Source organism: Cryptomeria japonica, chromosome 2 (genome assembly GCF_030272615.1).
Source record: "Cryptomeria japonica chromosome 2, Sugi_1.0, whole genome shotgun sequence".
NCBI classification, from domain to species: Eukaryota; Viridiplantae; Streptophyta; class Pinopsida; order Cupressales; family Cupressaceae; genus Cryptomeria; species Cryptomeria japonica.
The window spans coordinates 118,573,609-118,645,697 of record NC_081406.1 but is presented as its reverse complement, the minus strand read 5'-3'; positions in this window follow the sequence as shown (position 1 = coordinate 118,645,697).

Sequence of the window (72,089 nt, the reverse complement as noted above, 5' to 3'; positions counted from 1 at the left end):
CAAACACTTTCGGCGTCAAATTGTCAGGTAATAAATGCCGTCAGTTTTTTGTTCTCTTTCCATGGTGTGTAATTGTTCTGATTACTTTACTCTCTCCTAGAGTAAGAAATAAAAGTAAATTGCTTACCATTAGGAGTACATTTCGAAAATTCCCCACATCATTTGGTCGTGGTGGCATTTGTGTGCTATGTGCTGTCACTTTTCTCCATTGTATCCCACTCTTGTTATCACTAAGGTTTGACTTGATAAATCCATTTTTTTAATGCACCTCCAAATTGAGTTTTTAATATTATTCCTTATCATTTAAAAAAAAAATATAATATATCTCCATGCTTTTTACATACATTTGTATATATATGTATACGACTTGGCAGACCAGATTACCTTTTGTTGGTGGACAATGATGGTATATTTGGAAAATGGGAAAGTACACGTTTCTAGTGATATGGAAGAAATACATTTCTTATAAATTGCTCTCTTAGATGGAGAGTATCCGGATATGAATAAAGCAGACAATTAAACATTACAAAATTCAAACTTCTTAGAAGTATGCTATCAAGAATTGTAATTGTGCTCATATCTTCATCAAAATTGTAACTAGATGATATAATTACTTATGGATGGATCATATTGATTTATGTAAAATGATAGATCTTAATGTCATGTCCACCTTACACATATATAAATGAGTGTGAACACATTGTCACTTATATTTTGTTTTGTAGATATGTTAGTAACATTTATAGTTAAAATGCATAAATAAAGATGATTTATTATTCATCAATAGTTTAGTTGTAACTTGTTATTTTAAGATAATATTAATACATTCAAATAATTAAAATGACAATTTTGTCCTCTCAGAACATAATTTTTGATATAAATCTACATTTTAATTGTTTGATTATTAAGCCTTTGATAAGCCACCTTCACATATATGAGAAAAAATAAAATTTTGACATAAATTTACATTTCAATTGTTTGATTATTAAGTCCTTGATAAGCTACCCTTGCATACATGACAATAATTACACCTATAAATCACGATTGCAAACTTATATTAATGGGCTAACCACTTACAATATAAACTATGAAGCGAAAACAAAACATAAAAAATTAGAATATTAAATATTAGAGTTCAAACACATATCCCTTAAAGTTGTAAACAACTATTGTACCTTTATATTAATTTGATGACCACTTCTAATATATCTCATTCTCATTTCTATCTCACTCTTGATATCACTAAGGTTTATCTTAATAAATCCAATATTTTTAATGCACCTCAAGATTGAGTTTGTAATAAATCCGGATTGACTGATAGGAGTGCATTTAGAAAATTGGCGTTGCTTGTACTTTTCATGGTTTTTCACCACTGAATTTTAAAATATAATGGTTAAATTTGCATGTATATATATATGTAAATTTGCATGTATATAGAATTTATTTATTTATTTTGATTATGCAATTTTTTATCATCTCTTGATATCATAGATGTTGAAGTTTCATTTTTTTAATGTAAACTATTATTGAAGTTGTTTTTTGAAAAGTTAATCAATGTTTTAAGAATTTTTATAATAATTTATTTTAAAATATTATTATTATTATTTAATGTTTTTATTACATTACCAAGGAGATGTCCTTGAACCCTTACAAAATAGAAAAATCAAAGAGTAGCGTCACAAAATCTAACATCAAACATCAAAAGAAACAAAATCACTTTAACCTCTCTCAACAGTAATAAAAAATCATCATATCTACATAACTAAACATATTGTTCTAATCCAGCCACAATATATCCATAGTATAACTCTGAGCAACTAAATATAAAGAGTTGATAAACTAAATAGAGAATATAATTCTAATAAAAGTATGAGGCATATGCCACATAGACCTATTCATGTGAAATTCATTATAAAAACTACACCTAACTATACTTGACATCATCATAGAGCAAAAAAGGAAAATCATAAACAACTCAATCTTCCGTAATGAGGTTCCAGTTCTATTGTAGTCTCTACAACTAAGGGGGGGGTGAATCAGTTGTCTATTAATTTCAACCCTAATATAACTTAATCAAAATTGATGCATAATACCAGTAAACTGAACTTTATGTCAATTGACAGATTAACAGTTAATTATAATACTGGTAAAGTTTAATGCATGAAATAGAAAGACAAATAACATCCACAACACATGAAACAAATATTTCTACGTGGAAACCCTGTAAGGGGAAAAACTATGGTGGGAAATATTACCCACAATCAGATGATACACTACAGATAGTATGTGTCTACAATATGGGGTCTGCACATGCAGAAAGGCCAACTGCCTAGAGCTCACTGCTCAATCAAAAAATGAGAGTCACATTGACTACAATTGGATGGTTAAATCCAATGATAATGTACTGCTCAAAATAGCAACTTCATATGATGGATTCAGTACCGGTTAAGCTCTGATTGCCTTCTCCAAACCTTCCTTGAATCTTCAAATGATGTGTGCGTGTATAGCTCTGCTTATATTCGCATATACCGAAAATAACTCACTCTTTTTCTTCTCTTATTTCTATATTAATCTCACAAATGATATCTTACATATATACCAAAACCTAAGACCAAATGTGTAGGTCAACTCTCCAAGAATATTACAATAAAATCAATTACAAATGAATCAATATATGATGCATCATGTCATCTCAATGCATTTAAAATAATAGCCAATCAATAAATAATCTCCATAAGGTGTCATGTTGATCTGGAATATATAACGCTTGTCGGTCCATAACCTAAACCAATTTGTCGGTAACAACAAATTTGTAAACTTGATTAGACCAATAACCAAATAACCAAAACAAAGTGTCCAAATAGTGTCTTCGACATAACCAAGTAGTATCTAGATGATAAAAGATCATCATCAGTGTTGATAAATAATATAACCTACCGGTGAACCAGATACTAGTGATTGTGCATAAGTCACTGAACATGCCAGTGAACATAACCAAAGATCTCTAGTACTGTTGTTGACAAGTGTTGACATCAATGACAAAACCAATGCAACACATCCAAAATACCAACAATCTCCCCCTTTGGCATTGATGGTAACACAAGATGGAAAAACTATCTAAGTGCCAAAGCAGAAATGCCAAAAACCAAAAACCAACAATCTCCCAAAGAGATCAATTACCAGAAATCAAAATACAGAATGTATCTCTCCCCAAAATATAATGTGTTTTTCCATAGATATCTCTCCCCCTTTGACATCAAATGCCAAAGCAATATAAAAACCAGATACAAATAGTTCATAGATCTTATTACAAAATACTGACTTATCTAATTTATCCAACTACTCCCCCTGAGAAGTAGCTCTCCTCATCAAAGCTGAAAAAAATCTTTCTCTGTAAATTCTGTCAGTTTGATGCCAACCATCAACTGTCTAACTCTCTATCGGTGAGGGTATAACCCCAAGCTACTCTTTGAGATATTCAAAAATTTCCTTAGGCAAAGGCTTAGTAAAAATATTTGCAATTTACTCTTTAGTATTCACATAAACCAATTTCACTTCTTTTGCTTCAACATTCTCTTTCAGAAAATTGAATTTAATAGAAACATGTTTATCTTTAGAGTGAAATATCAGATTCTTAGATACATCAATTGCTGCCATATTATCACAGTAAATGGTTATAGGTTCTTTGCATTTTACCTTAATGTCCTTCAACATTTTCTTAATCTATAATACTTGGGTACAATTAGTTTTTGCTGCAACATATTCTGATTCTACTGTTGATAAAGTTGTGCAACTTTGTTTCTTGCTCAACCATGAAATCAATCTACTACCAAGAAAGAATTCTCCACCAGTGCTTCTCTTTCTCTCATCTACATCTCCTGCCCAATTTGCATTTGTGTATGTACATAAATCAAAATTTTCATCTTTAGGATACCATAAACCAAGATTTGTGGTGCCTTGTAGATACTGGAAAATCCTTTTCACTATTGATTCATGATTTTTATTAGGATTACTCTAAAATATTGAAATAATACATACTACATTCATAACATCAGATCTTGTTTGTGTCAAATACAGTAAACCTCCAATCATAGATTTGTATCTTGTCAGATTAACAGGTGCTGAGTCATCCTTCAATGATAGTTAATTAGTTGTAGTCATAGGTGAACTTACAAGTTTAGAGTTTTCCATACCAAATTTTTTTAGTAATTCTTTCAAGTAATTCGATTGAGTTATGAATATACCTTTATCAGTTTGTAAACTCTGCAATCCAAAAAAGAATTTTATCTCCCCAATTGTAGACATTTCAAATTATTCCTGCATCTTATTAGAAAAGTCTTTACACAATCCATCTTCTCCTCCAAAAATGATATCATAAACAAAAACTTTGATAACCAAGATGTCATCATTAGTCACTTTATAATATAAGTTGTTTTCAGCATTACCTTTAGTGTAACCAATCTTTAAAAGATATTTGTCCAATCTAGCATACCAAGCTCTAGGAGCTTGTTTTAATCCATATAAAAATTTCCTTAACCTGCAAACCATATCTTTGTCATTTATCAAAGAAAATCCATCAGGTTGTTCAATGTAAACTTCCTCTTCAAGATCACCATTCATAAATGCACATTTAACATCCATTTGATATACTTTATAGTTCTTGTGTGCTGCAAAAGCTAAGAATAGTCTGACTACCTCAATTCTAGCTACTGGTGCAAAAGTTTCATTATAATCAATTCCTTCTTTCTATGAATATCCATTACACATTAATCATGCTTTGTTTTTTATTACCTTACGATCTTCATTAAGTTTATTTCTGAATACCCATTTAGTTCCAATTACATTTTTTTTTTTATGTCGGGGAACCAATGTCCATGTGTTATTCTTTTCAATTTGTTCCAATTCATTTTCCATAGCTTTAATCCAACGTTTATCTTCACATGCCTCAATAAATGATGCTGGTTCAATTTGAGAAATTAGACATACCTCTTCATTTGCCAATCTTCCTCTAGTCATAACTCCTTGATACTTATTCCCAATTATTTGGCTTTCAGAGTGATTCAATCTTACATACCTGGGTGTATTCACTTGCTGTTGTTCTTCGGTCACTGTGGAATTCTCAGATGATGCCGGTGTGACTGGATGAACATTATGTACTAGTGTACTCAGTGTAGGTTCATTTGTGATTATTTTTATTGCCGGTTCAGAGTCCATACACCTTGAATTACCTCTAAACAGTTCATCAATCTTCACATTTGCACTCTCAACGATTTTGTGCAATCTTTTATTAAAAGATCTACATGCCTTGCTCTTAGATGAATAACCAAGAAATATTCTTTCATCACTTCTAGGATCAAATTTGTCAATATACTCATCTCTCCTAATATAACATTTACTTCCAAATATTCTAAAATATTTATGAGTAGGAGTATTACCAAACCATAGTTCATTAGGGGTCTTACTAGTTTCATCTTTGATGTGAACTTTGTTGAATGTGTAAACCGTTGCATTTACTGCTTCTCTCCAATACACATGAGGTAGGTTTTCTTCTGATATCATGCTTCTAGCTGCATCCAGAATTGTTTTATTCTTCCTTTCCACAAGTCTATTCTATTGGGGTATACGAGGTGCTGATAATTGTCTTCTAATTCCATTCACTTCACAAAACGTATTAAATTCCTTAGATATGAATTCACCTCCTTGATCTGATCTTAAACATTTGATTTTCTTACCGGTTTCATTTTCTACCATTGCCTTGAAAATTTTGAATTTCCCAAAAGCTTTAGATTTCTCCCTGAGAAAAGTAACCCAACACATTCTAGAATAGTCATCAATGATTAGCATAAAATATCTATCTCCTTTTAGACTTCTAGTTCTTGCTGGACCACATAAATTAGTATGAATTAAATCAAGAACATTATTAGATTTCTCTGGAATACTCTTAAAAGTTGTTCTAAATTTCTTTCCAAATTGGCATTCCTTACATACGTGATTGTGAGGTTTAACAATCTTAGGTAAAACCCTTACTACCTTAGTTGTACTAATCTTCATAATGCAATCAAAATTTACATGACAAAGTCTCTAATGCCATAACCAACTTTCATCAATATGTGCAATCAAGCATGCTTTCTCATTGTTATTCAAATGAAAGATATTACCTCTAGTCTGATTACTGGTTGCAATTTCGAAACCAATTTTGTTTATGATTTTACATTTACCATTCTTGAATTGTAACTAAAATCCTTTTTCAAATAATTGACCAACACTCAAAAGATTACACTTCAAACTTTCAACATAGTAAATATTATCACTATTATGCTTACCATCAAAAGATATAGTGCCTTTTCCTTTGATCAAACAAGATTTATCATCCCCAAAACTTACTAGACCTCCATTGTATTCCTAAAAAGGTAAGAATTTACTTTTATCATAGTCATATGATGTGAACATCCGGAAGCAATGATCCATTCATCCTTTTCTTCAATTTTAGCTGCCAGGTCTTGCTCTACTGGTTGAATAGTAGGTGTCGGTTGATCTTCTGTTATTGCAAAAAAATCCCATCCATTTTCTATCAGTTCCTCATCAGAATCATTAGTAACTCCTTTATCAGCATAGTAACATGATTTATCTCTATTCTTCTTAAATCTATATCTCTAATATTCAAGGTTAGGCTTATATGTTCTTTTAGCTTCTTCTGTCAATCTTGCATGTCTATCAGGGCACCTAGATGCCATATGACCAATTTTATTATAGTTAAAACATTTAAATGGTTCTTTACCTTCATACTTACTTCCAACTGAACCTTTAGGCATTTTTCTTGCAAATAGTGCTTCAAGCTCTTCCAGTTCTTCATTTTCCTTCCTGATGTCTTCAATTTCTCTTGCATACAGTGCTTTCCAATCATATTTCTCAGATGATGATGATGATGATGATGCAGATGATGATGATGCCTTGAAAGCTAGATCTATCTTGATTGTAACAACAAGATCAAATTCCTCAAGTTCAAAAGCTGAAAGTTTTCCAACCAAAGTATCTCTAGATACTGATGCATTAGGCAATGTTCTCAATTCATTAATAGCAGTTACTTTCATTTTATATGCCGATGGCAATGCTCTTAAAACTTTAGAAACAATCTCATATTCACTTAAGGATCCTCCACAACATTGTATACCCAAAATAATTTCATTTACTCTTTCCATAAAAGCAGAAATCCTTTCATCTTCTTCCATTTTCAGATTTCCATACCTGACCCGGAAGCATTCCATTTTTACAATTTTGACTGTGGTATCACCTTCATTCAATGTTTCCAATATATCTCAAATAGCTTTAGCAGTAGATCGGTCTAATAATCCCATTATTTTCTGATTTGACAATACGCTTAAAAGTGCTTCTCTTGCTTTGCAATCATTTTCCTGATCTTTAGCCAAGGTTGGTGGATTAGGTTGACTTTGTGTAGGAGCAACATAGCCATTCTTTGTAACTTCCCATATGTCTTTTCCAATGCAATTCAGATGTGTCTCCATTGTGATCTTCCATATACCATAGTTACTTCCATCAATTTTTGGACTGTCCTTCCTAAAATAATTAGTTTCCATAGAATCTCCTCAAGTTGTTAAAATTGTGCAAAAAGAGAACTTAGCTCTAATACCAATTGTTAGGACCTAAAGGAAACTGAGCGTGGGGGGGCTAAATCAATTATCTATTAATTTCAACCCAAATATAACTTAATCAAACTTGATGCATAATACTGGTAAACCAAACTTTATGTCGGTTGACAGATTAACAGTTAATTACAATACCGGTAAAGTTTAATGCATGAAATAGAAAGAAAAATAACATCCACAATACATGACACGTATATTTGTACATGGAAACCCTGTAAGGAGAAAAACCACGGTGGGAAACATTTCCCACAATCAGATGATACTATTGCAGATAGTATGTGTGTTCAATATGGGGTCTGCACATGCACAAAGGCCAACTGCCTAGAGCTTAGTGCTCAATCATAAAATCGGAGTCACAATGACTACAATTGGATGGTTAAATCCAATGATAATGTACTGCTCAAAACAACATCTTCATATGTTGGATTTAGCTGGACTCAATACCAGTTAAGCTCTGATTGCCTTCTCCAAACCTTCCTTGAATATTCAAATGATTTCTGGATGTATAGATCTGCTTATATTTGCATATACCAAAAATACCTTATTCTTTTTCCTGTCTTATGTCTATATTAATCTCACAAATGAGATCTTACATATATACCAAAACTGAAGACCAAATGTGTAGACTGGCTCTCCAAGAATATTATAATAAAATCAATTACAAATGAATCAATATGTGATGCATTATGTCAGCTCAATGTATTTACAATAATAGCCAATCAATAAATCATCCCCATAACATGTCGTGCTGATCTGAAATAGATAACGCTTGTCGGTCCATAACCTAGACCAATTTGCCGGTAACAACAAATATGCAAACTCGATTAGACCAATAACCAAATCACCAAAATAAAGTGTCCAAACAATGTCTTCGACAAACCAAGTAATCTCCAAATGATAACAGATCATCCTCACTATTGGTGAACAATATAACCTGTCGGTGAACTAGATACTAGTTACTATGCATAAGTCACTAAACATGCCGGTCAGCATAACCAAAGATCTCCAATGGTGATAAGTGTTGACAAGTGTTGACATCAATGTCAAAACCAGTGCAACACATCCAAAATACCAACATTCTCATCTTCCTTTCCCAATTTCGCTTGCTTCGATAGCTTCCTAACTTTCTTCCTCATCCTTATTGTGTCATTAGTAATGGTGCACAAAGAGCTTAAGGAATTTTTGATTTGATGGTATCCCTACCCATAGTCTTCAACATTGTAGCTATGAATAAAGTCATGAAGAAGAGCTTGAACTTGATTGTTACATTGGGCTACACAAATATAATTTAGGTATCTCATAGTGAGCATGTAACAACCTACATGATGAGATGACTTGATGCATTGTGAATTTGATTGAATAATTAAACATAAGAGTAGAAAGCAACCATTATTCAAGTGCTCCTATGTGAAAACTAATTCATTATTGTGCCCTAAGAATATGAACTTCATATTGATCTTTTCAAATAGGTAATGTTCTTTTATTGTCATTGTTGGCCTAATAGTATTGTTTGAAGTAAATGTATGCAGTTAAATAGGAAATAAAATAGAGCAAAAATATCTAGTATTTCTCTTATCACAACAAAAAAAAGATGCAATGTTACGTGATCTATATTTAGAAAATGCTACATATTTAGAAATTATTTTTAGCTTTTAAATCAATATTGAATAGTAGAAGATAAGTATTTTAAACTTAAAGGAAATATATGTTAAGGTGAGTTAATTAGATAAGTTTATAGAAATTTTCTTCATTTGAAGTAAATGTATGTAGTTAAATAGCAAATAGAATAGAACAAGATATGTGTAGCATTTCTCTTTATCATAACTAAAAGAATGATACTTGAATATTAAATTAATATATTAATTATATTATAAATATTAAATCAATATCAAATTATTATTGAGATATTACTATATTTCTATTAAACTCTTCACCATAGAAAAAAATCTATTAAGACTAATTATTATTATTATTATATTATATATTTATATATTATTATATTACTCATAGTCACAATGTGCAAATAGTTTTTTTAAATACAAATAGAGAAGCAATATAAGGTTGTTAGCAATTATTATCATGGCGAAAAAATGACACATTTATTAATGATAATTTATTTCATATTATTTGTAGAAAGATATATTACATCAATTATCCTCTAAATATTTTAATCTATTTTCTTTGGCATTTTGCTTTGCAAGTTGTCTGCCTATTTTTATTTTTTGATAATGATCAAATGAGAATATCAACATTATTCTAAGACCTTCCAAAGACTTTACACGAGGGACAACCACAAATCTTAATCATGTTCTTTCTTGTGGTCCTATATCAATTGTGAATTTTTATAGAGTCAACCCTTGAGGTTTTTGTACTGTTAATGCCCATGCCAATATTAATGGTAATTGAAGTGTTTTTTGCCCCTTTGTATTGCTATAATTTGAATTATATTTGGATGATGATTTTCAAATGATATTTCTCAATAATTGTCAAATTCAACCATGACATTATTGGCAACAATACAAAAAATTGAGGGGCAGGGGGTTAATCTATTTTCTCAAAATCTTAACTCAACTTAAACATAATTTTAGATCTCATAATTAATAGTGAAAGCATATATCTTCATGTGACATCGATAAAACACATAACACCAAGATTTTTAATGTGGAAAATCCGATTAAGGGAAAAACTAGGGTGGGCTGAAGCACACAATATTAATATACTCTATTAGAAGTATATAAATATTAAAATGGGGAATGCACATGCATTCAGGCACAATGCATAGAGATCATTGCTCAGAACATAAAACAAGGAGGGATACTACCCTTAGGAAGACTCACTGTCTTACAAACACATTTGGATTACATTTGAAAGATCATGAACTAATAGAATAGCATCTCCTCATACCTGATTACAATTCCGGTTAGCCACATAGCAAATAGTCTTCTCTTTCATACTTCTTCACACTTCTTCACCTTACTATCAAATGATCAATTCATTATTCACTCACTTGACAACTCCTACAATGATTATTACATTCATTTATACATTGACATCAACCTATCTTTCAAGGTTAGATCAACACATATCACAAATTACAAAGATATAACCATACATGCTACAATATTGAATGTGGACTAAAACAATGCTAGCTAAGACATAGTATGAACCTAAATCAACACCTCAAACATAAAACAACTCTAATAATTATGCCTCAAACATCCACAACATGCTACAATCATCATGTCGGCCAAGAACATGAAGAAAACCAATATATTGAGCAAAATCATCGATAAGATGCTTACTGATCAATACAGACCATCAACATGCATAACACAAAATCTAGAAACATCCACAAGAAAAGTGAATCATGCCACAACAATTGCATCAACCCAGATTAGTAGAATCATCATAACCTCTCTATCGGATCTCAAGAACACCAATAGAACTATTTGTCAAACTAAAAGATTCACTTTCGGACCTCCAAATCATGAACCACTCAAGATGAGGACACACATCAATGTCCAAAGCACATCCCACATACTTTGCAGATAAATGTATTGCAACGTGGAGAAATGTAGAGAAAAATAAAAAAAATTAATCATCAGACAACTGCAAGAACAACCACAATACCAGATCTCATAACTCGATTGAATCTTCATGCGGACCACTGAAACTTAAGCTTAATCCACTAGAGATACTTATCTAAAAATCTTTTAATCAGAAACAACTCATTTGCAACATATTGACCAAACCAACTCACTCAATCTGACTACAACACTTTAACACATAGACGAATATGTCGATATCAATGACAACACATCACTCAACCAATCCAAACACATATTTGCACATTATCTCAAAAATATTACCAAACATCCAACAATCTCCCACTTTGGCATTGATGGCAATGTATGATGTGACAAATAATCATTGTCAAAGAAAAGAACAACTCTCAACAATCTTCTCCTTTGATCAAAATAACTTACACACAAATCTTAGATACTCTCCCCTAAATTACTTTAGGGTTTTTCATTTGATTTTTTTCCCACTCTAAAATCAATGGAAAAGGCACATATTTGTAGCACAAAATTCACAATTTTTTTACATCTAAACCGCAACACTAGCCACTCCCCTTGAGTAGCAGGCACCAGTCACCAATCTGATTCACAAATTTATATGCAATTTTTTCCTTTGTGGATACATGTTCCAATATGATCTCCTTCTTATTAACCTTCTCTCTTAGGAAATGAAACTTAATAGACATATGCTTAGTCCTAGAATGCAACACTAGATTATTAGAAATTTTAATAGCACTTGAATTATCATAATAGATAGAAACAGGTTCATCAAATATAAATTTGATATCCTTTAACATCTTCTTCATCCATATTATCTGAATAAAATTGCTAGCAACAACAATATATTTTTTCTCTGCAGTTGATAAATAAATAAATTCTACTTTTTACTCAACCATGCAACCAATCTCTTACCCAAGAAAAATGCACCACCACTAGTACTCTTTCAGTCATCAACATCACCTGCCCTATCAACATTTGTAAATTCTCTCAAGGTAAAATAATCATCCTTAGGATACCGTAAACCAAAATCAATTATTCCCTTCAAGTATCTAAATACTCTCTTCATAGGTACAACATGATATTCCCTAGGATAAAATTGAAATCTAGCAACTAGATACACAACATTTATTGGCAATTGATGCTCATTTGGTGGGTATTGATGCTTGATTAATGGTTTAGGGTTATCATTGATGGCAAGTCTTCTTGGAAATCCTATCCGGTAATCATGGATTTTGATATCCAAAAGTTATTGTGGTCCAAGGACAGTCAACCGATATTTTAGGATAAGCAATGCAGTTTTTGGTCCGAAAGATTTTTGATGATTGTGGTGGTGAGATTCGTATATGTGGTGATAGGGCCGACTTGTATAAGTCATTTTGATATTATTTGATGGATCCACATATTTTTTTGATGATCTGGTTTAAGTAGACTCGTGCTTACATGTTATACTACATGTCGACTTGATAATTGTATATTTTGTGATTGCATATATATAAGACTAGAGTAGAATATCTTTTTAGTATGTAGTATGAAGTGATATGAGTGAGTTGTGATTGAGAAATCCTTTTGGACTAATTTAATATGCACATTCTTGATCCGGTAGCTGACTGAGATGGAAAACATAGCAGAGTAGCATAGGTGTTATAGTCATACTCTATGCACTTCATTGAAACTCATCCAGGCATTCAAAATGATGCTATTTTAGAGTTGAATAATTATAATTCATCATTGTAAATTATTTGTAATGAAGTGAGCCTTCCAGATTATTGTTTCTTGAGTTGTAAGTTCTAGGCAGTGTGCCTGAATGCTAGTGCATTTCCCTTTTGCAATATAATTTTTCTACTGGTCATAGTAGAATAATATTGTGGGTTCAAATCCCAATGTGGTTTTTCCCATTTGGGTTTCCATGTAAAAATCCTGGTGTTATGATTTGGTGGTCGATTATCTTGTGTTTCTACATTTTACTTTGTTTCATATTCTTCTGGTGGTTTGATACTTTAAGTCAAAATATTTGTTTGGTAGTAAATCACTTATTCACCCCTCCCCCCTCTCAGTGATCCTTGATTCCAACAATTGGTATTAGAGCCTAGTTTCTCTGAGGAAGCCTAATTGCATGAGGAAGGTATAGGAGATTGAATCAATGGACTCCAATTTTCAGAGACAGCTTTGTGTGGCACTTGAGGATCTTGATGCAGAAAGAAATGAGATAAGATCCTTAAAGAGAAACTTGAATATAGCTAAATACTTCATTAATGATTTGAAAGATCAATTCAACACTTCAAGAGACAAGAGGAAAGAGCTGATGGACAAGATGAAGGAGAAATAAGATCAAAGCATGGAAAATCAGGTCAAAGCCAATGAATGTGACAAGCTTGTGAGAGAGAATGCTATATTGAGGAATTAAATTTAACTCATTATAATGAATCTGACTAAGGAGATTGAAGACCAGAAGAAGAATGAAGAAAGTTTCACTCAATCATTAAAGGACATAGTAGATGAATACTTCAAGATTACCTATGAGAATGATCAGTTGAAGCTTGAGTTGACTCAATCAAGGAATAATGGTCAAGGACTTGAGAGACAAATTATTTCCTTAAGAGATGAACTTGTTATTGCAAATGAATACAAAGACAAATTCAATGCTAGCTCTGTTGGCCATTTGGTGGAATTGATTATGTGTTGCACTGATGTTTTGTCATTGATGTCAACACTAGTTGTTTGGATGCTTTACTGACACCCTTATGGTCCCGATAGGTTAAGTGGTTTCTGTTTAACTTGGATCTAGCATGATCCGATAGGCTCTGGTATAATCTGGTGATGAAACTGGCTTGTTCATGATACTCATACTCATATTTGATCAGTTGGTTTTGGTCAGGAGATTGGATACTATCCTTATTGCTTAGAAGATTGGTTTCTAGTTTTGATGAGGATTTCACCAATAGAGATTTTGATGGAGATCTTTGATGAATTACATAAGTGGTGTTGGTGCAGCTTCTATTAAAGTTTCAGGATGTTGTTGATGATCATGTTCGAGACTTGGCGGTTGGGTATCATTGTTGAAGCTTGTGGACCTACGCTTGGTCCTGGTTGATCTAGGTTATGGATCGTCTTTAATGTAACATATGGATAGGACCTATTGATGTATTTCCAGGATTTCTTACGTGTTGATATTACTTGTTTGGTCTTAAGCCGACATGGTTTGTAATTATGTAATTGGTTCATTATTTAGTGGTTGACTTGATTGTTTATGGTTGAGGGTTTGTATATATATATGTAAGATCTCATTGTAGATCATTAGGGTTATATGTAAAAGGTCATGATCAAGAATTGTAATGTGTGAATAATGTAATATCATTCAAGAAGAAGGAGTTGATTGATCATTGGAGATCAAATTGGGTTTATGTAAGAGGATTTAGTCCTTTAATATTGAGCTTAACCGAAACTATACTCAGGCATAGGAGATGCTATCTTTTGCAGTTCAACACTTCTCCATATTGTAGTCTGGATTTATATGTAGTCAACGAGGCTCCTTTTGTAATGAGTAGTGTGCTCTAGCCTATTGGCCTTCTTGCAAGTGTAGGACCGTCAATTATAATTTACATACTTACTGTAAAAGTATTATCTAACTGTGGCTAGGCTTCCCACAGTGGTTTTTCCCTTTACTGGGTTTTCCATGCAAAATTATTGGTGTTGTGTGGATGGCTTTTATTCTTTGATTATCTTTTATGCTTAATTTTTTTATCTTATATTCTGGTATTAATGTTTTGGGTTCTTGTATTAAAGTTTAAATTGCTAATAGTTCCTATAATCTGTGACAATTAATTCATCCCCCCCTGATGCAGACTTGGTAAAGGTATGGTGGTATAAAATAATTCCCAAACAAGTATAGATGAATTTGTAAGATATAAGGGAAATACAAGGTAGGAAAACGGTAGATCCCCTTAAGCCTACAAACACCCCAAAAGGTTCAAATGGGCCAATTATGAAACAAGACCTTCCCTAATGTAAATGATTGTTTAGAAGGTGTAATTAGGTATATTATGAAATTTTAAAACTAGTTTTGGCCTTCTATTCAATACCCAAATGCTCAAACCCAATTTCCTCCTACTAGCCCTAGAGCCCCTATTAGCCCTGCAGCGAGAGAAATTCAATGATAAATCTACAAAATTCCAATAAAAAAGACAAATAAAATGGATATTTGGATACCCTTTTGGCTTTTATATAACATACTTATAACATTCATGAAGTTGTTTTGGAACGTATCTGTTGTTTTTAGACTTTCCTTCGTTTTCAAGCAACTATAATGGTGGATTAACAAAGCAACTACAAGAAATATTACTAATGGGTACTTCTAACCTAAAAAAAGTCTTATTAAATGATAAATGATGAAGGAATCCACAATCAGATTCAGTTTGTGAGGCCTCTAACCCCAAAAACCCCAAATTTTCATCAAAAAGCCCTAAAATCAAGGGTTTCTCCAATCTCACACTTCCACACTTTTTTGGAATAGATTGGCTGTTGTTTCACCTTTATATAGAAAACATACAAATATAAAAAGCATAAAATATACCCTCCAATGGGTAGATCTCTCCAACCCTCACCCTACCTAGCCTCTTCACTAGGTTTTCCAAGAAAACAATGGTGATCACCTCCCTTAAACCCTATTATCTGCAAATTTAGTTGTTAGGAAATATAATACATGTCATTTTTTAGCCACTCCATGAGAATCAGAGTCATATCATTCATGGAATGACCATAATATTAAAATTTGTCAAAATTGTTAAGGAAAAAGTGACAAAATTCTGGGATAGTCAGCAATAAACCAATTTTATAATCTAGTAGTGAATTCAAAGCATTCACAGAGGTATTCAATGCTGAAATAAATTCACTAAAAAATGTATCATATGAATTATACCAAATAAAACCCTCAATCAAGCATAAAAAAAAAAAAAATGCTTCCAAACTGAGTTTTTATTGGTTTTCCAAAACAATCCGTACACTCCAGGCATTCAATCTGACTTACAAAGCATGTCTATGGATTTAAATAGCCTCTCCAATTTTTTTAAACCACCATATGGTTGGTTACAAATTTTAATTAACACTAAAATAATTAAAACTTGCTTTTCCCTCCTAATTCTTCCTAACTGTTGCCTTTTTGAAATTTTGAATTTGCACTTTGGAAAATGCATTACAACTTTGACAAAAACATTAAAAACAAAATTATTTTCATCCCTTATTGCATTTCAAATGAAACTAAACCCTCCTAAATCCATTTTTTGTTGTTTTGACCCAATATCCAACATTTGACAACATTTTACAACTTTCAGGACAAGTTGACAACTTTTGCATTTTTTTAGTTTCAAAAGCCATTATTGGCTTTAGGATCTCATAATTGATTTTTCTGATTCTTTTTGACGTTGGACACTCCTCCTTGGTCTCAAAGGTCTTCAAATTAGAATTTGTTTGCCTTGGTGCACCTGCACCACCCCCTCTCGGTTGTCTTCCAGTTATCTGAATTGTCTAACAAGCTCAACAAGGCTTGATTAGATGCTATAAAGTCAGAGACATGGAAATGACATGCGAGGAATTGGACTTGAGAAAGGTGAATCCTCCAGATTTGGACAAGGCAATGCAAAACCTAATCATAAGAAGAGAAATAATCCTCTAGTAAGACAACCTAATGCTCATAAATTTAATGGTAGATGTTTTACTTGCAATAAATTTTTCATATGAAGAATCAATGTAGAAGTAGGATGAATAATTGAATGAATAATATTAACAATGGTGCTACCTTTACCGATCAATGTTTCATATGCAATAATTTTGATTACAAGTCAAACCTGTGCATAGCAGTAATGAATAATTTTAAAAATAATAGATGTTATGCTTGTGGGATGTTTGGACATATCTCTAAACAATATAGGATGAGACCAAATCAGATGAATTTAAGACCTATGCAGAGAAATGTTGTTTGTCGTGGATGCAACAAAACCGGTGCCATTGCAAAGTATTGTAGAAGCAAGAATAATGATCAGGTAAACAAAGGAAAATTACATGACAAAGGCAAATTGAATGTAGAAGAGATCAGAGAAAAGAATGAGAAGATGTGGGTTAGAAAATTTTAATCCAAGACAAACACTATATCTGCACCTAAATCTGGTGCATAATCTTCATCTGGTACCTAAGGCATTTGGCCTTAGGGGTTGATATTTTTGTACAAAATCTTGCAGAACCCCCTAGAGAGATCTGTGATCAATCATAGTTGATTGCAGATGATTATCTAGAACTCTCCATATGAATCTTGGAATATGGTTGAATGGATTATGCTGACTAGGGCATCTAGTTGAACCATATCAGTGCATTTATGTCAACTTAAAATTAGCGTTTGCGAGGTTACACATTGTGATCAAAGAGTTGAAGTAGTAGAGTGAAGCGAACCAGTTTCGAAGGCAATCAAAATCTTTGAGAGAATCCAACAAAGACTATTGTGCATCTGTTAGGAATAAGAGGTATTTATAGAAGCATGTTTTGAACCCTAAATTCCTTGAAATGGCATTTTCTTCTATTAATACACCTTTGGTAGTTGAGTTTCTGAAAGAGAAAGGCTTCGATTCAAGGAACATCCATTTAAGTTAGTTGAGGATGATCCCAATAGTGTTTTCTTGTTTGTACCATATGGAGTTCTGCATGTTGATGATGTGAGAGATTATATTCATTGCAACATGTAGGAGACCAAAAATGACACAATCCTAGTACTTTATAACAAACATCTCTGGGACAGAGATGGAAACCTTAAACCGGAATATGCTCGGTTGCAGAGGAAGGGTTTCACATAATTTTTTCACTTCCCATTGTTAGACGAAGATGAGTGGGTGAGATACATTCTGAGTCGTGTGCACGATGAGTTTATCTGGCTAGATAAACCATACAAAATAACCAAGCAATCCATCCATGCAGTGACTTGCTTGAATCAAACTGGTGAAAAAACTAATTTGAGGAAGGTAAGGAACCCTACCATCATTAGGCTAATTGGTGCACACTTTGATAAAAGATCTATGACAATTGATGATTGTTATGTAGGAAATTAGGCAAAGGATTCATAGCATATAATTAGTTAGCCACAAAACTAAAAAGCTATAAAAATATTCCTAACGCATTCAATAGAAGCAATGAAAATGAAATATTTAAAAGAAATGCAAACCAAATGCAAATATTTTCTTCATTGTTCTTCCATTGTTCTTCTTTCTCCTTCAAATTTGATGTTGATCTCACCTACAAAGCAAGTGTGTTGCAAGAAAGATAATGATGAAATGATAGATAATTAGATAGAGTAAGGATACTAGAAGTGTGGTTGAAATTGAATAAGAAAAGGGCTAAATTTATAAAAAAAATTGAGATTGATTGGAGAATCAAGATGGATTAAAAAAGATGGCATAAAGTGGCTTTTGACTGGACATATCTCCTTTTTTGAATTTTAAATTGTGATTAAAGAGATATTTTCCAAGAAGATAAATCAAGAAAATCAGAAGCTAACGGGTTACTTCCATTTTCAATTTTGTGGAAGATATGATAATGATTTTTGAAAATCATATAAAGCAAATGATGACATACTTTCCATTTTTGAAAATTGGGAGAATATGACAAAAATAATTGATTTAAATCTAATAATTATTTATTTTAATTTTTAAAATCAATTACTTGATTTATTGCTATTTTTAAATTTGGATGAGGATAATTAGAAATAAATTTAATTAAATAAAAACAGCTCAATATTTGTTTCCATTCTTGATTTTTGGAAGAAGATAATTAAGATTTTATTAAATAAATAGAAATTTATTTAATTATGATGAAATAATTAGCTAATTAAATCATTTTAAAAAATTATTCAATTATGAGAAATATGAAATTTAATTTAATTAAATAATCTTTATTATTTAATTAAAGTTGGATTGAACTTAATCAAATAATATAGATTATTCCATTAATGTTAGGAAATGAATGATTAATGATGAAATGATTTAAATGATTAGGAAATTAGAAAATTTGAATTAGAAGAATGACACAATGTCAACATTTAATAAAAATCAAATGTGACATAGATGACATGTTAAAAATTAAGTTAGTGACATAGGAGTGATGACCAATTTTGAGTGTCTACAATGATATTTTGGTACATGATGTAATATTTGCATCAATGATCATTAGATATAAAGTTTACCAGCCTAACAAAATGAATGAATTCTCTGGTACAACAATTTATGTAGCATATTGGTCTAGGCATGACTTGCATAACTGATTATGATGTTAACATATCGGTATAAGGACTGTTGGTGATGATATATTGAAGGATTGTTGGTGATGATATATTGAAGGGCCGTTGGTGATGATATAGTTGTTATGATAAGGAGAATGATGTCATGGTGATGTATGATCAGTATAGATTGAGATATTGGTTGGTGACTTGGTCATCAATTATTTGTGTTGTCATTGATGGAAACTATGACAATTATTTATTCTTGATTACTTTGACATCTAGGTTTACTGGTGTAACCTAATTAGTAATGGATTAAGTTGGTGAGATGAATTGTGCAGCTGATAGAAAACCTAGCAAATAGGACTTTAACCAGTAGACATGAAACAATGTTATACTTAAGCAATTGGTTTTGAAGATTGATGAGGAATTAGGTGTTGCGGTTTGAAACATGTGTTTATATCATTGTAATGAGCCTATGAGCTGAACCACATCAGGTTTCGACAACCGGAAGTCATGTTTGTGATTTACTGTTTTATTTTCAATAGGGTTTTAGCAAGGTTTTACAACTGGTAAAAAGATCTCTTACTTGGTGATGCTTTATGGTTTGGCAGTGAATTTCATTATGTTCATAACTTGATGGTGACATGTCACAACTCATGTGAGAAATTAAAATATTGTTTTGGCATGATTGAGGATTGAATTTCTTGGGAAACAAATAAGAGAATAAAAGAATGTTTCAAGGGTCTAACGCATTATCAGATCGATGTGTTGTGATGAGTTATGATCATTCAACAGTTGTAATTATCTTGTAATTTATTGTAATGATTTGTATGATGATTTGTAATGATCTGTGACGATCTATTATGTAAATTCATTTGACAAAAATGTAAAGTGTATTTAAGTTAGTTTTAATGAATTTTATTGTGTCGGTAATATGAGAAAAGAGAGTGTAGCCAAACTAGAGGAGTGTGTCTACATGAGTGAAGAAGATTGAAGCTTAAGTAAATCTTAACAAGCAAGCAAGATGTACTATTTCCATATCGTTCATCTATTGTTCCCTAAAAGTTGCACCAAGTTCAAAATCCCTTAACCAAGTAGGTCCTAACAAGCTTTGTTCATGTAAATCCCATAAATGGGTAGCTCAACAACTTTAGTTTAAATCCTCTTATGAGGTTTCTTCTAATAAGGAAAAGCTCCTAATAGAGCTCATATTCTAAATCCCTTAACTGGGTGACTCCTAACACGGTCTGCTCCTAACCGGGCATCATTTTAAGCTCGTGTAATATGGTGAAATGTGTGAATGAGAGATCAAGAGAAAAAATACCCTTTCCCTCCAAGGAGAGATGATATTTTCACTACGGATTTCCCTTCAAACACTTTTCACCCATTTACATTGGAAAAGGAGAGGATAATTCACTAGATTCAATCTTCAAAGAAGAAGATAGAATTCTAAGTGAAATAGGAATGATAAGCTAATCCCCTCTTCCTATTTGAAATGGAAATGAATTGATTGAATTATGTAGTGTAAAAGTGACAAAGAACTAACTATAACTTGAGATTGGAGTATGGAATGAAGTTGTGCACCTGGATTTGGTAGAAATATGTTGAGACGAAGTCACCTTGTAAATTTGAGGAAAAGTTGTTCAAATAGTGGTGGGAATGTACACGGTCCTCTGAAAAATATGTGAAACAAAAAGGGCTTTTCTGCCTTTGTAAATGGAGCCTGAATCTGAAAGTACAACTATGCACCTGCAACCTACACATAGAAAAGAGAGGAAAATGGGTTGGGATTGGGGGTATGCCTTTAGGTAAAACCCCAGTTTTGGAATTAACCAAGTAATGAAAGAAAGTACTTGCAAGTAGATGTAAATGAAAGACTAAAATGTAAATCACCTCAAGGGAGGTTGTAATAGCAATGTTGATAGAAATGTTTGTGTGAAATTGAATATGAAATCAATCTCCTCTTCAATGATTGAATCCTTGAATTGAATGCAACACCTAGCCTTGAAGGTAGACTTGAGAATGCTCAATGCTGGAAAGGAATTCTTGAATGCTCTTGAATGCTTGATCACAATTTTATACAAATTGACCAACTTACCCCTTACCCAAATGACAGGGCAAATGCAACTTAAATATATGTCAATTAGGGTTAATGAAACTAATTTTTGTCACAGGCCGACATCGGGGAAGTTTTCTTCTCACTACACAAGCTACAATGCATGCTCTAGGAAAGGTCCTGCCCTAAAATAGGGTAAGGATAGGGGCACCACAACCCTATCCTGGGAGGACAAGGGCACCATGCCTCTTTCCTAGGGGGGACAGGGATGCCATGCCCCTTTCCTACCTCTTTCTCCAAGGTAAAGTGCAGACAGGGTGGTGTGGAGGCCAAGGGAGAAGCAAATTCTGAGGGTTGAGTAGTCTCTAGTCTTCGATCAAGCTAGAAGATTTGATCTCACATGTGTGATGAACCTAATGAAGTAAAAAATTGGTAGGGTCACAATTTTATGTTCATTAGGTTCATCACACACATGAGATCGAATCTTCTAGCCTGATCAGAGACCAATACTACCAGTAAAGTACAAGGAAATAAGATTAAATTACTTTTACCATGTCAAGGAGGAAAGATGCACCAAGCCCTAGTGGACCTAGGATCTTACAACTTTGATTGAAAAAGTAGAAGGGAAGATCAAGAAGGAAATAACCATGACTGTAAGTAGAAAAGTTCCCCTCACTACGAGTCATGAAAGAAAGGATACTAAAGATTTCAAAGAAAAACGAAGTTCACTAAGTAATTCTAAGTATCAAGAAGTAAATTATGAGCATAGTGTATGCCCCCACGTTAAAGTGATTGCACATGCCTTATCGGGAGAGATTTCTTTAAGGTAAAATACACCCAAGAGAGAGAGAAGAGATGAAGAATGTTATCTCAAGGATTTACGCCCCCAATCAAGGAATAAACCTAAGGATAATGGACATAAAACATGAGGTACAAGGTAGCTTCACTTTCCTCAAGGTCAGTATGTTGTATGATAACTCATGTATATCATGTATGTTTATGTACATATAATAATTGTCATTCCACAAAGGATGCTACCTTGGAATAAATGGAAGAGAAGATGTATTTTGAGTCAACATGAAAGAGACCAAGAAAATATCTCAATACTTTTCATCATCCCCAAGAAGAAATTAAGGGGATAATAGAAGAGCATGGATACACATAGAAGAATGGTCACAAAAGAGAAAGAAAGGAGAGAGAGAGAGAAGATAGATACAGTGCTAATATCGCTAATATAGACTGACATCCGCCTCCCAGTCTTGTTGATCACTATTTTGGGAAGGCGAGGAACATGCCAGAGGAATGACATCAAACACAATAGATGGAGCTATCATAAGATCCAAACAGGGACTATGCTCATGTTGTAAGTCACTTTGTTCGATTCTAGGGGCTAGGATTAAGGTTTGTGAAAATTTAGTTCATAAATGTTTGTCCACATCAACATACTCATACTCATAATCAGAAGCATTAGGAGTTGTATTGTGATTATGAATAACAATTTCACCCATTACTTCATCAAATTTTAGAAAAAGAGGAGCAAGAACATGAATTGGAGTAAAACCATCACATGTTTTGTGAAACTTATGATTTGGATATGTAGGTTGAATATATTGCTTGGGAGAAAAGGGAATCATGTCAACTGTCAGAGTCTGAGGAGACTGAGTATTTTGAGGGATAGATTCATGAGATCGAACACGCCATCCTCGTTAGTGTTCTCTCACACAACAATTTTGTTGATTCTTGGTGGAAGGTTGAGGAGGAGGAACATAAGTAGGAATGCTTCTCTCCTTGATGGTTGAAGGTTTAGGTTGAGGTCTTTTTGGTTGAAAAAGAGGAGAAGAAGGCCTCTTCTCTCGATAAGAGGAAGTAGGTGGAACTGTGCCATAGAAAGGAGGAATATTAGGTATAGGAAGGAGGCTAGGTCCATCATGAGGAGGAGGTATAGGTCTAACCTTAGGAGGAATATTGTTGTTCTCCTTAAGAGAAGGTAAAGTTACATCCATAGGAATAGGTTGAGTGGAAGAACCTCATCTTGACGAATAATAGGAATGTTGAGTGTTGGAGACCTAGGTTGACTTAAGGATAAGATCATATCATTCTTCCATTTTTTATAAGATTGAAAAAGAGCATCGCTCCTTGATGGAAGAGATTGAAAGTGTTTAGGCACAAAGAAATCAATAGGAACATTGGGGCTTCCTTCGAATGGACAAAATAAGCTATGGTTCATGGCTATGGTTTTTCTATTGTGAGGAAATTTTAGACACTTGTGAATTGGATAAGCAATAGCCTTCATGGAAGATAGCCAAGGATAGCCCAACTTCACACAGAATTGCTCAAAAGAGGGTATGATAACAAAGTCAACATCCATTAATTTAGTATGAACTTCAATAGGAAGGGTGATAGAACCAATGGTAGGACAAGAGAAGCCATCAAATAACTTCACAACCACATTAGAAGCATCATATATTGGAGTGTAGGATTGGCCTATGTATTTTAAGATTTTCATGGGTTTTTGCAAGGGAGACTTGGTTGTGAGGAGAAAGAAGCAAAACAAGGTAGGCATCTCGATGTGACTACCTTAAGTAAATTTAGGACAGTCATCATAAAATTTGATAGTGGTAGATTCTCGGCATGTAACCCAGGAATTAGAGATTCTTCACCACTTCCCACATGATCATAAAGTTGGTTTTGCAGTTGTGGTACCAGTAATGGGGGTTTCTTTGTAAATTAGGACTAATGGCCCTAATTAGGTCTCTAGACTTCTAAGGGGTTCAGACCTTTAGGTTGCAGATATTGTAAACCCATTTTGGGGATGAGTGTAACTTCCAAAAGGGTATCTGGAATGGTGAGTAGTTTGTCAGAGTGTATGGAATATTTTGGAGTTACGGTCAATTCTCTCGCTAAATAGGGCTACTAGCCAAGGGGGTAGGTTTCCAAAGGAGGTATAAGGATTTGAAGACAAAACCCTAAACCAATGCTTGGAACAGTCCTTAGTAGTCATGAATGGAACAATTCCAAAGCCTCTAAGAGCAGGAGTTACAGGTGAGGCATGTTTGAGAAGTTAAAGCCATTTACTCATTTTGAGTAGGTGTTAGGCTTGAGTAGTGGAGAGTAGTTCAAAACCTTAAGATGTGGAGTCCTTCCTTGTAGGGTAATTTTTTTTCATTTGAAGGGTTAGACCCTAACATTTTGGGCTTGTCCTTAGGTGTAAGGAGCCCTCTGCATCAAGTGGTATCAGAGCATAGAAGTGTACTTTGGACTTGAGAAGAAGACAAGATGTTAGAAGAAGAGGGATCCCAAGATGACTCATCAAGGATGACCAATGTTGAGTTGAATGTCCTGGTGAAGAAGCAGATGGTAGAGAGAAGAGTAGTCAAGCTTGAGAATCAGGCCTTGAGAAATGAGATGGACCAATTAAAGGATATAGTGGAGAGGGGAGAGAGAGACTTTGGAGGATATGAAGAAGGGGATGAAGAGGAGATCTCTAGGAAGGAAGAACTAGAGGTTCCTACAAACCAGAGACCCTTGATGAGTGCCCTCAATTCCTTGGAAAGAAGAAAAATGCATGTGAAATTGTATCTACTAGTGTTTGCTGATAAGATGGGACCCGTTATAGTGATGGAGTGGATAGACTCCCTGGACAATTTCTTTGAGAATGAAGACATACCAGAGCACCAAAGGGTGAAGATGGCCCAATCCAAAACGAAAGGGGCTGCACTTACTTGGTGGAATTTAATCCAAGATGAGAGGGTGAAAGAGGGGAAAATAAAAGTTGCTACTTGGAAGAAGATGATGGCTTTGGTGAAGAAAGCCTATGTTCTAGTGGACTATAATGTCCAATTGCATAAGGGAAGAAAAAACTTGAAGCAGAAGGAGATGGAAGTGAGTTCCTACATAAAGGAGTTCATGAAGTTGTGTGTGAAGACCAAAGCAAAGGAGAGTGAAGATGAGAAGGTGGTGAGATATCTCAATGGACTGAGATTTGCCATCTAAGAAGATTTAATCTCCACACCCCAGAGACAGTCCAAAAGTGCTTTGAATTGGCACTCAAGGTGGAAGAGAAGATAAAGAGAAGGTAGGAACAAAATGAAAGAGGCAAAGGGAGACATAAAATATGGTGAAGGGGCCCTTTTAGAGGTAGAGGAAATGGTTTTGGATACAAAGGTGAGTCTAGCCAAGAAGGCACCAAAGGAGAGAGGAATTATAACCAAGGAGGAGGCTACAGTCAAAGAGGGAACTTTAGGGGCAGAAGAGCACCCTCTATAGGAAGATTCTAAGGTAGAGGACCTCCTAGATGCAACGAATATAACCAAGAAGGGCACATGGCCAAGAGATGTCCGGAGAAGGCTACAAGCTTCAAAAGAGGAGAGGCTCTGATGATGAGCAGAGCAGTAACCACCACGAAGGTACCTGAAAAGGAGCCCCCACAAATAAAGTCTCTTTTCAAGACTACCTGCAAGGCAGGAGGAAAAGTATGCAAGGTCTTGATAGACTCCGGGTCTACTAAAAATTTTGTGTCTCTTTAAATGGTAGAGAAGCTTAAGTTGAGAAGATTGCCACATCCTTACCCCTATAAGGTCTCATGGCTCACCCAAGGTCAACAAGAAGTGGTAGAAGAGTAGGTTCGAGTAGAGTTTCAGATTGGATCATACAAGGATAGGTTTCTATTTGGTATAGCCAAGATGGATGCATGTCATCTCTTATTTGGGAGACCATGGAAGTTTTATTTGAAGGCTTACCATAATGGGGTTAGAAACACCTATTCAATTACCAAAGATGGTAAGGTGGTAGAGCTTTTACCCCTCATAGAGTGTGAGATAGAACAGAAGGCAAAAGATGCCAAAGTATTGTTGGTAGAAGGAAAGCAGTTCATGAAGGAGATTGCAGAGAAGGGTGCAATTTGCAATGCCCTCATCCCTAAGTCCAAGATGACAAAGAAGGAGCAATTTGCAGAGTGGAAAGAAGAAGGGAAAGGCACATAGACCCTATAGTCAGATAGTTACTTGGAAAATGCAAAGACATCATCTCAAATGGAGTGCCAAGATCCTTGCCACTAGTGAGAGACATCGGTCATTGCATAGATATGATCCCTAGATCTACCTTACCAAATAAAGAAGCATACAAGCTTACCCCAGATTGGAATGCAGAGATGGAAAGAAAAATTGAGGAGTTGATAGAATCGGGACTAATTGGCAAAACCTTAAGCCCATGTGCAGTGCCGATAGTCTTTGCACCCAAGAAAGAAGGCACTTGGAGGCTATGCATAGATTTATGGGCCAGCAAAAATATAACTATAAGGTATAGGTTCCCAATCCCTAGGATAGAGGATTTACTTGATTGCTTGGGGAGTGATAAATATTTCACAAAAATGGATCTAAAAAGTGGATACAATCAAATTAGAATAAGGCTAGGTGATGAATGGAAAACAAATTTTAAAACCAATGAGGGGTTGTATGAGTGCAAGGTCATGCCATTTGGGTTGTCCAACACCCCTAGTACCTTTATGAGGTTGATGAATGAGGTCTTGGTGGAGTTCATAGGAAAGTTTGTGATAGCATACCTTGATGATATTTTGATCTTTAGCCACACAAGGGAAGATCACCTCAAACATATAGATATGGTCCTCAAAAGGATACATGAAGAGAAACTTAGGATAAATTTAGATAAGTGTTTGTCCATGCAGGAGGAGATCATCTACTTGGGATTTGTAATCTCACAAGGTGAGTTGAAAATGGACCAAGAGAAGGTAAGTGCTATATTGTCCTGGTCAACAACTAAAATGATGATGATGTCTAGATTTTCCATGGTTTAGCAAATTTTTATAGGAAGTTTATAAGAGGATTTAGTCATGTTTGTGCACCTATGATTGACACCATAAAAGGAGGACAAAAGTTTAGGTTTAGTTGGACCAAGGAGGCAAATGACTCATTTGAAACTTTGAAGAAGAAAGTTGCAGAATAACCAGTCCTTTCCCTACCGAACTTCAACAAGATATTTCAGGTGGAATGTGATGCAAGCCACATGGCTATGGGGTAGTTTTCAATCAAGGAGGAAGGCCAATTTCTTTTTATAGTGAAAAACTAAATGATGCCAAGAGGAGATACTCATCCTATGACTTGGAGATGTATGCTTTGGTTCAGTCATTGAAGAAGTGGAGGCACTATTTATTGCCTAAGAAGTTCATAGTTTTCATTGATAACCAGGCTCTAAGATTCATAAATAGCTAAGAGAAGTTAAACCACCGGCACATGAAGTGGGTAGAAACCCTACATGCTTTCACCTTCAACCTCAAGCACAAAAAGAGGAACAAGGAAAAAGTTGCAGATGCCTTGAGCAGGAGGGTCTTAACTATCAATCAAATTAAGATGGAAAGTGTTGGCATTGACTCCTTGAAGAATATGTATGATGCTGATGAAGATTTTTGAGAGATGTACAAGATATGTGAATCTTTTGGTGATCGATATCATGTTAAATTTCTGAATTTCTGATACAAGATGGATTTCTATTTAAAGGTGGACAATTATGCATTCCTAAGTATTCTATGAGACTAAATATCATTAGGGAGAAGCATTGTGTTAGGAACCAAAAGGACAACTAAGACAGGGGGGTGAATCAGTTGTCAATGAATTTCAACCCAATTATAACTTAATCCAACTTAATACTTAATTCTGGTAAGCCAAATTTAATGTCGGTTAACATATTAGTAGTTAGTATCAATACCAGTGAAACTTAATGCATGAAACAGAAAGAGAAACAACATCCACAACACATAACACAAATATTTTGATGTGGAAACCCTATATGGGGAAAAACCACGATGGGAAACCATACTCACAATTAGATGATACTACTGTAGATAGTATGTGTATATAAATGGGGTCTACACATGTAGAAAGGCCAACCGCCTAGAGCATACTACTCAACAGGGAGTAATGACTATAGTAGGATGGTTAAATCCTAGAATAATGTACTGCTTCAAAGTGCATCTGCAATGCTGGATTCAGTATCAGTTTAAGCTCTGATAAACACCTTCAAACCTTCCTTGAACCTTCAAATAATGTTTGCTTGATTCACTCTATGATTTTCTCATATGATCTTCAATATTCGCACATACCAAGTTATAATACCACACCACACCACTCTTTATCTCACAAATCATTTATAGAAAACTTAAGAGAAAATGTGTAGGTCGGCTGACTAAGAATATTGCAATTAAATCAATTACTAATAAGTCTTGATGCGATACAACATGTCAGCTTAATATATTTACAATAATATCCAATCAATAAATCATTTCCATAATGTGTTGTGCTGATCTGGAGTAGATAACGCATACTAATCTATAACCTAGACCTATCTATCGGTAACAACAAATATGCCAACCCGATTAGACCAATAACCAAAACACCAAAACCAAGTATCCAAACCATGTCTTTGACATAATCAAGTGATCTCTAGGTGATAACAAATTATCATTAGTGTTGGTGAACCATATAACCTGTCGGTGAGCATATATCGGTGACTATGCATAAGTCACTGACCTTGTCAGTGAACACAATGTGTCGGTTGAATAGTAAACCAATATAACCATAGTGCCAAATCAACAATGTAGATCTCCAGAAGGATAAGTGTTGGCATCAATGAAAAAATAAATCCAACACATCCATAATACCAACAATATCCCCCTTTGGCATTGACAACAACACTGGATGGAAAAACGTCTAAGTGCCAAAGCAAAATGCCGAAATCCAAAAACTAACAATCTCCAGAATAGATCAATAACAGAAATCAAAACCAAAATACAAAGAGTATATATCTCTCCTTGTTGGTATTTTGATATGTTGATATGGTTTTGTCATTGATGTTAACACAGGTCAACACTTATCAGCACTTGGAGATTCTTGATTATGTTCACTGGCATGTTCACTAATTATGCACAGTCACTAGTATTCAGTTCATCGGCAGGTTATATTGTTCACCGGCACTTGGAATAACTTGGAGACTACTTGGTAATGTCGAAGACATTATTTGAACACTTTTTTTTGGTGATTTGTTCATTGGTCTATTTGGGTTTGCATATTTGTTGTTACCGGCAAATAGGTCGAGGTTATGCACCAGCAAGCATATCTATTCCAGATCAGCATGACACATCATGAAGATGATTTGTTATTATTGTAAATGCATTGAGCCGACATGATGCATCAAATATTGATTCATTTTTCATTGATTTTATTTTAATATCTTTAGTGAAGCTGGCCTACTCAATTGGTCTTAAGTTATGGTATAAATGTAAGATCTCGTTTATGAGATTGATATAGGATTGGGAAAAGGATTGTAATAAGGTATATATCAATATTAGCAGATCTATACACACAGACATAATTTAAGATTGAAGGAAGGTTTGAAGAAGGAAAATTTGAGCTAAACTGGTACTGAATCTAGCATATGAAGATGTTATTTTGAGCAGTACATTATCACTGGATTTAACCATCCAATTGTAGTCAATATGACTCCCACTTTGTGATTGAGCAGTGAGCTCTAGGCAGTTTGCCATTCTACATTGTACACACATACTATTTATAGTAGTATCATCTGATTGTGGGTAAGGTTTCCCACCATGGTTTTTCCCCTTACAGGGTTTCCACATACAAATATCTGTGTTATGTGTTGTGGATGTTATTGTCTTTTGGTTTCATGCTTTAATATTTATTGGTACTGCAATTAACTGATAAAATTGTCTATCGGCATAAATTTTGGTTTACCGGTATTAAGCATTAAGTTTTGGTAAAGTTAATTTTGGTTTGAATTAATTGGACAACTGATTCAACCCCCCCGCCCCCCCCCCTCTCAGTTTTCTCTAGGACCTAACAATTGGTATCAGAGCCTAGTCGTCCACTTTTTGCAGAAGTTTAACAGCTTGAGGAGATCCTAGGGCTTCTAACTATTTCAGGAAGGACATTCCTAAACTTGATGGAACTAACTATAGCATATGGAAGATCAGGATGGAGACACATTTGAATTGCATTGGAAAAGATATATGGGGTGTTACAAAGAATGGTTATGTTTCTCCTACTCTAGGTCAACCTAATCCACCAACTTTGGGTAAAGATGATGAAAATGATTGCAATGTAAGAGAAGCACTCTTGAGCTCATTGTCAGATCAGAAAATCATAGGATTATCAGATAGATCTACTGTTAAAACTATTTGGGACAAATTGGAAACATTGAATGAAGGAGATTCCACAGTCAAAATTGCAAAACTTGAATGCTTTTGGGTCAGGTATAAAAATATAAAAATGGAAGAAGATGAAAGGATTTCTACTTTTATGGAAAGAGTAAATGAAATTATTTTGGGTATACAATGTTGTGGACGAACCTTAAGTGAAGATGAAATTATTTCTAAAGTTTTAAGAGCATTGCCACTGGCATATAAAATGAAAGTTACTACTATAAATGAATTGAGAACAATGCCTAATACATCAGTATCTAGAGACACTTTGGTTAGAAAATTTTCATCTTTTGAACTTGAGGAATTTGGTCCTATTGCTACAATTAAGATTGATTTAGCTTTCAAGGCATCAACATCATCATCAGCATCATCATCATCATTCAATAAATTTGATTGGAAAGCCTTTTATGCAAGAGAAATTGAAGAAAGAAGGAGAGAAAATGAAGAATTGGAAGAACTTGAAGCACTACTTGCAAGGAAAATGCCTAAAGGTCTAGTTCGAAGTAAGTATGAAGGTAAATCACCCTTTAAATGTTTTAACTACAATAAAATCGGTCACATGGCATCTAGGTGTCCTAATAGACATGCAAGATTGAAAGAAGAAGCTAAAAGAACACATAAGCCTAACCCTGAACATCAAAGATACATATTTAAGAAGAATAGAGACAAATATTGTTACTATGTTGATGAAGGAGTTACTGATGATTCTGATGAGGAATCGATAGACAATGAATGGTATTTTGTTGCTATCATAGATAATCAAATGACACCTATTGTTAAACTGGTAGAGCAAGCCCTGACAGCTAAAATTGAAGATAAGGATGAATGGATCATTGATTCGAGATGCTTAGATCATATAACTAGTGATAAAAGTAAATTCTTAAACTTTTAGGAATATAATGGAGGTCTAGTAAGATTTGGAGATGATAAAGCTTGTTTGATCAAAGGAAAAGGCACTATATCTTTTGATGGTAAGCACAATACTGATAGTGTTTACTATGTTGAAGGTTTGAAGCATAATATCTTGAGTGTTGGTCAATTAGTTGAGAAAGGATTTCAGTTACAGTTTAAGATTGGTAAATGTACAATCATGAACAGAACAGGTTTGGAAATTGCAACCTGTAATCAAACTAGAATTAATATCTTTCATTTGAATAACTATGAGAAGGCATGTTTGATTGCACATATTGATGAAAGTTAGTTATGGCATAAGAGACTTTGTCATGTAAATTTTGGTTGCATTGTAAAAATCAGTACAACTAAGGCAGTAAGAGATTTACCTAAGATTGCTAAACCTCACAATCTGGTATGTAAGGAATGTCAATTTAGAAAGCAAGTTAGAGAATCTTTTAAGAGTATTCCAGAAAAATCCAATAATGTTCTTGACATAATTCACACTGATTTATGTGGTCCAGTAAGACCTAGAAGTTTACAAGGAGATAGATATTTTATGCTAATCATTGATGACTATTCTAGAATGTGTTGGGTTACTTTTCTCAGGGAGAAAAGATAAGATTTTGGGAAATTCAAACTATTCAAGGTGATGGTAGAGAATGAAACCAGTAAGAAAATAAAATGTTTGAGATCAAATCAGGGAGGTGAATTCACATCTAAGGAATTCAATGCATTCTATGAAGTGAATGGGATCAGAAGATAGTTATTAGCACCCCAGACACACTAGCAAAATGGAGTTGTGGAAAGAAAGAATAGAACTATTTTTGATGTAGCTAGAAGCATGATATCAGAAGAAAATCTACCTCATGTATATTGGAGAGAAGTAGTGAATACAACAATTTATACATTCAATAGAGTTCGCATCAAAGGTGAAACTGGTAGGACCCCTCATGAACTATGGTTTGGTAATACTCCCACTCTTAAATATTTCAGAATATTTAGAAGTAAATGCTATATTAGAAGAGATGATTATATTGTAAAATTTGATTCTAGAAGTGAAGGAATATTTCTTGGTTATTCATCTAAGAGCAAAGCATATAGATGTTTTAACAAGAGATTGCAGAAAATTGTTGAGAGTGCAAATGTGGAGATTGATGAACAGTTTAAAGGAAATTCAAGGTACATGGACTCTTAATCGACAATTGAAATAATATCAAATGAACCTACAATGAGTACACCAGTACAAAATGATGATCCAGTCACACTGGTATCATTTTAGGATTCAACAGTGACTGAGGAACAACAAGAAGTAAAAACACCTCGGTATGTAAGATTGAACCACTCTGAAGATTAGATAATTGGGAACAAGTATCAAGGTGTTATGACTAGAGGAAGACTGGCTAATGAAGAGGTATGTCTTATTTCTCAAATTGAACCAACATCAGTTAATGAGGCATGTGAAGATAAACATTGGATTAAAGCTATGGAAGATGAATTGGAACAAATTGAAAATAATAACACATGGACATTGGTTCCCCGACCTAAAGACAAAAATCTAATTGAAACTAAATGGGTATTCAAATATAAACTTAATGAAGATGGCAAGGTAATCAGAAACAAAGAAAGATTAGTGTGTAATGGATATTCACAGAAAGAAGGAGTTGATTATAATAAAACCTCTGCACTGGTAGCCAGAATTGAGGTAGTCAGATTATTCTTGGCTTTCGCACCACACAAAAACTACAAAGTATATCAAATGGATGTTAAATGTGCTTTTCTGAATGGTGATCTTGAAGAGGAAGTTTGCATTGAACAACCTGGTGCATTTTCATTAACAAATGACAAGGATATGGTTTGGAGGTTAACGAAAGCTTTGTATGGACTAAAGGAAGCTCCGAGAGCTTAGTATGCTAGATTGGACAAATATCTCTTGAATATTGGTTACACTGAAGGTAATCTTGACAATAATCTATACTACAAAGTGAATAATGGTAACATCTTGGTTATAGAAGTTTTTGTTGATGATATAATATTTGGAGGAGAAGATGGATTATGTAAAGACTTTTCTAATAAGATGCAGGAAGAATTTGAAATGTCTATGATTGGGGAGATAATTTTTTTTTTAGGATTGCAGATTTCACAAACTGATAAAGATATATTCTTATGTCAATCTAAGTATTTAAAGGAATTACTATAGAAATTTGGCATGGATAACTCTAAACTGGTAAGCACACCTATGACTACAACTGATAAATTGTCTTTGAAGGATGAATCAACACCTGTTAATCTGACTAGGTACAAGTCTATGATAGGAGGTTTATTATATTTGACACAAACAAGACCTGATATTATGAATGCAATATGTATTATTTCAAGATTTCAGAGTAATCCTAAAGAAAATCATGAATCAACAGTAAAAAGGATTTTCCAGTATCTACAAGGCACTACAAATCTTGGCTTATGGTATCCTAGAGATGAAAAATTTGATTTATGTGCATACACAGATGTAAATTGGGCAGGAGATGTAGATGTCAAAAAAAGTACCACCGGTGGAGCATTTTTTCTTAGTAGCAGATTAATTTCTTAGTTGAGTAAGAAACAGAGTTGCACATCTTTATCAACAACAGAATCAGAATATGTTGCAACAGCAACTAATTGCACACAAGTATTATGGATCAAACAAATGTTTAAGGACATAAAGGTAAAATGCAAGGAACCTATAACTATTTATTGTGATAATTTGGCAGCAATTGATATATCTAAGAATCTGGTATTTCACTCAAAGACTAAACATGTTTCTATCAAATTCAATTTTCTGAAAGAGAATGTTGAAGCAAAAGAAGTGAAGTTGGTTTATGTGAATACTAAAGAGAAGATTGCAGATATTTTCAGTAAGCCTTTACCTAAGGAAACATTTGAATATCTCAGAGAGTAGCTTGGGTTATACCCCCACTGGTAGAGACTTAGACAGTTGATGTTTGTCATCAACTAGCAGAATTAATAGAGAAATCTTTTATTTCGGCTTTGATGAGGAGAGCTACTTCTCAGGGGGAGTAGTTGGTACTTTCTAATGAGTTGGTATTTTGTATGAACTATTTGAATCTGGTTTTTGTACTACTTTGGCATTTGATGTCAAAGAGGGAGAGATTGTTATGTTCTTATGGATAGATTACTGGAGAGAGATAATTGTATTTAGGGAGAGATTATTACTCTCTGTATCTGTATTTTAATTTCTAGTTAATGATCTCTTTGGGAGATTGTTGGTTTTTGGTTTTTGGCATTTCAGTTTTGGTACTTTGATGGTTTTTCCATCTTGTGTTGCCATCAATGCCAAAGGGGGAGATTGTTGATATTTTGATATATTGGTATGGTTTTGTCATTGATGTCAACACCTGTCAATACTTATTAGCACTTGGAGATTCTTGATTATGTTCACCGGCATGTTCAGTGACTTATGCACAGTCACCGGTATTCGGTTCACTAGTAGGTTATATTGTTCACTGACACTTGGAATAACTTGGAGACTACTTGGTTATGTTGAAGACATTGATTGGACACTTTGTTTTGGTGATTTGTTCATTGGTCTATTTGGGTTTTTATATTTGTTGTTATTGGCAAATAGGTCGAGGTTATGCACCAGCAAGCATATCTATTCTAGATCAGCACGACACGCCATGAAGATGAATTGTTATTATTGTAAATGCATTGAGCCGACATGATGCATTAGATATTGATTCATTTTTAATTGATTTTATTATAATATCTTTAGTGAAGCTGACCTACTCAATCGGTCTTGGGTTATGGTATAAATGTAAGATCTCATTTATGAGATTGTTATAGGATTGGGAAAAGGATTGTAATAATGTATATGCGAATATTAGTAGAGCTATACACATAAACATCATTCAAGATTGAAGGAAGGTTTGAAGAAGGAAAATTAGAGCTAAACCGGTACTGAATCCAGCATATGAAGATGCTATTTTGAGCAGTACATTATCATTGGATTTATTTCTAAATACCCATTTAGTTTCAATTACATATTTGTCTTTAGGCAAGCGAACTAATGTCCATGTATTGTTCTTTTCAATTTGTTCTAATTCATCTTCCATTGCTTTTATCAAATGTTCATCTTGACATGATTCAATAACAGATGCTAGTTCAATTTGAGAAATTAAGCATACCTCTTCATTTGCCAGTCTTCCTTTTGTGATAACACCTTGATACTTATTCCTAATTATCTAATTTTTTGAGTGATTTGGTCTTACATGCCTGGGTTTATTCACATGCTGATGTTCTCCAGACACTGTGGAATTCTCTGATGAAGTCAGTGTGACTGGATCCACATTTTGTACTGGTGCAATTTGTATTGGTTCATTTATGATCATCTCAACTACCGGTTTAGAATCTACAGACCTTGAATTTCCTCTAAAGTGTTCATATATCTTCACATTAGCACTTTCAATGACCTTCTACAATCTTTTATTAAAACATCTATATGCCTTCCTCTTAGATGAAGAACCATGAAATATTCCTTCATCACTTCCAGGATCAAATTTACCAACATACTCATCTCTACTAATATAGAATTTTCTTCCAAATTTTCTGAAGTATTTAAGAGTAGGAGTATTACCAAACCATAGTTCATAAGGGGTCTTACCAGTTTCACCTTTGATGTGAACTCTATTGAAAGTGTAAACTGATGTATTCACTACTTCTCTCCAGTACACATGAGGTAGATTTGCTTCCAATATCATGCTTCTCGCTGCTTCTAGAATAATTTTGTTCTTCCTTTCCATAATTCCATTCTGCTAAGGTGTCTGGGGTGCTGATGTTGGCATATATGCAGAGCTTGATGACATGATGATATTGTATGTTGTTATTGATGTCAATATGCTGAAGTATGAACCAGTATATTGAAGTAAGAAAACTAGCAAAGGAACCGGTATGATATTTTGAACCGGTATATGTAAGAACCGGTATGATATTGTGAACCGGTATATGTGAAAAAGTGAAGCGGTATGTTGGAATGAGAACTGGTATATGGGAAGTTTTGTATCGGGGTTTCATTTCGCATGACTACCGATTGGTAGTCTCAGCTTTAGGGTTTCCGATTGATGCATTCCATGACTATGTGATTCAACTGATGACGTCTTGTGATGAGTTAACATTGTAATGAAGACCAAACCATGTTGCCATGTTTGCCTTGTGTGCATGAAGGATTTCCTTGAGGAATTTGCATGAAGAAGATTGATCCTATCTACCTCGAGAATGTGCGAAGTCTCTATAAACAGTGTAGAGTACGTGATGGGTTATCAACTTCCTAAAGTGGCAAAGAATGAAATTTGGAGAATGTCTTGAGATCTGTTCAAGACTGTTGTATTCAATGCAGTGTGATTAATGGTCAGAATTGAACTGACTGAATTGTTAAACCTAAATATTTAGGGTTTAGGGTTTATGTTACCGAACTATTTGTTTCCTATAAGGTCGATGATGTTTTTCATTTTGAAGTTGTTGGAAAATGTTATTTGTGTATCCATGTGAAGAGATACTTGATTCTTGCCAGACCGGAGAAGTGTGTTGATACTTGCAGAGTGTGATTGCAGAAGCAAAGGAGCTAAAGAGGATCTGCCTTGGCATTGTGTGCTGTTATAAGATTAGTGTATTACCTCTTGACTTCTAACCATTTTAGTAGTTGGAAAATCGCTTAACAGGGTAGCTTTAATAGGATTTTGTGTAAATCCTTTAATAGGGTGACTCAATTCAATGAGTTCTTCAAATCCTCCTGTGAGGTAACCTTTAACAGGGTTCTAACCTTTAACTGGGTATTTAGCCATCCCTTAACTGGGTGATCCCTAGCAGGATTAGTTCCTAGAAGAACCTATTGTAAAAGTATTTAACTAGACTAGGCTCCTAACAGAGTGGACTTCAGAAGATTTCAAAGAATAGCTTGTGGGTATTCATCCCCACTGTGGTTTTTCCCAATTGGGTTTCCACATGAAAAATCAGTGTGTCATGTGTGATGCTTTAATATTTTCTGTCAAGCGGTAAAGCATGTTGAAACAACAGTCATTATATTTCTGATGATATATTACTTGTTTATGCATACAGGTGAAGTGGAAATGAGATATTAGATTGTGTGGAGACCTAAGTGTTACTGGTTCATGTCTCTCACATTCCCACTGTGTTTTACTGGTAGTGCCTTGATTTAGACCGGTGTTACTGTTTACCAGTTAAGTGCAGTCTTTGCAGTCAAACTGGTTCAGGGAAAGTTTTTTTTGTCTGTACTGATTCACCCCCCCCCCTCTCAGTATTGGTTTGGTACTAACTGTTCATCAGTATTCATCAGTTAATAGTTGTCTTTTGATTCCATTCACTTCACAGAATGCATTAAATTCCTTAGATGTAAATTTTCCTCCTTGATTAGATCTTAAACATTTGATTTTCTTACCGGTTTCATTCTCTACCATTGCCTTGTATAAATTTAATTTTCCAAAAGCCTATGATTTCTCCTTGAGAAAAGTAACCCAACATATTCTAGAATAATCATCAATAATTAGCATAAAATATCGCTCCCTGTAGACTTTTTGTTCTTGCTGGACCACACAAGTCAGTACGAATTAAATCAAGAACATTATTGGATTTCTCAAAAATACTCTTAAAAGTTGTTCTAACTTTCTTTCCCATTTGACAATCCTTACATACCTGATTGTGAGGTTTCACAATCTTAGGTAAATCCCTTAATGCCTTAATTGAACTGATCTTTACAATGGAATCAAAATTTACATGACAAAGTCTCTTATGCCATAACCAACTTTCATCAATATGTGCAATCAAACATGTCTTATCATTGTTATTCAAATGAAAGAGACCACCTTTAGTCTAATTACCGATTGGAATCTCCAATCTAGTTATGTTTTTGATTTTGTATTTTCCATTCTTGAATTGTAACTCAAATCCCTTTTCAACTAATTGACCAACACTCAAAATATTATGCTTTAAACCTTCAACATAATAAACATTGTCAGTATTTTGCTTACAATAAAAAGATATAGTGCCTTTTCCTTTGATTAAACAAGTTGTACCATCCCCAAATCTTACTAGACCTCCATTATATTCCTAAAAAGATAAGAATTTACTTTTATCACTAGGCATATGATGTGAACATCCACTATCAATGATCCAATCATCTTTTCCCTCAATTTTAGTTGCCAGGGCCTACTCTACTAGTGGAATAGTAGGTGTCGGTTGATCTTATTTTATTGCAACAAATGCCCATCCATTGTCTATCAGTTCTTCATCAGAACAATTTGTAACTCCTTCATCAACATAGTAACATGATTTATCTATGTTCTTCTTAAATTTGTATCTTTGGTATTCAGGGTTAGGCTTATATGATATTTTAGCTTCCTCTCTGAATCTTGCATGTATATCAGAACATCTAGATGCTATATGACCAACTCTATTGCAATTAAAATATTTAAATGGTAATTTTCCTTCATACTTACTTCCAACTGGACCTTTAGGCATCTTCCTTTCAAATAGTGCTTCAAGTTCTTCCAGTTCTTCATTTTCCTTCCTAATATCTTCAATTTCTTTTACATAAAGTGATTTCCAATCAGATTTGTCTGATGATGATGATGCTCTGAAGGCTAAATCAGTCTTAACTGTAGCAACATGACCAAATTACTCAAGCTCAAATGTTGATAGTTTTCCAACCAAGGTATCTCTAGATACTAATGTATTAGGCATTGTTCTTAGCTCATTAATAGTAGTTACTTTCATTTTCTAAGCCGGTTAAAAAGCTCTAAAAACTTTAGAAACAATTTCATCTTCACTTAAGGATACTCCACAACATTGTATTCCTCAAACAATTTCATTAACTCTTTTGATAAAAGAAGAAATTCTTTCATCTTCTTCCATTTTCAAATTTTCATACCTAACTCGGTAACATTCTAGTTTTTCAATTTTGACAGTGGTATCTCCTTCATTCAATGTTTCCTATTTGTCCTAAATAGCTTTAGCAGTAGATCAATCTGATAATCCCATAATTTGTTGATCTGATAATGTGCTCAAAAGTGCTTCTCTTGCTTTGCAATCATTCTCCAAGTCGTTACCTGATGTTGGTGGATTAGGTTGATTCGGAGTACGACCAACAATCATTCTTTGTAACTTCCCATATGTCTCTTCCAATGCAATTCAGATGTGTCTCCAATCTAATCTTCCATATACCATAGTTAGTTCCATCAAGTTTAGGATTGTCCTTCTTGAAAAAATTCATTGCCATAGGATGTCCTCAAACTGTTAGACTTCTGCAAAAAGAGGACTTAGCTTTGATACCAATTCTTAGGAACCAGAAGGACAACTAAGAGTGGGGAGTCAATGAATTTAAACCCAATTATAACTTAATCCAACTTAATACTTAATATCGGTAAGCCAAATTTAATGTTGTTTAATAGATTAGGAGTTAATATCAATACCAGTGAAACAAAATGCATGAAACAGAAAGTGAAACAACATCCATAATACATAACACAAATATTTTGACATGGAAATCCTGTCAGGGGGAAAACCATGGTGGGAAACCTTACCTAAAATCAGATGATACTATTGCAGATAGTATGTGTATACAAATGGAGTCTGCACATGCAGAAAGGCCAACCACCTAGAGCACACTACTCAAATGGGAGTCACAATGACTATAGTAGGATGGTTAAATCCTAGAATAATGTACTACTTCAAAGTGCATCTGCAATGTTGGATTTAGTACTGTTTTAAGCTCTGATAAAAACCTTCAAACCTTCCTTGATCCTTCAAATGATGTCTTCTTCATTCGCTCTATGATCTGCTCATATGTTCTTCAATATCTGCACATACCAAGTTACAATACCACACCACACCACTCTTCATCTCACAAATCATTTATATGAAAATTAAGACCAAATGTGTAGGTCAGTTGACTAAGAATATTACAATTAAGTCAATTACAAATAAGTCTTGATGCGATCAACATGTCAGCTTAATACATTTACAAAAAATATCCAATCAATAAATCATCTCCATAACATGTCATGCTAATCTGGAATAGATAATGCATACCGGTCCATAACCTAGAACTATTTGCCAGTAACAACAAATATGTCAACCCAATTAGACCAATAATAAAAACACCAAAACCAAGTATCCAAATCATATCTTCAACATAATCAAGTGATCTCCAGGTGATAACAAGTTATCATCAGTGTCAGTGAACCATATAACGTGTCGATGAGCATATACCAGTGATTGTGCATAAGTCACTAACCTTGTTGGTGAACACAATGTATTGATTCAACAGTAAACCAATATAACCATAGTGTCAAATCAACAATGTGGATCTCCAAAAGGATAAGTGTTGACATCAATGACAAAATCAATGCAACATATCCATAATACCAGCACATTGTGGAGTAATGGCAGGTCATTTTGGTCTTGACAAAACCCTTGACCTTGTGTAAAGATATTACTAGTGGCCTAAGTTGCAAGCAGATGTAAGGAAGTTTATAGAGACATGTGTAATTTGACAAAAAGCCAAGGGAAAATCTACCAATGCAAGCTTGTACCAAACCTTACCCATTCCTTCTAGGCGATGGGAGAGCATAAGCATGGATTTTGTGTTGGGTCTACCTAGGACAAGGAGGGGTTTTGATAGTGTCTTTGTAGTGGTGGACATATTTAGCAAAATGGCTTATTTCTTGCCATCTAAAACCTCTTGTGATGCCTCATATGTTGTAAACTTGTTTTTCAAAGACCATATCCATGGTGTGTTTGAAAGTAGTTATTCATTTGACAATTCAAATGGCACTTTTACATAGGCAAATGTCCCCCATTTTATGGTAAATGCTATTGTGCATCAAGTTTTCCTCCTTGATCCAAACTTCATTATAACTTAAAAAATCCATCTACTAAGGATAATATTTCCATGTTAACCACTATTTGTAGTATTTTTTTCATTGAGGGGTGTGGGTAGTGATGCTTTAGTAAATCTTTATTTAGATCTCTAAAATTGGTACATAAATGCATCTCTTTGTTCTTCTTTCTTGTTGGCATTATATATGACACCCATATTGAATTTTTAATAAGAAATATGATTTTTTATTCAATTAATATGGTGAGTTCTTATTTCAATAAAGTTTTGATATTAGGATTATTGGTCAGTGTTTTTTTTAAACTCTAGGGAGAGTTCTATTTTATCCTAAATTATATATTTATTGTACCCAAGTTCAACTCAATATAAATCCAAGTCATATTTAAAACAAAGATAAATATGACTTTTTTTTTTGCTTGAATATACACCTTGCCAATTTTAACCTTTTTTTATGAAATAATTAGAACATAAAATTTGTGATCTAGTGATATCTCCAATGAATTTTTAAATACTACCAACATTTAAAAGGTAGAAAAATCTAAAGATCCTAGTGAACGAAGGAGAAAAAATTGGGCATTTCACTAAATGATATCCAAATTGCATGACAAATCTATGTTATGCAAAAGTGATCTACAATCATGAGATCAACCTACACAAAAATTAAAGGCTATAATAATATTAAAACATTTATCACATAAAAAAATTATTTTTATCACTCAATTGGTTATTCTTAATTAATAACTTAATTTTCTTTCTCAGTAGTAGTAATAATAATATTAAAATTTTATATAACACATTAAAAAATAAATAAAAAATATTAAATTTAAGTACTAGAAGCTATATTAATGTAATTTTGTTTTCAAATTTAATAAAATCACATTAATTAGTATAGATACTTTAAATGTATCTATCTAAATATTATTTAGAAGTATAAAATCAAAGATTTTATATTTACTTAAAAGTTATTTTATATTACTTTGAAACCTTTTATATATTATATATATAAATACAAATGTTATGTATTATTTATTTTTAAAATATTATATTTATTATTAAATTTAATATTTTGACATTATATAACTATCAAAATCATACAAAATGACTTAAATCACACACTAATCTTTGATTTTTAAACTTAAAAATGCTAAACACTATCACACTCACCCCTTTCAACCATTCTGAAAATACCTCTTGGTATTAAAGATGATGTATTACTAATTATACAGTTTACTCTTGTTTATCTCTCGGATTCTTTCCTCTGATTCTGAAACCTGTCCCCAAGGGGGTACAAACCAAAACAATTCAACAAGCCTTGCCAGGCCTTTTAGAGGATTTCCTCGAAAGGAAGCTTCCCTCTACTCTCTAGAAATCATATGTCTCGCTCTTTTTAACCACTTTCTCACATCGTGGTTGTTAAGTTAGAAAATTCGAGCAAAAATGTCCAAAATCATGATGACCGATTGAATATAGCTGTCTCGTCGAGGGCAACAACAATTTCCTATAAATTTTTAATAACCCTGCAACACAGAGATCTAGCCAACAAGGAAAGATCGAACTTGCAGAACAGAAAATTTAGAAGCAGAAGAATAAAAATTTTCTATTACACACTAATTAAATTGCACTTTTACATAGCCTATTAAATCCAACTACAAAGAATGCAAGCAAGAAAATAGGGGAAAGAAAAGAAAACGCAAGAATGTTTCCTTCGTTAGCTTACTAAGAAAAACAGGGCCACAACAGATACGTTCCAATTAAAGAGTTGTTTCTAATTCTAATTTGCCAACTAGAAACAGCGGTAGTTGTATCTATTGCTAATTTATGCTAACACCTCCCTTAAGACTAACTAAGGAGACAAAATTCTAAAGAGAGGAAAGAGGGAAAACCCTATGGGAACAAAACCCCCCTCAAAAAAAGAATTAACTAAGCATGATAACACTATGTTGTAGTGCCTTTAACCCCAAGAAGATCTCACATAATGTGAAACTTCTTCTCAGTGAAAGTCTTCATGAAGATGTCAACAATTTGCTCAGAAGTGGGACAATACTTCAAATCAATGACTCCATCGTGGATCAATTCCTAGATGTAGTATATGTCGAGCTGAATGTGTTTGGTTCATTTTTATTGTACATGATCTTTGCAAAACTTCAGTGTACTCTGATTGTCACACCAAATGATTGTGAGATGATGAAAATTAATACTGAGCTTAGTGAGAAACTTCTGCAACCAAATGGTTTGTATTGTAACATTGACGACACTGATATATTCGGCTTTCTACAGATGATAAAGCAACAGAAAATTGCTTCTTGCTTAACCAACAAATGGGGCCGGATTCCAAACTAAGAACATATCCTGAAGTAGACTTGCGATCAATTCTATCACCAGCCCAATCAGAATCAGTGTAGCCAAGGAGATCCAAAGTGCATCCTGCTAAATAACGAATCCCATAGCTAATGGTTCCCTAAACATAGCGAAGGATGTGCTTGGAAGATTTCCAATGTAGCTCATGTGGTTCTTGCATGTATCTGGAAACAACCCCTATTACATATGAGTGATCAGGATGAGAGTATGAGTGCAATCAACCAATGGTGTATCTTTTCCATCTTCAAGCTTTACCCTAGAAATAAAAGGTGTGGCAGATGGCTTGCAGTTAGTCATGTGAAACCAAACTAGGAGATCTATAGCATACTTGGATTGAGCTATATTGATTCCCAATTCATTCTGGCTAATATCAAGTTCAAGGAAAAGTGTAGGAGACTCATGTCTGTCATGGAAAATCTATTATGCAAAGATTTTAATTTTAGCAATGGCTGAAGCTGAATTGCCTATATGAGTAGATCATATTCTTAAAGCACTATGATCAACAAAGAGTCAGATGTTCTCATCATATAAACATTTGGATCAGATTTGCAATATATGAAACTTTGAGACAAAAGATATGAATCCAATTTAGCATACCATGCCCGAGGTGCCTGCTTGAGGCTATAGAGTGACTTCTTAAGTTGACATACCAAAGATGAATTTTGCACATACGTTTGTGGCTGCTCCACATAGATTTCCTCTTCAAGATCACCATGAAGCAATGCATTCTCCACATCCATGTTGTGAATCTCACACCTTTTTGTTGCTGCAATGGCAAGAGCCAACCAAATGGAGTCCATTTTTGCCACTAGTACAAAATTGTCACCATAGTCGATACCATGAATTTGTTGAAATCTTTTGGCTACCAACCTTGATTTGTATATACTCACACGTCCATCTGCTGCTTTCTTTATCCTATAGACCTATTGGAATCAGGGATCACTAAGAGGGGGGGTGAATCAGTGATCTACCAATTAAGAAATTTTCTAACTTGAAAATTTTAACCACCAGAAGATTACACTTAAAACTGAAATACAAAAACAAATAACAAACAACCATAAGATCATAACACTGGTATTTTTACATGGAAACCCAAATGGGAAAAACCACAGTGGGATTTGAACCCACAATATCATTCCACTATGGTCATTAGCAAAACAATATTAGAAATGAGAATGCACAAGCATTCAGGCACACTATCTAGAGCTCACTGCTCAAATGTAATTGCCTGTTGGGATACAACCCTCAAGGAAGTCTCACTAACTGCACAACTGATTGAAATGATTAATTATAGTGTATGAACTCTGAAATAGAATCTACTATGCTTGCATGAGTTTCGGTTGGGCACAAATTAACTGACTGGGTCACCTTCTCTATTTTTCTCTATTATGCCCTATACACTATCTTAGTTAGCTACCAGATCAAGAATCCACACATTAAAATGCATCAAAATGGATTCTTGATCCCCTCTCACTCACATACAATCACATAATACACCAAAAGGATCACCCGCACCAAATTTATATACCAGTAACCATAAAAAATAGGTTATACATCATGTCGGCTTGAGACTGTAACATCTAGATACATGTCGGCTTGACTAGATCCAAATAGATAAATGCGGGTCAACTAAATGATAATAAGATGATGTATTTGAGTTGGCTCAATCAACAAAAATATGATTCAATGCACCACAATCACAAGAAAGCTTTTGGACCCAAAAATGCTCTGTTCTTCCCTAAATACTTGTTCACATGCTACCGGTTAACACCCAATTCCCGATAGGAGAAATCACGACTGTTGGATCGGATTTCAATGAAGAGTTGCCATAAATGACAACCCTAAACCAAAAATCGGTCCCTAGAAACCACCAGATTGCCAACAATCTCTCCCTTTGACATTGATGTTAACACTTCTGAAAAATGGCTAAGTGTTGAAACCCGTACACCAGATCAATAATGAAGAAATTCTAAGGCTCTCCCTTAGATCAGCAATCCAAAATCTGCATCACCAAACTATATAGTCCATACACAATCAGCTTGTACATTTTTCACCTTATCTCTCCCCCTCTGACAGCAATGCCAAAGATTAGGTGTTGTTCAAAATTTATATATAGATGACAAACACTTTACAAATACTTGAAGAGGTAAGCATAAATAGTCTTCAAAAATCCTAGGTGATTATCCCACCCACTCTTCAAGTTGTCCAAAATTGTGATAAATGCATTAAATACAATAGCATTGATTTCTAATTCTCTAATCTAATGATATAGGCCAAGCCATTTGCTTCATACAATCCACCTTATTACTTAGTTCATCCACTTTCCTCAAAACTTTTTCCTTATCCACTTGAAGGCTTAAGATCTAATCATTTAAGGCTATAATATGTCCTTCAATAATTTTGGTTAATGTTACATTAGGGTCAAAAGATAGAAAATACTATCAAGCTTTACCTAGCAGACACCTATCTTTTTATCAAGATGAACAGTGAACTTAGGCAAAATAAGGCAAGACTTTTACAATTTACAGGCTTCTGACAATGTGTTTGAAATAGTCTACAATCTCTTATTTAGAGTTACCCTATCATCTTCAATCATCTTTAGGAACATTTATTTTCTAACCTCCTTAAACTTGTCCAAAACTTTCTAAGTAGTCGTCTTCTCCAAAGAATCAAAATTGGTATTTACATTGTTAATCAATTGTAATAATTTACCAGAGGGGATACTATTTAACTCTAACTATACACTTGGACCCACCTTCTGCAACACATCTATAGACATCAAAATTAGCTTTATGTCTTTAGTCTCTGATTTCACCAAATCTTGACTGGCTTGGCCTTGCACTGTAGCTACAAGCATAAGCTTCTCTGCAGGAGACATCTTCCCAAAATCAACTAAATCATAAACATTGATCAAAATATAAGGCGAGATCCTTGTAACCAAAGGAGTGGCAATTGCCAGATCATCTATGCCTTTACCTTTGTCAACCTCAACTACCTTAGCCTCTTCTGTCACAACATCCTTCTTCTCTCCCTTATCCCCTTTATCTATTGCACCGATCTCGCCACTTGGTGCAATATCAACCTATTGCATCATAGGGACTGCAAAGCTATCTATCATCAGAGGATTGTCACTAGTCTCAGCACCAAGTGTGGTATTGCCTTGGTCTTTCAGTTGATCTACAGAGTGAGTCTTGACCTTCAGACTTCCAAAAACACCTTGTTTATCTTCTGGCTGAGATGGTTTAAATGTATGTTTGTACATATAGAGGGTCATTCTGAATAATGTTTTTCCATATCTCTTCCTTTTCTTTCCTTACCTCCTCTACATTCCCAATCATTAATCTGTTGATCATGTTTGTACTTCTAAATTTCTTTTTATTTGCCTCTTTAATTAGCCTCTTCACTTCATAATGAGTAATAGAAGTACATAAATTTAAGTTTAGCAACATACAAGGTAAGTACACAATCATTCCACCACTATAAATAGACTAGTTTGCTTCAAGGTTATTCAAATTGCCATCCACTATTATTTCATCTATCAACTGGTCTATTTATAGTGGTGGAATGATTGTGTACTTACCTTGTATGTTGCTAAACTTAAGGTCTTTGTCAAGTTGAATTTTGACCTATCTACCTCTTTTGGATCTTCCAATAGGACCAGGATCTAACTTAACCTTTTTTCTTTGTTGTGCTCCATTGGATTGAGGCTTCCTCACTACTCAGACAAACTCTCCCCTTTGCTTTTCTCTTTCGGCCTCTTCCTTAGATTTGGTTTCTGAGGCCATCGGAGATACTGCAACATAGGTTCTTTCTGGCTTTTCTTTCTGCTTCAACACAACTTTTCAAATGGGCTAGGTTTTGTAGGTTGTGCCACCAAAGCAGGGCAAGACTTTGTCTCTTTAGGTTTTTCCTTGGAGGGAACTAGATCATCCTTGGGTTTCTTGGTTCCCTCTTTGGCCTCCTTTTGTGCATATTTATGTCTTGCTTTCTTTACTTCCTCCTTGATGAAACCCATCTGAGTAGCTACTTGTTCTACCATTTTAGTGGCATTTCTCTTTCGGGAAGGGGCAATGAATTGTATATGTAGACTGAGGTCTTTCTCCTTGAATGTGCCAAATATCCCTTCCTTGGGATCCATTAATTGACTCACAAGGTGTTGTGCATATGCCTCAAGCGTATCAGAGTCAACTTCATACCCCACGGACATGACCCAAACTATTAGGGGCTCCATTGCTTCCATCAAACACTAATATTTATCAATCATGAAGTAAATGGTTTGCTCATATTTTTCAACTACCTTCTTAGGAATCCTTTCTCTATTCTTCATTGTGGCTTGGAATTTTTTAAAGTATCCCCAGAGGGTAGATATACTCATGGTTGCATCACCAACTCTGCATAGACTTTCTTTGATTTGCATGGCCATCGGTCTATCATAAGCCCATTAGACCTTACCTTTGATACCGAGTATCTCATTTAGGAAGTACAATGCCATGAAAATAAGGAGTGTACCATATTTAAATGTATGCTTTTTATCTTGCTTGATCTTTTTTAGATTACTCAATAATTCATTCAGAAGTGCAATGTATAGATCATACCTCTTATCTTATTTGACCATTTGGTACGCAGAGTAAATAGAAGTTCAGAGATAAAGTTATATTGGCTAGACTAGTAAACCTCGTATCCAAATACCATTGATGAAAAATTCACATCATTTTCCAAAATGTCATTTATAGTCATGGTTCTACTATCCAATTTGGATCATGTGGCAGCAATGATGGTGTCATTTGATACAAGTGTTAAATTGGGCACATCATCAATTTTTGCTAAGCCAATTACAACATGGATTTCTTACTTGGTGACTTTATGTGGCATATCAAGACATATAAACTCATCATGCAGACAACTAAGGATGTAGTGGATCCATTCTACCTCATCAAATAGTGGAAAATACATGAACTGTGAGAAATCCTTATCCTATAGCACCTTATACTCGAGTTTTATATTTCCCAAACCGTCAGCCAAATGCTTTTGTATAGGTCCAACATGTTTGCATTTCCAAGCTCTTGAAGGTCACATTGAATGTAGGCCTGGATATCTTCATTGTGGACCACACCATAGGTCATCGATGAGAATGCACCTTCTAGATCATCCTCAACCAATTTAAAAGGATGTTTCTTGAAGACTAGATGATCCCTATCCTTAATCTCAAGCACTAGAGGATTCATAATACAATAAACTGAAGCCATTCCAAATCTTAGGGTTTACAAAACATTGAGAGTCTGAACAGATAAATGCCTTGCTTCCCAACTGGGCCCTGAAATTCACTTTGAAGTCATTGAAATTGTTGTTGAAGTCACCAAGTTGATTTTATCTCTTCTCTACTCAAATAGTTTGATCACATTGTGACAAATAATACTTCAAAATGCACTTTTATCCTTTGAAAACCTAATTTTCCATTATAATAAATACAACAACCAGTTATCATGATCTTCATGAAATTGCATACCGGAGCACCAGATCCTTTAGAAACTTCTGGATATCATCAACACATGTGATTTAGTCCTACAATCTTTTTGAATCTATTGCAGACCACCAAAGAGGGGGTTCTTAGAATCTACATAGAAACCTCCCCTTAAGGCATAAAGCCCTAGTTACCAGATGAAGATCCCGCATCGAATTTGGGTGCAAACCCATTGTTAGTTCTGGATTTGAATCCTTTCTTACCCATATTATCTCATTCTTCTCCTTGATCTCTTCTACTTTCTCTTTTCCTTTCTCATCTGATTTGTTCTTATCTATTGGAGAACTATTTTTTCTTCTTAAGTACTTTGTAATGTGAGTGGTTTTCTTGCATTCTCAGAAAACAACATTATTCTACATAGGCCTGAAGTTCATCTAATTTGGTCTTGTCTTGCACTTATTAGAGATGTGTCCAAACATTCCACAAGAATAACATCTTTTGTTTTAAAAATTATTCATTACTAATATACACACATTTGACTTGTGACCAAAATTATTGGATATCAAAAACTAATTGACAAAGGTAGGAGCATTATTCATGTTGTTCAATCAATTATTCATCCTACTTCTGCATTGATTTCCCTGATGACCAAAATTATTGCAAGTAAAGAATATACCATTAAATTAATGAGCATTAGGCTGCCTTACTGGAGGATTCTTTTTCTTCTTCTGATCAGGTTGTATATTGCTTTGTCTAGATCTGGAGGATTTTCCTTTCTCAAATCCTAGACCTCGCATATCTTTAAGATGTCTTTGACTTTCTAGGTTTTCATCAAGTCTTCCTGAGCTAGCTTTGAATTTGCCTTTGTATTCATTGGTAGTATCAAGTTCATCCCTTAAAGTTGTAGCTTTTCTTTCAAGTTCTTGACCAATATTTCTTGATCGTGTCAACTCAAGCTTCAACTGATCATTCTCATAGGTAAGCCTGAAGCATTCATCTGCTCTTTCCCTCAATAATTGCATGCCTGATTCTTTTCATTCTTCTTCTGGTCCTCAATCTCTTTACTCAACCTCATCACAATAGATTGCATCTCATTCTTCAAAGTAGCATTCTCTATCTTGAGCTTGTTAACATCATCAACTTTATCCTGGTATTCCATGATCTTATCCTCTTTTTCCTTTAATGTATCCATCAATTCCTTTCTCTTCTCTCTAGATATATTTTCTTGACTGTTTAGGTCATTAATGAAATCGTTAGCAGCATTCAAGTTCTTCTTCAAGGTACAGATCTCATTTCTAGTTGCATCAAGATCCTTAAGTGCCACACTGAATTGTCTCTTAAAATTGGAATCCATTGAATCAATCTCCTAGATCTTCCTCAAATGGTTAAGCTTCGTCAGAGGTACATGGCTCTAATACCAATTATTGAAATTAGGAATCACTGAGACGGGGTGCTAAATCAGTGATCTACCAGATAAGAGATTTTTTGACTTAACTTTTAACCATCAAAAGATTACACTTAAAACCCAAATGCACAAACAAATAACAAACAACTACAAGATCATAACACTGGTATTTTATGTGGAAACCCAAATGTGAAAAACCATAGTGGGATTTGAACCCACAATATTATTCCACTACGGCTAGTATTAAAACAATATTAGAAATGGGAATGCACAAGCATTTAGGCACACTGCCTAGAGGCAACTACTCAAATGTAATTTCCTAGAGGACTACAACCCTCAGGGAAGTCTCGTTGACTTACACAGTTTATTACTGTATATGGTGAAAACGGATTAACAATATTGAAAGACTAAATGAATTCAACCACAAAACCCTAGCCTAATAACAATAAAGATCCACCATAACATATGAAGATTACCTAAGACAATGCAAATCAAATGAAATCACAAAGATTATACCATCACATGTCCAATAGGGTTTGAATCTCCATTCTTCCTATCTCCATTGATCTTGCTTGATATATTTACTCTCAGATTTTATATGTGCACAAGAGCTCAACAAAGAATGGAAATGTGGTTTGCAAGTAGGCTTGATTGCATATGCAACTTCGAAAGCGTAGTCGGGGCTGAATGCATAGTGAGTTAGTCAGCATAGATTGACTAGGGTTGATAATGAAGGAAGCATCTCCTTATATAGAAGACACTATATGAAATGGAGGGATAAGATTGAGAGGTGTAAAAGAGGTCGACTATGATTAGAGGGTAGGTAGAGAAAATAATAAGAGGGTAGGTAGTGTAGGAATTAAGAGATGAATGACATGTGTCATAGGTAGAAAAGGTTAATGAATTAATTAAATAAATAATATAGCAGAAGTGGGATTAATTAAATAAACAAGATATTTATTTAATTCAGGAAAAGGATAATTTAAATAAATAAATGTATTTATTTAAATAAGAAATAAGGCTAGAAGAGGATAAATGAATTAATTAAATAAATAAAGATTTACTCAATTAATAGAAGAATTAGGCTTAGATAATTAAATTAGACATGACAATTTTAGGTGTCTACATTTTGCCCCTCTTTGAGACAAAGCAGCTTGTCATGTTGTTTCAAAGAAGATAAGATGAAATGATACAAAGTTGTCCCAAGATGGGAATGATATGCCCCCTTGAGAGATTGGATGAAAATATCTGGAAAGATCATAGACAATCTCTCGATAAGAAAGAAAGGCTAGAAATGACTGACTAGATAGGATAGAGTGATAGAGTCACGGGATAATGAAGACTGACTCGGGAAATGAGGGCTAGGGCTAGGGTAGTTTATAAGATAGACCACAAGGGGAAAACATCCTCATTTTCATCCACACATCCCAGAGATCAGAGTGTAGAGAATGGAGCAGCAACAGTTAGCAGAGATGGCATTGGTGCATAGGTTCGATCGTGTTCGCCGATTTTAGAGGCTAGCAGATGTAGGAGAGCCAATAAGTACCACAAAACCTCCTTGTACTTTGTCGCAATAAATGTTGTCATTAATGCATCTTAGGTAGCACAATAAATGTGCTTTAGGTAGGTCTAGAAAAATGTCAACCAGAGTAAAAATGGTAAGGCACGTCTGCATCATGAATGCGCATTTATGTCTTCAAGGACAAATCGATAGTTCTGTGATAAACATACGCTATCGATTGGATAAGTTGCTGGGAGGATACACTTAAGAAAGTCCTCTAGGGAAGACTAGGATAGCAGATAGGGCTAGGATTGATAATTATGTGATAGAACATATGTTGTCAATTAGGAAACTACTCAAGAGGATACACTCAAGTAGAGGCCCTAGGATAGGATAGATCGAGGCACTTTGTGATGAACAAGGAGTACTAAAAAGAGAAACACTTTGTGATGAATAGGGAGTGCAAATATGAGCAACACTTTGTGATGAACAAGGAGTGCTAAACATGTAGTACTTTGTGATGAACAGGGAGTACCACTAGGATAAATAGAAACACTTTGTGATGAACATTGAGTGTCACTAGGATAAATAGCACCATATGATAAATATAAGCACTAGGATAAAGAGCAGCATTTTGTGATGAACAGTGAATGCCACTATGACTGACATGATTGATTTGCTTGACTACAGAAGTATCTACCTATGTTGGAGTCACGAGAGAGATTCCCATCGACATGGAGATTACATCCAGAGCTGACATTTGAGGACAGGGCCACGATTGAGGTTATGGATCTGCGATTTATTCTGTATCTGCCTGAGTTTCGGGTGAACATGGGGTTGCTAACTACGCTGGTTGAGAGATGGCACTCTGAGACATGCACGTTCCATTTGCTGATGGGTAAGATGACAATCACCTTAGAGGATGTGTATAGGATTTTGAGGATACCAATTGATGGGGAGTTGATACCCTATGATCGAGACGGAGACAGAGATGCCCTGAGACAAGTGTTTCAAGATCTTAGACTGGAGATGAGGGTTGGACATGTGGCTTGGGATACTATGACACAGACATGATTAGCACTACTGGCGATGCTGGGAGGAGTGATCAGTGGGTTCCTCTATATCAGTTTTGTACCATTTTGTATGATGATGTAGACACCTTGGGGTGATTGTAGCCATATGATTTTGACATCATTTTATCATGACACTTATGATTATATATATGAGATGATTCATCTTTGCGACAGTTATATGCATGCATACCTATGTGATGAGAAGTTTCATGATGTATGTTTCTATGTGATGGTTATGATATGGATGCACATATGTACATGATAAAATGCAATATTTTTTTTGTTCTTTTATGTTTTTATATGTTATGCCAATGCAAATGTGAATGTATGAAATGCCAATAAATATGATAATGCAAATAATTATTTACATGATGAGAATATAAAATGTGCTAACATGTGTTGTGTGCAGGATGTGATGCAATTGTGATATCTATATGTATGTATGAAATGCTTAATATGTGGTAATCCAAGTGCAACTACATGAAATACAAATGTTTTTGGCATGTCATTATACTCAATCATGTGATAGCAGGCTACACAGACTCAAAAAGGGTGATGGAAGTCAATCAAGAAAGGGGGATGGAAGATAGAAGATATGAAAGTGAAAGAGCTTCTTGTGCGTTATCATCATTGAGCTTTATTATGGCAAGTAGGTTATGACAATCGAAGCATATGTTTGACCCAGAAAGTCATTGTACCTGTTTGCATGGAGATAAGATAGTTGCAAACAAGGAATGCCCTAGTTCATACTAGACTCTCAGTGTCCTCATATCCTTGGACAAGTCATAGCATTACTAAGAGACAATCCATAGACAGCAAATAAAAATAGGTGACGATACCCCATCCTCGCCTTTCTAGTCAAAGACATCCTGGAGATAGAATCCCTAGTCAGAGACATCCTAGAAAAGCTAAAAGACATGTCACCGGAAAGATAAAATCAAAAGAAAACCAAGACTCGACACCAACATCCACTGTAGTCCTCAAGTTTAGTGTCTCTTGTCACTTGTATAAGTCTTATTTGATTGTGGTCACAATGTTTACTTTCACAAAAAGGATAGACAACACTGAACCATAATGTTGTTTGAGTCTATTGAAAGATTTGATTTGTTGAAGCCCATTGTTGCTGCTATGTCTCATCTGAAACTGACCGAATCCATAAAATTGATACTTTATTGTGGAGAAGATGGAACTTTATTGCAGATTGTGATGCAAATGTTTCTTTATTGCGGATTGTGCGTGGATAGACTGAAGAAAACTGGAAGAAACTCTACTCCTCAGAACATGTGATGCTCTCAGTTCCACACCCATCACTAGACGTAGGATTTGCCTTAGCCATAGATAGGAGCTGATTTATTATGAATAGAAAGGGGTGAAAAGGAATGTTTATTATGGATGGCTAACTAATCTTAGGTAGATCAATAACAAGCCATGATGGGAATGGGTAAGTTTATTATGAATGAATGGGTTGTGAGTGTGTGCAAAGTGAAGGATGAAATAGAATCCTGAAGGAGGGAGGAGCAATGTCTCTACGCATGGCATCGGTGACCTGGTTTTCACCATGGTACTTGCCCAGGGCGCCATCGAAGTGGTTTTCACCGTTGGACGAATTTATTTCTCTTTACTTTTTTTTGATTTTTGTGATTTTTTTTTGTATCACAAGGCCCCTGTTTGCCAGGTTTTCACCAAGTAACAATTTTTTTAATTTTTATGATTTTTTTTGTATTTTTGGATTAGGATACTCTGAAGAACTATGTGTAAAACCTATGAAGGTGCATGCTATTGATAGGATCCTCCAAAGGTTCACCCTCTGTGGTTGAGAGCTGATATGCACCGAATCCATAGTTTGGTTCAAACTTGCCCTTCTTCTCTATGTCTTGCTGATTTTTAGGATTTTCTTTGAGAACTAAGTCACCCACCTCAAATGTGCAAGGCTTGACTTTATGATTGTAATTGCAACGTTCCTTGACTGAATGATGTGTAGCTCGAGTGACTGTCTTCCTTGATGAAGGAACTGAGATAGGATTACTAGTGTGTGGACTACACAGGCCCATATGTGTGTCACCTGAAGAAGTTTGGGCATCCCTGATAGCAAAGTCCTTCAAGGAAGCTCCATTAAAGGTCCATGATGTATCGCCAAAAGGGGATGGACGTGTGGAACAAGTGGATGAGTTATGAAGGCTTATGACTGTGAAAAGAAGTGAAAGTAGGATAGCATGATGGAGACTTAGGATCAACAAGTATGCTTTTTGACTTAATATTGTAGAACTTTTGCCCCCAGTTATTTTTATATTAGGGGAGATCAACTCTTTCTCTTTTTGCTTCATAGGATTTTTATCCTTGACTTTGATCCTTTCAGAGTCCAATAGCTTTTGATTTTGATTTGGACTAAAGGACTTTTCTTTATTGTTGACTTTTAGATTTTTCTTTTCAAAGCTTGATTTTTGATCCCTAATGAGTAAGGGCTTTTGTAATTCTTGTTGATCCAAGTCTAGGAGTGGAGTAGAAATGGAATGAGTGGGTGATATGGTAAAGCTATGTGAGTTATCAAGAGGGTTGGAGATACGCTCAATAGATTCTTTGTTGGAACCACTCTTAGGACTATTGATATCAAGAGGTTCTTGCACCACTAGAGGAGATTTGCATCCAGACTTAGTAGCCACAACACTAGGTGGTTCACCCCCAATTCCTTGCAAATTGTTTCTAGATTGTTCCTCTCGACTAAATGTCTTAGGAGATAGTGGGAGTTGATCAACATGAAAGATATACTCACCACATCCCAAGTCTTTAATCTTGAATTTTTCTTTGAGCTCTTCTTGTTTTGATGTAGAAGCTTTCAAGGATTCTGGATCCACATATGCTAATGAAGGAATAGCTTCTCGATTGACTAGGATTGTTATTTCTGATCTAGGTCACAGATTGTTGCAATATATGAATGGATTTGGGTCAGCTTTGACAATCACTTCAACTCCATTGTGATGAAACTTGATACATCGATGATATGTAGATGGGACTACCCTCATCTTATGAATCCATGGACATCCTAGCAATATGTTGTATATGAGATCCAAGTCTAGGACTTGACAAGCTACATCCTTAGTAATTGGCCCAACTTTGAAAGGCAAGGTGACTATGCCTTTGGATGAACGCTCTTCATCGTCATATGCTTTGATGGTAATTTTGTTTGTAGCATTCACAACTTTATCTGAATATCCCAATTGTTTAATAGTGCTCAATGTACATATGTTAAGACCTACTCCTCCATCTATCAAGACTCATTTTATTCGATGTTTGTGTAGGAAGGCTTCAATGTGTAAAGGTGCATTATGTGGCTAGCTCACGGAGGTGTCATCAGCTTCTGTAAACATAAGGGAGTGTGGAACGGAAAGGTATCCCATCATGGCTTGAAACTGGTCCATGTTCAGATCAATAGGGATAGAAGTGTCTCTCAAGATTTTGTCAAGAATGGCTTTATGTGCGGGGGATATGCGTAAAAGATCAAGGATGGAAATAAGTGCAGGTGTCTTCACTAACTATTCTACAAGGTCATACTCAGGCTTGGTTGATGAGGAAGTAGTGTTTTTTGCTGGAGCACCTTGCAAAGTGAATTTACCTCGATGAGTTGTAACATTACATTCAGAGGTAGGTTCAGAAGAAGATCCAATGCCTTTTAGGACAATCTTGGGTCTTTGGGTAGAATTCTCATGTGTTTTGTCCTTGATGATAATGGTAGAGACATAATCATCCATCGAAATGTGATTGATAGTTGAATCATAGTTATAAGATGCTCTAGTATAGTTGGCTTGCTCATCTGTGGCTTTGGCTTTCCCCTTGTCATGTTTTGGGAATGGTTCCTTAAACATCTCATGTTCTTGATTGGATGAGTGTCCTTCAATCTCAATGTCACCTCTATCAATAAGATCTTGTATGATGTTCTTCAGTCGATGACAATTTCCTGTCTTGTGGCCCTTGCTCTTATGAAATTCACAATAGTCATCATCATTCCACCAATTTGGTTTGACCGTTGGCTCATATGGAGGCAAATCTGGAATTGTGATTATCTTGTTTGCCACTAGCTTGTTGAAAACTGACTCAAGTGGTTCTCCCAATGGGGTGTACTTTCTTCGTGATCTGGAAGTTGTTTGAGTATTCACCTGATTGTTTGTAGAGCTTGATCCCAAAAAAATGATTTTGGGTCACATTGTATTGGCATCAACAACACCATCATTGACTGTGTTCTTGTTTTTATTCGAAAATCTTGGCTTATCTTTTCCTTTAAAGTCATCTTTGTTTTCCTTGAATATCTTAATGACTCCTTGTTCAATTAGGACCTTTTCTATTGCTAAGCCTTTTTCAATGATGTCCTTGAAGGTGGACAAACAAGCTTTCCTTAGATCAGAGCCAATGTCTTTGTTAACATTCTGGGTGAACATTTTTACCATTTTTTTTTTGTGGAATTTCACAAGAGCATCTGCTGGCTAGATTTCTCCATCCCTTTGCTTGGTGTTGCACAAAGTAGTGACTGATATTTCTATCTCTATGTTGTAGGAGAAATTTTGAATAAATGCCTCTGCTAAGTCACCCCATGACTTAATACCAGGTGGAAGTTGGGAGAACCATTCCATAGCTTGATCACCTAGGCTTTGTGGGAATAATCTCATCAAATATGCCTCTTCTGAAGATACCTCAATGCAAGCTATGAAAAATTGTCTTATGTGTCCCTTAGGATCCCCTTTTCCTCTCTACTTATCAAACTTAGGTGTCACAAAGTGTGTACGAAAAGGAGGTATTGGAATGCTCTTTTCAAATGGATAAGGACATATGTCTCTCATTGTGTATGTTGGCTTCGGTGTATTTATGTCCTCCATTTTCTTTTGTAAGTCTCTGATTTGTTGCTCCAAATTGTTCTTAGGTGGAGATCGACTTCTTGGGACATACCCCATGCTTGAGGCACCTATTGGAGGAGGAGCATGTTGCATATATGGATGATATTGATCATACACATGTTCATATGGAGGAGGTCTATAATGATGTTGCGTATATGGACCACTTGGTATAGAGTCATGTTGAGGAACGTAATATTTGCTTTGTCCATGTATACCATACGCTACAAGCATGTCATGAGTTTGTTCTAGTGTGTTGCCCCCAAATTTGACACGGGGTTTTCTTGTGTCCAAATTTTGAGCATGCCTTTGAATGTCCAATTGCTTTGGTGGTTGATCCTTAGCATTTGTATGTGGTTGAGCATATTTCTCTACATAAGACTTCCATAATGGTCTACAAAGGTGAGTATCATATGCTTGACCATAAGGAACCTCTGGTTTTTGAAACAAAGACGATGGTGATTCAGGCACCATATGTGGTCCTCTATTGCCTCCACTATTAGGCCTCCTTTGATCCATGTTGGAGTGAGGTTGTTGCAAAGGTCAATTTTCCATTATTTAAGACATGTCAAAATCATGAGGGATCTTGGTTCCACTTTGTGCCATCACTTGTAGAAAATATTGTCTATCTCTCCTCATTATTTCCTCAACCAATCGATTGAAATGAGGATTCATAATGGTGTCTTCCACTTCTGCTGAATGTACGGAAAAGTTGTCCATACTGTCATTGTGTGTATCATTGTTTGTAGTGTCCATGTGCTCAACATTTGGAATGTTTCTATAAGCATCCATGTCAGGTAATGTAGTATGATCAGAATTGAAAAAGACATCATTGTCATACTCATAGGCACTCATGTTTGCAGACTCTTGAGCCTCTTTAGCTTCTCTCCTAGATTTTTCGGAACGAGTTTCAACCATGAACTAGGTATTGACCAAGATGTTTGAGACTAGATGAAAATGGAAAGAATATGGAAGACCAAGAGTTGGATGTAGTGTAAATGAATCTGAAGTGTACTTGCAATGTCCAAAGTATAAGACCAAGTATGTATGTAGTAGAGTAGGTGTGACTTCCAAAGAGATGATAGTTTCTCTTGATGAGGTAAGTTGACCTCGACTCTAAGTAAGACCAAATGAGACCCAAAGGTGACAGACCTTGATGAGGGACCACTTAGCAAAATGTTGTTGTATGTAGTGTGTTGACAAAGTAAGATGAGGACAAGCAAGTGACCGATTGACTCAAGTTTAGACAAATGTGAATGTAATGTAAGGTGTAAAGCAATGATGGACTTTGTGAGACCCAAAGATAGGTTGAATGCTAGATGAAAACCTGAAGAGATAGCTTAGGAAGCTCAAGAATTCTGAAACTGATTGCTCTTGTTTGTTGGACTGTAAATTTTTCCAATTTCTGAAGTTGTTGTTGTGACCAAATCTGAATTTTTTGACTGTTTTTTGTGACAAGAGGACACAATGATGATGAAGACTCAATGTTTGCAAGTGTTTAGACTCAAAATGACTCCAAGAAAAGTGTGTTTTTTGATGTAAAAAAAATGTTTTGCATACCCTCGAAGACACAAAAGACACAATGTTTTGTTGTTTGGTCTTGAATGTTTGATTGGTCAAAATAAGTCAAGCACAATTCTTATGGCTGGTCAAGATAATAGTTGTTGATCCTACATGGAGTTTCCCCCGAGGCTATGCTATTCAGAGCGGATACTTAGATGATTGACCCCACTGGCTCCACCCTCGGCACTCACTTCTCAGGGTAGCCAAGCATCAGTCCCCACGAAAACTCCCCGTGGCAAACTTTGTATCTCTACTAAGAACCGTATGTGTGTGGGCCACTACCAGAGGTCTGATCTCCTGCCCCAACAACAAGAAGGAGTTTGGCTTCTAAAACAAAAAGGTGCTAGTAAGGGCATCCACTCGTGTGGCCATACATGCGGCACTTTCAGCTTTGTAAATATAGAAGGCTCCCAGCCAATAGGGGTTACGCCCTCCAAATGATCAAATAAATTTGATCAAACAGGTTTATGGGGAGACATAGTGTCGGTATGAACTAATTAGCACACGTTATCCATATTTTTCACAATGAATATAGTTGTTTATAGTGGTTCAGAAGAGGTGGGTTTTCCTCGCTACCACTTGGGTCGTTCTCTCCTCACTAGTAGTCCTAATGACCACACGAGGAGATAGGCCCTCTAAAGATGAAACAAAAAGAGCCTATTGCTCAAGACACAAAAGACAATGGTTCAATTTTAGTACACCAATTGAAGTGTTTTCTAGTCTATGAGAACAAGGAACACAATAAAGATCAAAAACCCTTTCCAAGGTCCTGCAACAAATATTTTTTAGTAGTTTGGATTGTTTCAAATGATCACCCCTTCCTGTAAGCACACAAGTTAGGTAAATTTTAGATCCAAAAGACTTTGTGAAATAGGGGCCTTCAATAATGCATTTTGTTGACAAATTCAAATATATTATTTATCATGAAAAGAGACCAACTGTAAAATTTTAAGAGATTTCCAGAAATGTAAGAAAATCCAAAAAATTTGGCAATTTGCTCCAAAAATTAATTTTTTATGAAAAATCATAAAAAATTTATATAAAATGCAAAATTGATCCAAAAAATCTAAAGTTTTTATTGGAGAGTTCTAATGGTCTTCCAAACTTGCATAAAAATATTTCTGCAACAAATCCAAGCGGTTTGTGAGATATGAGTAAAATAATGCAAAACCCTAATTTTCAAAGATCTAATTTTTGAGGAATTTTTTTGCATTAAATTTAAAATCACAAATAATATATCCTATGTATAATTTTGAGAGATTTCTAAAAATGTAATAAAATCCAAAAAATTCACTAATTTACTCTCAAAATTATTTTTTTATGAAAAATTATAAAAAATTCATATAAAATGACAATTTGTTCCAAAAAATATAAAATGTTTACTAAGTCCTTCTGATATTTTTCCTGACCTAAAAAAAAAAATTTATGCCAAAATTCAAAGCCATGTGTGAGATATGATCAAAATAAGGAAAACCCCTAATTTTTAAAGATCCAATTTTTAAGGAAATATTTTGCATCAAAATTAAAATCACAAAGAAAAGATCCTCTGTATAATTACGAGAGATTTCCAAAAATGTAAGAAAATCCAAAAAATTCGCTCATTTGCTCTCAAAATTAATTTTTTATGAAAATTCATAAAAAAATCATAGAAAATTAAAATATGCTCTAATAGATCTGAATTTTTTTTTAGAGCTCCTTATACTATCTTCAATCTGCAAACAAAATTTGGTGCAAAATTTCCAAGCCGTTTGTGATATATGATCAAATCTCTCCAAGATCTTGATTTTGTGTCCAAAACCCTAGCTGCACAAGGTTATTCTCCAAATTGTTTTACAAAACAGCAATATAGGGTTAGAAAAATCTACAAAAAACATAGATCTAACAAAAATCCATGTCCCACGGGGCGTGCCAAAATGTATATGGTGAAAATGGATTAACAATATTGAAAGACTAAATGAATTCAACACAAAACCCTAGCCTAACAACAACAAAGATCCACCATAACATATGAAGATTACCTAAGATAATGCAAATCAATTGAAATCACAAAGATTATACCATCACATGTCCAACGGGGTTTTAATCTCCATTCTTCCTATCTCCATTGATCTTGCTTGATATATTTGCTCTCAGATTTTATATGTGCACAAGAGCTCAACAAAGAACGAAAATGTGGTTTGCAAGTAGGCTTGCTTGCATATGCAACTTTGAAAGCGTAGTTGGGGCTGAATGCATAGTGAGTTAGTCAGCATAGATTGATTAGGGTTGATAATGAAGGAAGCATCTCCTTATATAGAAGACACTATATGAAATGGAGGGATAAGATTGAGAGGTGTAAAAGAGGTCGGCCATGATTAGAGGGTAGGTAAAGAAAATAAGAAAATAATAAGAGGGTAGGTAGTGTAGGAATTAAGAGATGAATGACATGTGTCATAGGTAGAAAAGGTTAATGAATTAATGAAATAAATAAATATTTATTTAATTAATAGCAGAATTGGGATTAATTAAATAAATAAGATATTTATTTAATTTAGGATAAGGATAATTTAAATAAATAAATGTATTTATTTAAATAAGAAATAAGGCTAGAAGTGGATAAATGAATTAATTAAATAAATAAAGATTTATTCAATTAATAGAAGAATTAGGCTTAGATAATTAAATAAATAAAATATTTATTTAATTAGACATGACAATTTTAGGTGTCTACAATTACAATGATTAGTTACAATGTATAAACTCTGAAATAGAATCTATAGTGCTTGGATGAGTTTTGGTTGGGCACAAATTAACTGACTGGAGTACCTTCTTTGTTCTGCTTTGTTCTATCCTATACATTGTCTCAGTCAGATACCATATCAAGAATGCGTAGGTGAAACTGCACCAAAATGGATTCTTGATCACCTCTTTCTCGCATACAATCACATCATACACCAAAAAGATCACCCACACCAAATTTATATACTGGTAACCACAAAAATAGGTTATACATCATCTTGACTTGAGAGTGTAACATGTAGATATATGTCATCTTGACCAGATCCAAAAGGATAAATGAAGATCACCTAAATGATAATAACATGATGTATCTGAGTCATCTCAATTAACAAAACCATAATTCAATGCACCTTAATCACCGGAAAGCTTTCAAACCTAAAAATGCTATGTTATTCTTGAAATACCAGTTCACGAGTTCTTCTTGAATTATTCCATGTATCATCTTTGAGGTTTGTGAGAGAAGGTAGCACAAAAGTGGTAGCATGGTGCTCCTAAGATGCATGAGAGAAACTTTCATCAAAGTAGACGCTCCTCTCAATAAAGACTATTTCAGTTAAGAGATCTAACAACCTATATCCCTTGACACCATCTAGATATCCAATAAAGATTCATTTTTTTCTTTGACACTCCAAAGCCTTCCTCTTTTTTGTAGGAATGCGGCCGCATGCACATGATCCAAAGATGCGAAAATGGGTAATTTCTGGTTTCATGCCACTCCAAGCTTCAAAAGGTGTTATTATTGTAATAGATTTGTGAGGAGATCTATTTTCTATGTATGAAGCACAGTTGATTGCTTCAATGCACAATTTGGAAGGAAGAGATCTTGCATTTAACATGTAGCTAGCCATCTCTTTCAAGGTTTGATTCTTCCTCTTAGCTACCTCATTCTATTGCGAAGTATAAGGAACTGTGTTCTACAATTGTATTCCAACTTCATCACAAAGATTTTGAACATCATTGTTGACATACTTCCCCCAATTATCTATGCAGAGGATCTTGATCATTTTCCCAAGTTACTTCTCTTCATAGGCTTTGAAAATCTTGAGATTCTCAAAAACATTAGACTTGAATGTGAGAAAATACACCCATGTGTATCATGTGCAATCATCAATTAATGTAAGTACATATTTAGATTTTCTAATGGAAGGTTTTGAAAATGGACCCAAAAGATCACTATGAACAATCACTAAAGGAGAAGAAGCTCTCCATACATTCCCTTTAAAAAAAATACCTTGAGGATGCTTTCCAAGAGCACAACCTTCACAAACTCCATCAGAAAATTCAATGGCAAGAAGACCTTTTACCATCCCCTATTTACTAAGGTGTTTCATGTATCTAAAATTTAAATTGTTGAGACATGGACTAACTAGGACTCAAACCTAGGACCTTCCATACGTTGTTTGGGTTCTCTACCACTAAGCTACTGACCCCTCTTGGACTAGTCAATCATCGGTTTGAGTGTGACTTATTTCCAACACCAACAACCCCCCTTAAGCCACACCTCTTGTGTGTTTGGGGCTCCTAGCCTAGACCTGGCTCTGATACCATGTTGAGACATAGACCAACTAGGACTCAAATCTAGGACCTTCCATATGCTGCTAGAGTGCTCTACCGCTGAGCTATTGGCCCCTCTTAGACCAGTCCATCATCGTTTCGGCTTTGGCTTAAGGGGGGTGTTGCTATTGGAAATGAGCCACACCCAGACCGACGATGGATTGGTCCAAGAGGGGCCACTAGCTTAGTGGTAGAGCACTTCAGCAATGTATGGAAGGTCCTAGGTTCAATCCTTGGATGGTGCATGTCTCAACATAAATGACCATATCTTTCATGCCTAATTCTACTTTCCTCATTTAAATGTACTCGAAGTAAAGCATAATCTTATTTTGCAGCAAATTTAGAAAAAAGTATATAGGTGAGATTGATGGTCTCCTTACCAATAACAATTAGGGAGTTGTCTTGCATGTCAAATATGCTCACTGAATCTAGGGTGAATTCAACTCTCCTAGGGACAATATGTGTCATTTGGTATATAGAGAGAAGATTGACAAAAAGCTTTGGAATGTGAAGAACATCCTCAAAACTACCAATACCAATCTCTACACATCCTTGTCCAATTACCTCTACTGGAGAATTATCTCTCATGAGAATAGGAGGACCTTCATATGGTTTTAAGGATGAAAGAGCATCTATTATGGTATCCATGTGGTGTGAAACTCCAAAATCGATGGTCCATTCATCTGGAGAAGAATGAATAGCAACTAATGAATGCACATTACCTCTTGTTTTTGGTTCTTTTTCTTCCTGCTTCCTGACACTTTTTGGAATAAAGTTACCAATATTATTCTCCTAAATAATCTACGCCATGAGATCAACGATCTTCTTCATGCATAATGATTATGGATGGTAACCATGGTTTCAATAGCTACACTCTAATTTGCCCTTTTTGTCCTTCTTTTCCTTTGAACTCAAAGATTCATCTGGAGGTTTGAAATTAGCTCCCTTTTTAGATCAAGATGCTTCTTCCCTTTGCCTTTGGATTGCTGATTGGATTTTGAATTGTTCTTCCCACTTGCATGCACAACAAGTGCATGAGCTTTCGAGTTTTTCAAGGTACCCATCTTTATGTGCTTATTCAGCTCATGTATCAAAGACTTAATAAAAGCATTGAGTGTGGGAATCTTCCAAGTTGCTCCAGTTGTAAACTTGATTGTGTGAAAAGAAGATACAAAGATATCATATTTTGGACCCAAATTTGACAAAATTGCAAGAATTAACTTTTCTTCTTCTTTGGCTTTATCAATTCCACAACCTTTCAGCTGAAGTAACAATGCTTTGAACTTTGTGAAAAAGTCTTGAATATTATCAAAACTCTTTGGATCTAATAAGTTGAGCTCATTCTCCAAGATGTGACCTCGCATCTCATCTTATTTTGCAAAAAGAGTCTCCAATGTAGTCCAAACCATGTTTGGCATTGTGCGTGCTTCAACATGAAACAATAACTCTAGAGAAATGGATAAGAAAATGACACAATAATCCTCATCCATCTGATTGAAATATTTGAATATTTCAACTCCAGAATTAGGTTCAACCTCTATTGCCATTAAAATCTGAGACAAGCCCCTACTTTTGAGTTGAAGAAGAATCTTAAGCTTCCAATCAAAATAATTATAAGGCGTGAGAATTGTAGAGGCTGGAAATACCATTCTTCTTAATTTCCCTAATTCTTTAAAAACCTAAAAAATGGTTATTCCTCCTTCCTGGCTCCCAAAGCTCTAATATCATGTAAATTTTTAATAAACCTACAACACAGAGATCTAGCCAACAAAGAAAGAATCAACTTGCAGAATAGAAAATTTAGAAGCAGAAAAATAAACAAGTTCTATTATTCACACTAATTAAATTGTAGTTTAACACGGCTTATTAAATCCAACTACGAAGAAGGCAAGCAAGAAAATAGTGGAAAGAAAAGAAAACACAAGAATGTTTCCTTTGTTAGCTTACTAAGAAAAATAGGGCAACAATAGATACATTCCAATTAAAGAGTTGTTGCTAATTCTAATTTTCCAACTGAAAATAATGGTAGCTATAGTTGTTGCTAATTTACACTAACATTTCCATCTCAGAAGCACAGAGTCATGCATCTTGACTTGACTTCCTTTTTGTATGGGCAATCAAGACAAACCCGTATTGACTTCTACATGTAGCTAGCTGATATTTCCCCCCATCTTCCTAAGTTTGTTACAATTTTCAAACATTTATTTCTTCCTTTTTTTCCATTAAGTTATCTAAGTTTGTATGTATGTTTTTTTTCTCATGGATTATGTAAGAAATGAATCAAGTGAATTAGGTATTGATGTAATATTTCTTTGCATTTATGATAGATCAGGATAATGATAGATTGTAGAAACAATTAGAAAATTGGACTAATTTTCACAATGGGTCTACATTTTTTAATAGTGTTCAAATCTTTGATAGAGGTATTGATAAAACCTATTTAAGAGTCGAGTTTATGGTAGTGTGAACAGTTCTACCAAAGGAATTAGTGAAACCTATATCAAAACAAAATGCTATTAATTGACAATTCATAAAGACTATAGGTTCTACTAAGCTACACCAAATCTTGAGTACTTGTGAAGAAGGATTTAGTTCCCCACACGATTCAAAAATTTAACAAAGGTACTAATGAATTGATACTTCATTTGAAGGAAAATTATTGAATAAAGAAGAATAGCACAAAAATTAGGAAGGATGATAGCTGTACCAAATTCTAGAAATCCCAATAACTTCACAATAACACTTTCATTCCCTATAAGAGACTCAAAACACTAACCTAGTTAACTTTGCAATAACACTTTCATTCCTGACAAGACCTAAAACAATGACAAAGTTATTAACTTGTAGATACTTCTTTTTTTTAAAAACCATGACAATTCTTGATAATTTCCAAAAGGGTTTATTTCTTAACAATACTACAAACTCCAACAAAGGTATTAATCATTAATTACTTCTATAACACTTTTGTGACAACTATCAAACAATACTTGCATACATTTGAAATAACTACTAACCATGACACAAGTTTTCTTCTACCCAATTTTGATTTTGTGTACAAATATTTGTAATTTGGTTGTAGAAACAATTTGAACTTGGAAATAGTTCTTATAGAGGCTCTAGCCTCCAGTATGATTTAAATCTTTGATAAATTTATTAATGAAACCCATTTGAAAATGCTTGAGTTCTCACAAATGATAAAGTTCATAGCACAACTCAAAGCTTTGACAAAGGTATTAAGTCATTTACCTCTATCAAAATAAAAATCTTTCAACAAACAATTCTCAAGGACTATAGATTTTACCAAACAACATAACTTTGTGACTACTTGTAAAAGATCCTTTAGATTTCCATAAGATTTAAAAAATATGTCAGAGTTACTAATGAATTTGTGCCATGTTCAAAGGGCAATTATCATATAAAGAGAACAAAATTATAAAAAAACTCTTGTCTCTACAAAAAAATGACAATAACATGGCAAGAAATATATATTATCCATCAGAACTCCTAACTACCTTCTAAGACTTCACTTCTCTATAGGACTCGAAATCTCAACAAAGGTATTAATGAATGAATACTTCATTCAAAGGAAAATTATGAAATAACAATAGAGCCAACAAAGAATCACAATCACCATACATAGTTGTAAACATTAGAACACTCAAAAACTTGCTAAGCATGCTTTACCAAAAAATAGCAATAACATTGATACTAATACATAATATCTAAAATGACCAATCAAACACAATTCATCCTTTCTATTCACCACAATGCCAAGTAGAACTATGTCAATTGTCTAGTATTTCTTCTTTTCAAATTTAGTCTAAAATATAAAATGTGTAACAAGAAAAACTAGAAAACAAATCACCTTGCTCGATTTGCTCTCAATTTATTTCAAAAAAGTTCCTCAACCTCCATTACTTTCAATAAATCCAAGGAAAAAGAAAAAAAAATCATGATAAATAAATTTGACGAATAAACCAAACAAATAAGACACAATATACTTTCTTCAAAATCAACAAAATAAATCAATAATGTCTACAATGCTTCTAATCTTTACATAGACAATGACTCTTTAATACTTCAATTATAAAAGGAAAATCAAAACAAAAGACAAAATTACCACTCTCATATGTTTATATATATTTTTTGTCACATCACAATTCTTCTAAAAAGACATCATATTAAAAAAAATAAAAAATCTAGTACCAACATATATATAAATTAGTAAATTTCAATATGCTCCAAAAACTAATAATAAGTCTTTCACAATACTAAGTTGACTTGAAATTAAATTCCAAATCACCTAATGTCATTAAATACATTAATTAACTGTTTAATTGTCACCTCACTTTATATTTTATCCATCACAAATATATTGCAATAGTAAAACAACTAAATATACATTTTTTATTATAGAATTATCACAAAACTTCCAAAATAATGACTAGTCATTGACAAGAACTAAAAATAATAATTAAAACCAATCAAAAATTAATTTATGACACTACTATTCTTATAACTAATCAACAGGAAAAATAACAAACCACATGTAAACAGTCATCAAGAAATAAAAATATTTTTCATACTATGGTACCGTTTCAATATTTCTAAAATACTCACTATTGAGTAATCTACCTATGCTCAAGAATTAATGATCTCTTAATCATGAAAAAGATGAACCGCCAAACATCATAATTATTCAAACATTTAAATGCTTCAAACCTTATTCATTACCTATCTAGAGATGTATTTATCACTTTCCTAATAAATTATTTGTTACTTTATGAAATGTTTATCAAGATGAACGACAAGTTTCCCAATGGTGAATGAATGTTAAATCTAAACAACCAACAAACTCATCATTCTCATATTTTCAATCATTCTTCAAATTTTATGACTAGTCTTAAACCACACACATAAAGCAACATATTAAGTCTAGAAAATGTCAGTCAACTCTGAGTATTTAATACTTTTAAGCCTACAAATCAAATCTTAATGTGTGTGATTTAAGTCATCTGTTCCAAATATATACATTTCAAAAACACTTATAATTCTCTAACCTACACCGATCTTTTTCACATTCCATATATATGCTAATTTGGTGTTGAATTCTTATTGGCATCTGTTTTATTTACAACACCTGTTGTAAGTAGTAACTCATTCCTTTGGGGCAAAACTTTTTTAAAATGTATTTTTGGTTTTATCCGAAGTATCAGTTGGTTCCATTCGGATTCTACGTTTTTTAAAGAGATTAACAAGTGAACTGGTCTTGTCCAAAACATTAGAGTTGATCCACAACGAACAAACTAACCGTAAAACAGAAATTAAACTGCTGTACATTTAAGGTGAAGAGCTATTGTACGAACCGGCTGTTTGGTATTTTTAAGGGTTATGAGATACTTAATATGTTGCTTTTGCTATGGATTAAAAGTCTTGCAGGGATCTTATTTTAATATTTATGTTTATTTTTTAAATGATTAATTACTCTAAACTTCTCAACCATGTTCTTTACCTTTTGTGCGTCGGTTTTTTTCCAGCTTGCTATATTGTTTCTTGCCACCTTGTGGATTATTTATATATATATATATATAGCCGTGGAAAATGTTCCTTCATCTCCACTTCAAAAACTACTAGTTGTTTTGAGCCATGTATGTTTTCCATGTGCCAAGTGTCGTCATCCCTGATCATAGTTGTCAGAAATGCAACGGCAAAGAGGCATTTCACGTTTCAACGGCCAAAACACATTTCTTTCCAAGTGCCTCAAGCATTTCAGGCTGTTGCAGTTCAATAGGGGATGCGTTTATTCTGGTTCCAAAATGATAGTATAGATTGACTAACACGCGTTAGTCATCCATTTTACACCATCAATTTCATAATAAATGATTACGAACATGTCACTATCACGTTATATGAAAGGTCTATGTTGAAACCAGAATAGCCACGGCCTTCAACATCCTACCCCTATAAAAACATCTCATTAGCAAGTCTGTAAATAAATAAATGCTCTTGACTTTGTGTTACATCATTCAAAAGTGGTTTTAATATCTTGACTCGAATCAAGATATTTGGAATATGCATTGCAGCCATGAACATTTGTTTGATACCATTTGATGGCGAGAGTGAAGGTAATAATGTTCTTGTCCACCTCATGATTATGGCATGCCCACTGGGCTCCAGATGACTATATTACCCGTAAGCATTTTCTCCTATTCCTCATCTAGACAGATACGTAGCTTGAAAGCTGAAGCTCTTTTCTTTAAGCCCTGCGCAACACATCATTTTTGTTAACATCCGGCAGATCCAAATATGACATATAATAGAGAAGCATCTCGAATCTATTAACAAGACATGAACAATTATCTTGCGCTCCTATTTCTACATTCGCTATTATGGGAGGCCTCAATTGCTTAATAACTCTTCACAGATTAACGAGGAGGACTGGGATGGAGTAAAAACCAAAGTCTCACCAGATTTAACGGTGAATAAACCTTCCTTAATCGCCTCTATGTTTGCAATCTCCACCATGCTGCAGCAAAATGGAATCACCATCAAGCGCAGCGAAAAAAGAAGAAACAACTATGTATGAAAGATACTCCATTTATACTTCCCAATGCAACCCACTTCGATGAAATTTCGTAGCATTCCCCAAGGTGTCTATCACCTGCACAGACTGAACTGCAACAGTTAGTTATAAGCAAAAATTTAATATTGTATGCAACGAGGCTATATGGTTTATTTTTGTCAAATTCATTATCAATATTGAAAACAGAATCTGACACCCATTTAGCTCCGATGTTTACATGCCGAGAGCCTGACATTGCTAGTTCACGATGACTCAAGTAGCTTCCTAAATCCCCTTGCAGAACTACCTTTTTTACCAAATTTGTACGTTCATTCCAAATGATTTGATGAATGAATTATCGAAATGGAAATGTGCGGGCAAAATTAGTCGACTGAGGCGGGAGATGCAAATTCAAACTTAACCATCGCAGTCACTCTCACCACGGAAGGTTAACTGAGCCCACACCAGCCACCAAAGCGGATCAACGTTTAGAGTGTGTTGATTAAGCCAGGCCTAAATATGGTGTTGCTTATTACTGCCTCATTACTTCAGCCAACATTCTCTCATTGCTGCGACAAGTCAGAAAGATAAAGTAAGCACAACTCCTTTATTTATTAATTAATTAAAAATTAAATTATATTTTTCTATTTTTCAAAGATGCATTCTGATTCTATATAGACATAGTCTAAAGTATTTGGACATATACCTTCATAAAGAGTAGAATCACTATTAGAAATGCTCAATAATTGTAAGAATAGAATTTTAATTTAGTTGTAATGTGTTTGAGAAAAGAAGAGTTTAATGTAAGAAATTTAATTGTGAAGAATTGAGAATAATATGAATGCAGTTTAAATATTAAATAGAAATAGACATGAGTGTCGCGCATTTCAAACTTGTTTTTAAAATGAAATGTTAAACATAGAATCAATATTTAATCAAATTGTACAAAAACATACTAATACATATTTACAGACACCATGATTAAACACTTCACATCACCCATGTTTGGCAATGCATTTGAATTAAATTGAGTGAACTAAACTTGACCTTAACCCCACCCCAAAAATACATTAAAAACTGAGTACTTAACCACCCAAAAAAAACTATAACATACCATAGTTGAAAAATTATTTCAATTTCTTATGCTATCATCTAAAAAGCTTGCATGTTTGATTATTATTGATTAGTTCTAATTGTGAATTTGCATATGTAAAAATAATAATTTTAAAAGCATGCGTTTTAAAAACTTAAGGTGCAGCACCACGAAGGCATTGCTGAAGGTATCGTTGTAAACTCCACTAGTGACCAAACTTTGTCAAAGGTTTGATGGAATCCCAGTTATTTCCATTTGATTTGATTTTTTTTATATTAAAAC